At 33.3% G+C, this 72,089-nt stretch overlaps 6 protein-coding genes and 1 pseudogene across 10 annotated transcripts; 3 read left to right on the top strand and 4 right to left on the bottom strand.

Annotated features, from left to right (window-relative positions):
* The first annotated feature begins 4,395 nt into the window (after positions 1-4,395).
* Positions 4,396-5,563, top strand: LOC133287900 (ethylene-responsive transcription factor 4). Its single transcript, XM_061485600.1, has one exon. It carries the CDS (start codon positions 4,553-4,555, stop codon positions 5,225-5,227), a length of 675 nt encoding a protein of 224 aa, XP_061341584.1. The 5' UTR covers positions 4,396-4,552; the 3' UTR covers positions 5,228-5,563.
* A 21,656-nt stretch (positions 5,564-27,219) lies between these two features.
* On the bottom strand, positions 27,220-27,853 carry LOC133287917 (ethylene-responsive transcription factor 12). The gene has a single exon (XM_061485621.1). It carries the CDS (start codon positions 27,851-27,853, stop codon positions 27,350-27,352), a length of 504 nt encoding a protein of 167 aa, XP_061341605.1. The 3' UTR covers positions 27,220-27,349.
* A 2,946-nt stretch (positions 27,854-30,799) lies between these two features.
* Positions 30,800-38,534, bottom strand: LOC133287896 (receptor-like protein 4). Of its 2 annotated transcripts, XM_061485595.1 has the most exons (10): positions 38,311-38,534; positions 36,245-37,300; positions 35,287-35,434; positions 34,847-34,918; positions 34,528-34,599; positions 32,487-32,558; positions 32,331-32,408; positions 32,013-32,194; positions 31,146-31,285; positions 30,800-31,077 (listed from the first exon to the last, which is right to left on the bottom strand). In XM_061485595.1, exons 1-9 carry the CDS (start codon positions 38,393-38,395, stop codon positions 31,164-31,166), a joined length of 1,887 nt encoding a protein of 628 aa, XP_061341579.1. In that variant the 5' UTR covers positions 38,396-38,534; the 3' UTR covers positions 30,800-31,077; positions 31,146-31,163. The 2 variants fall into 2 exon arrangements, with proteins under 2 accessions (XP_061341579.1, XP_061341578.1); XM_061485594.1 differs by having other exon boundaries at positions 30,800-31,285; positions 38,311-38,533.
* A 10,367-nt stretch (positions 38,535-48,901) lies between these two features.
* LOC133287890 (protein FRIGIDA-ESSENTIAL 1) lies at positions 48,902-54,795 on the top strand. Of its 2 annotated transcripts, none has more exons than XM_061485582.1 (6): positions 48,902-49,499; positions 52,150-52,378; positions 52,554-52,759; positions 52,839-52,870; positions 52,955-54,151; positions 54,231-54,795. In XM_061485582.1, the coding sequence occupies exons 1-6, from the start codon at positions 48,989-48,991 to the stop codon at positions 54,258-54,260; spliced, it is 2,205 nt and encodes a 734-aa protein (XP_061341566.1). In that variant the 5' UTR covers positions 48,902-48,988; the 3' UTR covers positions 54,261-54,795. The 2 variants fall into 2 exon arrangements, with proteins under 2 accessions (XP_061341566.1, XP_061341565.1); XM_061485581.1 differs by having other exon boundaries at positions 52,551-52,759.
* A 940-nt stretch (positions 54,796-55,735) lies between these two features.
* On the bottom strand, positions 55,736-56,056 carry LOC133287847 (phosphoglycerate kinase 3, cytosolic-like). Its single transcript, XM_061485525.1, has one exon. The coding sequence runs from the start codon at positions 56,037-56,039 to the stop codon at positions 55,752-55,754; it is 288 nt and encodes a 95-aa protein (XP_061341509.1). The 5' UTR covers positions 56,040-56,056; the 3' UTR covers positions 55,736-55,751.
* A 2,370-nt stretch (positions 56,057-58,426) lies between these two features.
* Positions 58,427-59,453, bottom strand: LOC133287858 (uncharacterized; annotated as a pseudogene).
* A 5,348-nt stretch (positions 59,454-64,801) lies between these two features.
* On the top strand, positions 64,802-66,516 carry LOC133287869 (dormancy-associated protein 1-like). 3 transcript variants are annotated; one of them, XM_061485551.1, is made up of 3 exons: positions 64,802-65,000; positions 65,133-65,331; positions 66,135-66,516. In XM_061485551.1, the coding sequence occupies exons 1-3, from the start codon at positions 64,904-64,906 to the stop codon at positions 66,169-66,171; spliced, it is 333 nt and encodes a 110-aa protein (XP_061341535.1). In that variant the 5' UTR covers positions 64,802-64,903; the 3' UTR covers positions 66,172-66,516. The 3 variants fall into 3 exon arrangements, with proteins under 3 accessions (XP_061341535.1, XP_061341534.1, XP_061341533.1); XM_061485550.1 differs by having other exon boundaries at positions 64,804-65,000; positions 65,130-65,331; XM_061485549.1 differs by having other exon boundaries at positions 64,835-65,000; positions 65,124-65,331.
* Positions 66,517-72,089: the final 5,573 nt, after the last annotated feature.

Below are 72,089 nucleotides of genomic sequence, written 5' to 3'. Positions count from 1 at the left end.
TCAATGAAATTTTTTATTTTCAAAAGAAAAAAGAGAGAGAAGGGACTAATCAAGTCAAGTATTAAAGTTAATTTAACGAAATCATCAAAAATTACATTGACATTGTAATATTCCCAAAAAAACAAAACAAAAGATACTGTTCATTAGTACCGATCACGCGAGCAGTTCCGTGCAAAAATACCGCACAAGAAGCGCCAAAATGCTGCAACAAATGCCAGGAAAGAAAAACAAGTATAAAATTTGACACGAAAAATATTATAAATAAAAAGAATTTAGGCGGTCACAAAATAAACATTATTCATTTTAATATTACTGTGATTTTTTTCACATATTTTTATGTTTATGATAACATTTCCAGAAAATAAAAGTTTTAAATATGAGTATTTCTGAAACGAGATGGAGCATCAGGATTAAAGACTTGGAGGACTGTAAGGAGTTCAGAGTAATTTGATGTACCGCATAGTGATAAAATAGAAAAGTTTCTTTTTTAGTATAAGATAATGACATAATCAATTTATTCCACATGTATCAGTAAATTTGATTTATTGTTATTGTATAACGTTAAGCTAGAATCTCATATTCTTATATCTAAAATAAGATTTATGAAGTAATGTAATATTTACTATGCTAGCCAATTATAGAGTATTTTTTTTTTTTTTGGTAAACCAATTATAGAGTATGTTATTGACATAAATAACTTATTATTATTTTTAAGTTTTTTTTAAAAAAGAAAAAAAAAATTATCATTTTAAATAACATAACTTTATGTCATTTTTAATAAAATTATGTCATTTTGATGTTTTTTTTGATATTTTTTCTTTTTAAAAAATTAGGAAGAAAAAAAATAAAAGACAAAAAATATAAAAATACACCAAAACAACATAAATTATGTCTTTTAAAATGATACATACTTTTTCGAAAAATATATTCTTCTTTTATACTTGGCATGATAAGCTTATGCGTGGTTTCTGTGGTTGCCTTGTTGGCTTGGTGCCTCAGAAAAATCAAGTTCATTGGTCAACACGTTTTGGACGGTAGTAGACTAGTAGCAGTTTAAAATAGACAACATGTTATCAAACTTAAAATGGACAAAAGCAACGTATGTGTTTGGCACCAAGGAAGGAACCCAGTTAGCAGCCGCATCAATGATAATTTCCTTGTAAAAATGCTGAATCCTAGTCTTCTTTTCTTCTCTTCTCTTTTAAAAATTAGTTAAAAAAAAACAGCAACATGCAATTATTCATGGCCACGCAAACGAAACGAGTGAAACGAGCAAGGTATGAAAGCGGAGGCCAAGCTTTGTCCTCGTTAAATGTGGGAAAGGGACACACATGTTAGTCACGTGTTCAATGTTGTGGGACCAACACCAAACTTTTCTTATTCAGTCGTGTCTTCTAATTCTAAATACTCTCTCAGTCTCACCTATCCTTTCCTTGGACACGTCTTCGTGGCTGCTTTCATGTGCTTAGTAAAACGGTACGGATAAAGATGAGTCAATTGAGAGAAATTCTTGTTCTCAAGTAGCATAAAAAATGCAGCCAATTCCGACGTGGAATTTTTTGTTTGGTGGAGCCCGCAATTTGCCCAACTTCTGGTGGTTGTTGTGTGACCGTGTGGGACACCCAACCCCACTTAATCTCAAATCATTATGATATAAAAAATGATCTATTTTTTTTATATATAAAAAATTACTTCTTAATTTATTACGAGTTTAGATGTTAATTTTTTTTTTGATACGTGATGTTAACTTAAAAAAAAAAAAAGCCAAAAAAGTTAAAATAATACATTTTTAATTAAAAACTTTACAAATATTAAATTTAAATGCAAAATAACTTTCAATTTTTAAAACCTAAATTTGAGAAGTTGAAGGTTAGAATAAGTTAGGCACCCATCTATGTTACATTCCGCCTACCTAATATATTTTTGACTTATTTTGGACTAAACATATTTAATAAATAAGTCAAATTTAGACTTTCAAAAGAAAGCTTATACATATAATTAAGCTGGCTATGGCCTATGTATTTATAAAAGCTTATTTTTTTCTATTAGATTAGCTTATTTTTTATTTAGATATTTAATTAATAATTTATACTACTGGCATAATTTATTAATTATAGATTAAATTAATATATTGCTTTAATATAGATATACTAATTTTATGAAAAGTCTACCAATTAAAAACAATTAAAGTTTCTTCTCATTTAAAAAAGTGAAAAATATTTATCCTTTTAAAAGATATAACTTTGTTCATTTTGATCATAACTGTTGATTTTCATCGATCAACAATTATAATTTATAGGGTCGAATTTATTAATTAATTAAAAATTCGCAACAAATTATAACCGTTGATTGACGAAAGTCAGCAGTTAGAATTTAAAATGACACAAAGTTATATCATTTAAAAGTACAAATATTTTTGATTAAAAAAATATGCCTCGGTAAAAAAATTAATGGTTAAGGGAGAATAATGGAATTTAAAAAGAAAAAAAAAGCTACAAAGGTGTTTTTTTAATAGTGGAAAAAAAGGGGAAAAAAAGCAGATAAAACGAACAAGTATTCTGGATTGGCAAGCTTTTGAAATGCGTTCGAAATTTTATATATCGGGTCGTAAAAATTTTTTTTTGTCAAATAATTAGCCGCTGAAATTTTGTTAACCGTACCTAAGCTAATATTATTGTTAAAATTAATCTATTTCCACGGCTAAATTAGAAGATATTTTCGGTATTTCATTGTTTTAAATATTTTATGCATCATTGATTAATAGTAAACAAATAAATTACTTCATATTATTTAATCTACTTCTCGTTTATAAACTCACTTTTTAGTACTTTGAATAAGGAAGTGTCAAGTTCAGAGCAATGAAAAAATGCTCACTAGGCTGAAGCAACAGTAAGCGTAAAATGTCTCGTCTCATGCATATCAATCAATATTAATCCATAATTATTTGATCCGGCAAGGATCCCTGTGAATCTCTCCTTGCCCATGAGGTTTGTGTCAGTGTGAACAATGGCCATTGCTTTTGTCACTTATTAATGGAGCCTGTCTGTTTCTTGTTTGGATGGTTTTGATTAGTCTAACGCAGCGCGTACTCTCGGTGGAAAACAGAGAAATTATTGTGGTTCGGTGGCAAACAGGGATTGACTTTGTATTTCTATGTTCTTACTTCCTTGTCAATATAAATGCATCTTCATTGGTGTTAGCCAATACTCGCATACCAGACAATATAAATGGCCACGGAATAGACCTTGTCAGCTGACAGGATAATTTAATTTTACCATATTCGTTTAGTACATACTCTATCAATAATAAAATATTAATTATATGTTATAAAAGATTTCAATTCGGTTTTGATTATAAAATTTCTAAATTTAAGAATTAATTTAATCTGATTAAGTTTGTTCTATTTTTAAATTTAATGAAATCGAATCAATTTTAATTCCTCAATAATGGAATCAAGTTTGTTTGTTCAGTAGTCAAGACGCGTGAAGTGTCAGTGCGCGCGTGTCTACCTCTCCCTATTGATGCTCCTTCCTTGAGAATAAAAGCCGCCGCAGATTCATTTGCCAATGGGCGAGGATTTCCTATGCCCATAAACAATAGCAGTCGCCGTCCTTTCAAATCAGTACTCATGGCTCCTAATAATGCATTATTAAAATAATCCTATTTATTTTCATTACATATAGATCTAACAATCGAGTCACGCGGCGAGACCAGAAGATTCCGCCGACAACTTTGCTACGTACACTATCCTTCCCTTCCTTCTCTATCCCTATCCCGTTTACGTATTTTAAATTTAAAAAATAAATAAAATACATTTAATCAATTATGGCATTATTAAAGCTTATTACAGTTTCACGAATTAAGTTTGATGTTGATTTCTATTCTATTGCGGAGCCATCAAGAAAAAAGCTGCCCTTATTCCGACAAATCACTACCTAATCCGTTCATTAAAATGACCCCAAACCCCACTTTAACTCCACAAATTAAAACGCTGACTAAAAATTACTCCTACCAAGTATCAATTAATGAAATAAAAAAAAATCAAAAAAGGAAAAGAGCAACAGGCGCGTGAGACACAGTGGATTGAAGTTGAACCCATGAAAAGAGAAGAAAAAAAAAAAAAAAAGGTGCATCCGTCCGCAGCCGTAGGATAATGGGGATGATGATGCTCGTTTGTCTGCTGTCTGGACAACCCACATGCCACGTAATTCGGGGACAGTATAGTAATTTGATCAACGCTCTGTAACAGAGCATAGCATAATCATAATAATCACAGTCAAATTCATCGCTGACTGTGTACCCTCTTTCTCTTTCTTGTTTGGATTTATAATTAATTCATAATTCATAATTCATAATTCATAATTCATGCCCCTCTTCACCTTCTATAAAAAACCCACTTGCTTCTTTCAATTCCTAGGCGTCTTTCCCCTATCCTATTTTCTCTCTTCTTCTCATAGAAACTGCTTCTCTGCTAAAGGAATTGAACCAAAAAAAAAAAAAAAAAAAAAATCAGTTACCTTAAAATTTAACGAAGTTACGTCTTATAACTTTGATGGCACCTAGGGATAAGACAGGTGGCGTTAAGGGGAACGGCAACCGTAACGGCGGCGTGAAAGAGGTGCATTTTCGGGGAGTGAGGAAACGACCGTGGGGGAGATACGCCGCCGAGATCAGAGATCCAGGCAAGAAGAGCCGCGTCTGGCTCGGCACCTTCGACACGGCGGAAGAGGCAGCGCGAGCCTATGACGCCGCCGCCCGCGATTTCCGTGGCCCTAAGGCCAAGACCAACTTCCCTCTCCTTTCTGAGAATGTCAAGAACCAGAGCCCCAGCCAGAGCAGCACCGTTGAGTCCTCCAGCCGCGACCGCGACTCCGCCGCTGTCGTCGCTGATTCGTCGCCGCTTGACCTCAACTTGGCCCCCGCCGTTGCCGGCTCCGTACGGTTCCCCTTCCAGCATCAGTTCCCTCCGCCCGCCATGGTATTTCCCGGCATGATGCCGGCGGCGAACCAGGTTTTGTACTTCGATGCTGTCCTGCGCGCCGGCATGGTGGCTCACCGTCCGTACCAACAACGCTTCGGGTTCAACCAACCCGCGTTGGCGAGTGAGTTCCACGGAGCCCAAAGCGACTCGGATTCATCCTCGGTGATCGATCTGAACCACCATGAAGGCAATCATGAGGGTGGTAGAGGCTTGGATCTGGACCTTAACTACCCTCCTCCAGCTTGAACCAAAATCTGACCATTGGGTTTTATTTTTTGTTTGCATATTGTCTGATTTTGAATTTCTCTTTAATTTTAGAACTAGAGAAAATAACAGCATCTGATAAAGAAAAAAGAAGAAGAAGGAAGTGCTGTGTGAATACGTAGGCGATTGTCTCTATTTTTTGCGACAGAGAAACCACCGGTTTCAATCTGTTGTTCCGTTTTACGAAACGAAATTGTTCTCCGGTTAATTTTTTTTTTCTTTTCTCTCGAGTACGTAAGATGTAATGTTTTGTTTTGCTGCCAGAATTTCGTGCAATGAAATGAACACGGATAGCTTGCTCTATTTTTTATTGTGTCCATATTTTGTCTTCGTAATGTTTTTATTTGTTTTGAGTTACTTTGATGTTTGTGCCGGAGAGTTGCCGGAATCTGTTAGGAGGGGACGACGTAAGATGACGTGGGTGCAAGCGTACTTGGTGGTGGTAGTGATCGTTGTTGTTATGGTTGCTCTATTGCTTGAGAGATGGGGGGATTGACCTGCCGCCACCTGACAGGTGGCTCTTGTCTCTTGGTGCGTGGGGTATAAGTAGAGGACAGGTGTCACTTTCTCATTTCAGTCCCATCTTCCAAGTTAGTACATGTCCTTTAGTACAAGGGAGGGGTAAGGGGCCAAAATCATAGAAACGAAAAGAAAACAAAGAATGATAAATGGGATTGATATTACTTTTATTAAAAACATCTTTCTTTTGCGTAGATTTATTTATAAAAGAAAAAACAGAAATATAAATAAATAAATAAGAAATTTAAATAAAACTTATATTTACAATTTATTTTTTCATATAACTTCGTTTGATCAAAATTAAAATAATCATTTTATAATTGTTAATTTAATTTTGATTCAATAACAAATAAAATGGTTATAAGAGAGAGTATAACGGAAAATTAATGGTAGTATATATTGGTAGATTCACATATATCTTACTTCTTTTTCTTTATTGTTTTCAAAAAAAAAAAGGATAGATAACAACAACAAAAATTTTAACTCTTCAATTTTTATTTTTGTAAATAATGCGTTGCTAAGTAAATGGAAAACTTTATTCTTTCAACCTTTTTCTTTCGTTGTCATCATTAAAAGGATATTCCACAGAAATCCAAAATACATTGAATGAAATTATAACTTGCTTATGCTTCATTTCTTATTATCTTTTCATTACTTATGCGCGTGTATCATGTTATTCGCATTTCCCATAATTAAAAAAAGGAAATTACGTTAATGGTATAAATAATACATTATAATATTTTTATAGCATGATAATTAAACTAAGGAGAGCTTTTGTGCCGAAGAGAAGGTAAGGATGCATGGTTCACATGACAAAAATATTGCTCAAATTTATTAGTTACCTATTAATATTTTGAGTAAATTATTTTTGCAATTGTCGCAGAAATGATTTTCTCTGTCTCATACACAAAATTGAAAGAGAAAAATGATTCAATCTCAAAGTTTGTGTCTATGGTAGAAGAATCATTTCTGTCACAACTCCATAAATGATTATCCCTTATATTTTTTGGATTTAATGTTTCTACAGTAAATGTAGATAACTTATCTACATTCACTCTCAAAACGACATCGTTTTGGGTCGAAAGATTAAAAAATTATAATGAAAAAGACTATTATAACCTTGAAATAAATTATAATTACAAAAATACCTTGATTTCTATTTCAAAACTACGTCATTTTAAAGATTGAAAATCATGGAAATTGGATTTTTATCTAATATATCTTGTTCTTATTGGTTTTGAAGGCAAATTAATACAAATTAGAGCAAGAATGGATTTAAAGATTAAAGTTGGAATTGGAAGATCATTGTTCATCCAAGAAGTTAAATCTACAGTGATGAAGCACATTCAGATGTTGTTTAGCACGTTAAAATGTGCTAACTACTGAGCAAATATGAAGGACTCGAGGAGAACATTCAAATGTTATAGATCAACATTCAAATGCTCAAACGGGAATAAAAACCTCTCTTGTAGCGCGTTTTAATGTCATTGTCAACATTCAAACTCGCTGTCATAAGCAATTTTCCTCGCGCTGAGAACATTTAAACGCCCTCCAGAATTTAAACGCTTTAGTCAACATTCAAAAGCGCTAGTAGGAAGGAAATTTTCCTCGAGGAGCGCGTTCAGATGTGATTTTCAACATTTGAACGCTAGCCAACAGTGAAAAATTGCACTTAAGTGCGTTTGAACGCGTTAATCAACATTTGAACTCTCTGTTGTAGAACAAAACTCAAGATCTAGCACGTTCAAATGTTGATTTTAGCATTTGAATGTCCAATTGCGATGCAATTCAGGTTCAATTTATAAAATCATCTAATTGAAGATATGATTGGAGATTTTAGTGAAGATTCCATAGGATCCTATGGGAAATTAAAAGATATGGTTTTTTAACTATAAATAAGGGGCTCATTCAGAAACAAGAAAGTTTTTGAATAATTGAGAAGAGCAAATTCTACTTTGGAAAGAGAAACATGTCTTTCATACTTTGGAGCATCGGAAGCGGTTTGAATTCAAGAACAAGTTGGGGGGTTTTGAGGACTCTTCACGCCATTACACCAATAGAGTTTGAGAGATTTTCTTTACTTTCTCTTGTCTTTAATTTCGCTATGTTATTCTAGATTTTTATGTAGTTAAGGGTAGATGGAACCCAATGGAATTATTATGTTATGGATTAAATTGTCTCTGTAATTTTTCTTTTTATACTTGAATGAATTTATCATATTTAGTGCTTTCTATGAGTTAGCTCCTTGTAGATTGATTTAGGGAAATTGTATGACAATAGAGATGTTGTTGTATGAGTCCTGATTTGATAAATTCATCATAATCCTTGTGATCTAGGGATAGACATCTGGCAATTATGTAATCTTTAGATTCTTGATGTTAATGCATGTTTTCTTGAGGAATAGCCGCGGAACTAGGATTCTTTCAATATTACATAGAATTAAGGTAACAAGGGATTAGGTCTTAATTACTTACGAGGAATCGATTGACATTATATTAAGGACAGTTACTTGATTGTTTAATCCATAACATAAGAAGGATATTGGGGAAAATCAAAACCTTAATTACGCTCTTTCTTGAGTTTCAAAACAAAATTCTTTTTCTTTACTTATTGTAAATTATGGAATTGCTTGTTCCTGATTTTCTTTCTTTTCATCTCAAATTCGATTGTCCAACTAAATCGTTGTTAGCGAATTAGTACTTGAAAATCAATGTTCGTGGGAACGATCTTGCACTCAGTACACTTTTATTATTTTTACGACCGGTGCACTTGTTGAAGTTGCAACAATAACTTATTTACATTAACTGCAGAAAAAACGAACTCATATCTTTTATTAATAATTTATTAGAGATTCGTGTAAAAGCATTTTATTGAGTGTCAATTTTGTTTTAATGATAGGTATTTAATTTCTTAATTTAAACTTTTTTATTAAATTCAAAGAAAATGTTTTGTAAATTTTACATGTAGTATATTTTCCTCTACATATCTTTAAAAAATTGACAAACCTTTTTTTTATATTGATATCAATTCTATACAATCAAAAAGTGTTTAATCTCTTATCTATGGGAGAGCGTAAACCCCTTATCTATTTTCCTTCTTGTGTGTGTGTGTGGGGGGTGCTGGTGGGAATGGTATGGTGCAAATCATTTACAATTTCTTACTAACTTTTAGCATGTTGGATTGTTACAAGCACATATGGCGTGGTTTCTATTACTTAAATTGGTAAAAAAAAATTATGTTGAACATTATTGATGTATTTATAGTTCTATTTATGCTTGCTCGCATTGAAGTAGCTGACAAAACATTGTTCCTTTGTTTAATAACGAGCTTGGCTTTGCCTTGAACGTAATTGATTGTGCTCGGACCTATTATTTCTGAATCTTTGTGCACATAATATTACTGTCCACAAACAAGCATCTCAATAATAAGTGCTCATATTGAAAAATGAAAACTCGAAAGCTAGACCAAAATCGAGATAAAGTTTGAAAATATATGAAGAAAATATTAATGAACTTTTCCCATTTGCACCTGCCGACTTCAAAGAGGCCCCCCATGTATGCATGTTTCACGATCGGTTGGGTACTGAGTACTAACCAAACATTTGATTTCTCATTCCTTTTAATTATATATTGGGCACCAATAAGGAGTCAAGTTGTTCTCTTTGTTTGGTACAGGAAACACTTGATATATTTTTCTCTTTTTTCTCACTTTGAATTTTCTTGGTTGAGTGGTCCTGTGGTTTGAGTCTAGGCTGACAAGTTCTTCAAATGTTGCAATCACAGGCTATTTTGTACGATTTTACACAATGAATAAGGAGGCGTGTGCGGTGGAATATTTAGCCGAGTGGTGTGCTTCTTTTGCCATTTCTTAATTTGGACTTTTGTGATTAGGATGCAAAATTCGTTAGTTGAAGGGTTCAACTCATGTGAATCAGGCAGGCTTGAAAACAAGAAAAAATGAAAAAAGAAAAACAGTTGTTTATCTGTGTAATTGGGCACAGAACAATAATTACTATATATGCGTTCACTTTTGGAAAGCAAATGTAAAGTACTGAGCTCGATGCATGGCATGGCATGTGTAGCCTTTCTCCGCAAGAATATAAAATAAGATGATATGAACAAGTCATGCCTATATATGCAGGCTTTCTTTGCATCCAAATACCCTTTTATGTAAAATGTAAAATAAAACAAAACAAAACAAAACTATAGAACTGTAAATTAAATCGCTTAGCATATGCTGTATTTGTTTTTTTTATAAATATATATAAATTTTATTAAACAAACATAAATTTCTTACATAATAAAATTAGGGGTTTGATTTTCTCACATGAGAATTCAATTCTCATGTTGTAGAGATAAAAAGTATGTGGAAAACAGGTGTTAGAAAAAATTATATGTAGAACTCATGTCAGTACGGAAATCGAAGGGTGTGTAGGAAAATTTGAATTCTCATGTTAAATGAGAATTATAAAACCCATAAAATTATATAAAATTATAGCGCAAGAAGAATTTATTTTTAATAATATATTTTTTGCAGTCTCCATGATCACGAGAAACATAGAGTACTGTTTGATTTACCAAAAAAAAAAAAGATCAAGTACTGTTTGCACAGTAAAAAGGCTGAATATAAACTCAAGGGGCGAAAAGTGGGTTGTGCCCAAAAGAGTGAATTGTTCAGCCTGTAAGGTAACAGGTTCGACTTTTAGATCAAACACCTTATGGCTAGTGATAAAAAATTTCGAGCTCTATGTTACAAAAGAGATTAATCTCAACTAAATGGGTGGGATTGAGAAAAAAAAATCATGAATATATAAATTAAGGAAAATATAGTAATTTTATTTCATGCAATATATAAAAAGTGGATAAGATTTATTCTTTATATTCTTTTTTTTAATGGGTTATATCTATCTTTTTATGTGTTACGTAAGGTAATTTATTTATTTTATGTAACATGAGAAATATATTTCTTATAAACTAAGTTTTAATAATTTTTATTTTATAGAAGATAATTTTATCTATTATACCTACGTAAAAATGGGTAAGGCTACGTGAGACTATGTGAAAAAATGAGAGAAAAAAAGTAAATATAAATTACATATAGTTTATATATATATAGGGTAAAAGATTTTTTCAGTTACCGGAAATAAAGTTATTTCTAGTGAGCTCAAAACGACATCGTTTTGGAGCAAAATCAAGGTATTTTTATAATTATAATATATTGTAGGATTATATATGTGACTGAAAAAATATTTTCCCATATATATAATATATATAAAAAATGAATTTATCTCTTACAATATGAAAAACATCATCAACTAATACTTATTAATTAAGAATGGCGCGTGAAGTATAAAGGTGTAGGAATTGAACGAAGGGCGCGGAGGCGGAAAGGTTATGTTGACGTTGATTGGTGTATATCCCATTTGGCTTGCACGTGTTACGCAACAAAGGCGCGACCCACTGATGGAACCGCGGCTGCTGCTTTGGTGGGACCCTGCCCCTGCTACGGCCGATTATAATTATGTATACACTCAAAATTTTTTTTTCTCTCTTTTTAATTACTATAGATATACTACTAATATGCACAATACATCCCTTAAAATAAAAAAAAAACATATATATATATATATAGTATATAAAATAAAAAAATTATTTTTTATTTCAATAGTTATGATAATTTATTAAATTATATCCATTAATTAATTATTAATTTTAATAAATTATAGTCATCAAATGTGTAAAGATCAATAGCTGAAATAAAAATTAATTTTTTTATTCTTATATTACATTTAAAAAATCCTTTCTTTTAAAAAAAAAATCCTTTCAATATATATATGTATGTATAATATTTTACTAAAACAACTAAAATCAAAAATTGGTTAATAAACAACTATTTTTTGGTGATAATAAACAAGTAATTATTTCAATTATTAGGTAAATAACAATCATTCTCCTTATCACCTGGCTGAAGTATGGGATTTGTGGGGCACGCTATGCCTGCGCCAACACTTTCCTCCATATTTTAACATTTCATTTGGTGAATAAAAAAAAGACAATTGTTGAATTCAATCAAGTGATTCGTGCTTTAGTTTGTCATTTTGATAAGGTACTGATTTCGATTTGATATGCCAACGTGCTACTTTATCATGAAACATCAACTAGTGGGGGGAAATAATTTAGGATTCTCTTTTGTTTTTGTTTTTTGGTATTATTCTCTCTTTTTTCTTTAATTTCTTAAGAATAATTACGGATTTTGGTCTCTATTTGAGATCGTGTAAGTGATTATAATCAGACAGCATTTATAAAGCGTTTCAATTTATCCCTTACTTTCTAATATAACATACAGATATACATATTTGACTCCGTGTTTCAATTTAACACTGCTCCAAATCATAAGTATTCCTTGTTGTCGGGAAGCATGGACACTTCAAAAAATAAGAAGTGTCGTGTCTGACACGCTCCGACGGTGTCTGACACGCGCCAACATTAACAATATATTGGCCATTTCGACACGCGAATTTGACTGTGTCCGACACGCTCCGATACAGTTAAATAGCATTTTTGTAATTTTTTTTTAAATTAAAATATATTAATAAAGTTTTCACCTGATCATATCAATTTTTTATTTTTTTTATTTTCTTAAGTAGATAAGAGATCATCTCAACATCATTGTTGTCAATTTCTATTACGCTCTTGTTGTATCTCCTTCTCTCTGATCTCTCTCTCTAATCTGATTTGATCTCTCTATCTAATATTATCTCTCTCTCATCTCAGTTCCTATTTTTTTTATTAAAGCTTCCACCTTTATAAACATATTGATAGGTATTATTAATTTAGTTTCAATTTTTTGTTAAATTATTGAATATTAAATGAAATATACACTATATAAATTAAAAATATTATTTAATATTAAAACGTGTCTCAACGTGTCCAAATCCATATATTTTTAGGATTGACGTGTCAAGTGTCATGTCGCGTGTCGTATCGGTGTTACGTTACTATTGATGTGGACTTTCTGTTCACATTTACAAACAATTCAACAAAATCGCACATTAAATCTTTTTACTGGGAAGGTCACCTTACATGCATTATATGCATTTAATTTTTATACGCACAAAAATATTAAATAAATAAAAGAAAATTATTATCTCATTTTACATGAAATAATTATCTCATGTTTGTTCTCACATCAAAAATTGTATCATCATTTTTTTTTCTTTTTAATAAGTGATAGATCCCACTACATCATGTATCTAAGTAGGAGATAACTATCTCCAACAACATAAGAAAATAAAATTTCTTAAATAAATTAAATTAATCGCGAAATAATAAATAGGTTATAATATTTTAAAAATAAAAACTAAATAAATGATGGGCATAAAGAAAATAATATAATATAAAATGATGTAAATAGTTGAGTAGGGTGGAGAGAAAGAGAGGAGAAAAGGGAGGCATGAGTCAAGGTGACGTGTCGGACAGAGACACAGACAGCTACGCCGGCGGGTCTGAGATTATGTGTGGAAAGGAAAAGCAAATGGGGTGCATGGGTGGGACCCTATTCCTATTGGGTTCGGTTCCATTCCAGTTGCGGCAACTGATATAATAACGTATATTAAATGCATATGCCATCACCAAATTTATTATTTGAATAAGGCTAAAGATACCAACATTTTTTTTTTAATTATAATTGTTATGCTTTTTTTATCTAATTAATGAAATTAACTTATTTTAATAAAATAATAACTTTCTAAAAACTTTTCAATAAAACTTTAAAAATAATTATAATTAAATGAAAGAAATTTACCCATTTAAAGTAATTTGTGAATAAAAAATGAGTATAACTACACCAAAAGCAAGCAACCACCATGAGAAAGAATGAAATGATAGAAAATTGGTTAACTGTGGGCGGCTGGTGTCCTTTTTATATTGGACTTTTAATTTTAATTATTTATTTGTTGTGAATTAAGGTGACACCTTTTTTGAAAGAGGAGAAAAGTTAAAATATAAAATATATGAATATGGAGGCGGCAGCTTCCTTCGTGTCGCAGTCCTCTTAGTCTCCCTCTCGGCGCGTTGAAAATAAATGCCTAAAAAGTAGTGGATTTGGAAGATTCTAGTTCCACCCTAATGAGTTATTTTCACGAAAGGAAAGGATAACTAGCAACATCTATTCTTTGAGCAAACTTTCGATACACTTGGTTGTATCTACACCGTTACTAAATAGAAAAAAAATTTGACACATAAAAAAAATAAAAAAATAAGGGTTGAAATGAAGAAAAAAAAATTGTTTTAATAAATGAGTGTATTACATTCGAAATATTAAAAGAATTCCAAATTCTTGATATATTTTTTTATTATTGACTAAATTACGTGTGAGTACTATTAGATGATTTACAATTATTTTCATTTAATATAATTTATTTAATAAAATATAATAGCGTCAGCTGGCAGCATCATAGCACTGTTACGGTCCGAGTGAAATGATTAATTAGATGGTAAAAGATTCAATTTCGGCCGCTTCTTTGAAAATCTATCAACACCTAGGTGCGTTTGACAGAAAAGATATTTTTTTCATCAGCAAAAAAATTTTTGTGGAGAACATGGTAGAAAAAATTTATTGTCAGATAAGATAAGAAAAAATATTTGGTATGTCAAAATTTATTGTCGGGTAAAATAAGAAAATGTGTGTTTGGCTATAGGCAAATTTTTTTACCATACATTGGATGGTAACATTTTATAATGAGATCACGTGTAAAACATGTTTCCCGGCCAAAAAATTTTACTACCCATTTTTTTTTTTTTTTACTCCTATCAAACATGACTAAACTATTTTCCTCATCCCATTCTCTTGGGCAATTTTTTTTCCTTCCTACCAAACACCCCCTAGAAAGACTCCAATTAATTAAACGCGTGGAATTGAATTGATAGCTATATAATTGTTTTGGAGATTTTTGAGTTTATGTTCTATGGCATTTTCAGACAAGGGATAGGTTATTCTACCTATTATTTTTTTTGTCTACATTTGACTATCATCCTCCAACACCTTTATATCAGAATTTCAATTATGATCCGAGAGAAAGATAAATGTTCTTAGTTAAAATTCTGATCTAAAGGTGTTGGAGAGTGGTAGACAAAAAAAAAAAAAAAAATAGTAGGTAGAATAATCTATAGAAAAAAAGGGTCAAATGCTAAAATTTGATGACAATATTTGAGGAAGGACCATTCATAATATTTGAGCGCCTGAACTGAGTTAAGCACATAGTACATGGTGCTGGTGTCTGTAATTGGACAATGGATAAAACCTAAAAAACAATTACATGTTAAGAAACTAACATATCTTTCCGCAGCTTAGTTATTTGCCATTGACATTGGTAAATTAAATAAGGCTCCAAATTCGCTAAGTAATGCTTCTGTAACTTTTTCCAACTGCTTAATGCTGAGCTTATTTATCCCTATTTTTCTCATTGATAAATTCACAGATGCTTAATAAATGAACAGAATAACAAGTTGAAGGACAAAATTGAATGAGAGGAGGTTCTTCTTTTCCCTTTTTTGGAGTTATCTGATATACTGCTTCCAATTCTACCATAAATTATTGGAGTTATGGCAAAAGCATCATTGTGTTACTATGCAAGTGTATAAGAACTTTAAACTACCTTTATTCTACTGTAGGTTAAATTTCTTAAAGGGAAATTTGTAATGTTTGATTTGCTATTGAGAAACAATCTGAAAACACATATGGTTGTTTTGTCATTCTCAGAATGATAGAATGATGCAAGTATTATAACATACTAAGGCCGACACCAAACTAACATTCCAAAGACTAACATAGCTTAAGGTGCAACTTTGGCTCTGTTATGGTGGCCTTTTTATCATTGTCCTGAATATGACTGTTGTGAAGAGTATTAAGTAGTAGTCTCAAAATTGATAGTTCACATCTTGGGAATTAAGGGGACATGCATCATGTCCAATGTACACCTGATTGAGTTTTAAGTTCTCTGCATCCCAGCTTTTGTTAAACATGTGAAATGTTATTCTGCATCACTTCTATCTTATGATTTTATTAATTTAAATAAAATTAATTTCCTCAGTTGATTTGGCTTCGTCACTGGAATGCTAACCGGATTTTCTGAATATTGATGGTTGTTATTATCAAAGTACACACGATTTTTTGAATAATGTTGTCTGGCTTTAATACATATTTTGTTGCTGCTGTGGACAAATTCTTGGATAGAAATATGAGAGCTTAATTAGCTTTGCACCTCAAGTTTCCTATCCTTTCATACTTGGTCACTTTAATGTATAAGAATTACACAGCAAGTAGTAAATATGGAAGTAAGTAACGACAGGGAAAGTTTTATGGGCTTGAGGGAATAATTTAATCGAGTTTGTAAGTGCTGTATTGTGTTTTAGAATTAACGTGTCTGAAGATATTGAAAATCTGAAAGAGAGAATTGTGTCAGGACAGGAATTAACCCAACAATTTAGAAATTCTGGAACTTTTGTTATTAGAATGAGATTTGAAAAGAATCAGTTCAACCCAAGATCTTAAAGGTTAATATTTTGAGTTGAATTAATTCTTTACAAGATTTCACAAAGTAATTTATGAGATTATTAATTAAGGGTTGGTCGGGGATCATCTTTGGAAGTTTAAATTATCTATGAATATTGACTGAACATATGCACAAATCAGAGATTTAAAATCTTATAGGTTGATACGACCAAATCAGCATCACCTTTTGATGAGCTCACAGTAGTTTTTAGTAACAATGACTTAGGATTTTTTCAGGGATAAAAATCTAAGATACAAGAAGGAAAGATTTCAATTTAGACACTCGTGCTGGTTTAAGTGACACAGAAAACTCAAAGCAAAAGTTGCTAGCAAATATATTTTAGTATTCATCAAGATGAAACTTAAGAAAGAATCTCCCAAACTAGACCAAGTAACAATAATACCCTTGCTCAATTACAGCCACTGTAAATCTTGGTAGTTGGGATAGCTGATTTATAGCGATAAATTTACAATTACACCCTGTAAAAATTGGTGTTATCCAAAATTGGTGCAAAGCGATTCTTTTATATTAAAACTTGGCAGTTGAATTTCCCAGCCTAAGAATAGTAACTTGTATATCTAGAATTGAATGGCTTTGCACATTAATTAATGTAAAGTATCAGTATAAAGTATCAGTATAATTCATGTCAGTGGAGCTGCCCTTATATTTTATAATCTAAACTTTCCACCGTTACTTGAAAGTATGGTTGGAACGTTTGAGTTATTGGAATGGATGACTAATGTCGCTTCTTTCAGTCTTTCGAAATTTTGTTTCAAATTAATGTATGTATTCATATCCAATTCCATTTTGTGTTCTTTTTAGGCTGTCAAGTGGTAATCACCAACTTTTCCCCCCAATTAGGTAATCTTTTCTGCACATGGTGTGTTCTTTTATGAGAAAAGCCTATTTATCCAATAACAAGAAAAAAGGCAAAAAGGAGGATCAATAAAAATTGTGGATGCAATGAAGCAGCAAGAATTAATCATCCAGTAATTGAGTCTAAAGAAAGCTGAATGATAATTCATTATAGGACCTTTGAGGAATGTCTGTTCAGATACATGTTCATGACATATGATGAGACAAACAACTTTTGAATTCAAGGCGCTGTGGAAATGAAAAACACATGAATGGTCCCTCTTTTCCTTTTAATAGTACTTTTATATTAATTATCATGGAAAGGAATGGTTGATCACAAGAATCACGATAATCATGCTGTCTATAAAATAATATAGCCGTCCATTATATAATAAAATAAAAATACCTTTGCCAGATTTGTTAACAAACTCGCATAAATTAAGTCGAGCCAACGAAATACCAACTTGTTCAAATATCTTGAGAGATTAAGATGTCTACAATGGATTTAGAATCTAAAAGCAATTTGAGTCTTAATAAATCTTTACTTTATTGAAGCAAATTAAGTAAGAACCCACTTTCACTTTGAATTCAAATCTTGCAGAAATTTGTGTATGGGCCCCCCGAATCTGGCGGTGGGGATCCAGTATGTTTTAACTTTCAGTCTACCAATCCGCAGCCTACCCAGCCGGCAGTGCGGCTTATATATATATATATATATATAGACTTATTGTTTCTCAAATTATTTGAAATAATTTTATTTTCGACTACTAAATCATAACCGTAAAAAGATAGATCAATAGTGATAAAAGAAGAGAGAAAAAAAGGAAATCATAACTAAGATGAATCCATTAATATAAAGAAATAAATAAATCAAACGACATAATTTTCAGATGGCTGAAAATAAATTTATCTCATGTTGCCGGATAAATATTTTTTCCTATATAGATATATATACACACAGTGTACTTGTGATAACAACTTCTTCTGTTGCACGAGAAGTTATTTCTCTTCCAAATAGACACAATAAGAGTGGGACTATCATGAGAGAAAATAAAAAGCATAGCTAGCTATTAATGACTCAATATATATTTGTCATTTTAAATGAAACTACTATATTTTTTTATCTTTTATTTCCTCCACAATCTTTGCACTTTCTCTCTCCTACTAATTTTATCGAGGAGAATAACATAAAAAATTATTAAACATGCACCAAAATACAATAATTTAAGTTAAAATAATACAATTTTTTGTACTTTAAAATGACAAATATATATATATATATAGATAAAATCATTTCCGCAGCCGCTTTATGTACAGTAACGACAGGTGTATGGTTATAATTTCTCATATTTAATGCTTTCATCTTTTGTATGGTTATGATTTCTCTCATTTAATACTTTCAAGTATATATATGTAGCAAGTATTTGATTGCTGCACGTATAACAGCTGCAGAAATATAAATTTCATATATATATATATATATATATATATATATATATATATATTTATGCCAGACAGTAGATAAGAATTGAAAATTTAGAAGTTATTTAATACAAACTTTAAAAAGGTTTTTAAAAATTATTAATTTAAAATGGAATAGGTTGTACTTTTTTACCATCTCTTATTATCAATTTTGTTATTATTGGATCAAAATCTAATTAATGTTAGTGTTAATTTAATTTTAATCCAATGATAATAAATTTATAAGAAAAAAGTTAATAAGTATAATCTCTGTCTTTAAAATTTCTAATTTATAGCTAATAATATATGTTCACACATTAAAGAACATGCCAGTGTAACAATGAGCTTATGAAGCATCTTTAGAAATTAATAGCAAAACATAATCATTATCATGACCTCAAACGGGAATATAAATATTCTATTGACATTTTACTATATTGCCCTGTTATTAATTGAATTTAAGTTGTATATATATATTCACATTCCTTGAACTGAATAAATAAATTTCAATTGTTTTCACAAAAACAAAAACAAAAACAAAATGCAAGTAGACTTATTATGAATTGGATCCATATCTCAACAACTTATCCAATAAGGATAAGACTTATCCAAACAATATTTTAGATAATAAAGAGTTAAGGAATCACACTCCTATTAGGACTTTAAACCTACAAGTAATCCCTTATTTTATTTTTTTTGGTAAATTCAAGTAACCCCTCTTGTAAATAAAGGATTGAAGCTTTCCAGGTATATATATTTTTACTTAATTACTCTTATTCCAGCACACGCACTCGCAAATCCGCTATAATCCTATTAATATTGGACAATGATTAATATATTAGCTTGAACCAATTGAATATCTCTAAATACCTTTACCATAATACTCACCCTCTAGCTAATACCAAACAGTATTCAATTTCAAACTCTGATCAAAAGACAAAAGTTGTACTTTAGAACCTGGCAAACATATGTGCAATATCGAATTTGACTCATGTAATTTTAAAATAAATTAGTTGTTATTTTCAATTAAAATTTTGAGATGATTTTATGGTGTGGTTAAGCTTTTTTTTTCTATATTATTGTGATGTTAGTAATTTTAATGAACTACTTGTTTATACTATTGATTTTAATTATTTTTACAATGAGTCGTTTCTAATTGAGACTATTCGATGCAGTTAATAACAAATAATATTTTAGATATAACTTGATTTTTTTTGTTCGTACAAGTTAACTTGTGCATTTTAAATCCTTCTAATAATTAACTAAAAAAATATGATCTAGCACTTTTTAAAATCCTTTAATAATTTAATTAGCAAGCATATGAAATGAGAAAAATAGGACTTGATTAACGAATCATGCAGGTAAGAACACAAGATAATATGATTTTTTAAAAGTGGATTTTAATTATCAATTTTGATTATTTGTATAAAATCAAACGCTCAAAATTCTGACAAGATATTATATATAAAAATGGAAAAACAGAAAGCGACAAGTAAGGCAAGTAGATGTTTTCCACATTCCATCCAACGAAGGTAATTTGGTAAAGACCGAGTCAACAACAAAACCCCACTATGATCATGATGCATTGATCCTCATCACGACATGTCATGAAATGATATACCATGCGTACATGATGCATGACGTCGGCATACATAATATGAGTATAATGAAGATGCATGATGTGAAAAAATATGAACGACCATGTACCACTTGGTTTCTTTCTACTTTTCTATTCATTAATAGAAAAAGGAATCAAAGCAAGTTCAACAAGAACGGCGTCGTTCACACCTGCTCCCCAAAGCCAATGAATGTTTAAAACGACATCGGTGCGCCGCCGCAGTCAATGATAATCATGGACATCAAACGGCGCCACCCATAAGTACGACAAAACAACAGTGACAGCAACAACGACAAGAACGAGGGGGAGAGAGAGAACGACCAAAGACCAACACTTTTTTTTTTTTTTCTCTCTTTCTATCTCCGCACTTTGTTTTTGTCGTAAAAGAAAAAAAACAAAAGTGTTGGGTTGGGTGTGTTCTTTGTTTGCGTGTGGTAATGTTCGAATGAGAGAGAGAGAGAGAGAGAGCGCACCGTGACGTCTCTGCTGCCGACAGATTCGCTCGTGATGGGGCTTCTCGCCAGAAACACGCCACGTTTTCCTCCCTCCAACTCCTTTTTTGTGGGTCCCACCATGAATTCGTGTATGACTACGCCACCGCCCCCTAATCTATTATTAAAAAAAGGATGTTACGTGAAATGTTGAAAGCAAGAGGGGACCACATGGAAGAAGGGTCAAATCAGTCACAGTATTGACAGAGAAGAGAGAGAGAATGGTGTGAAATGACGGCCGGCTGGACACAGGTGGAGCAGGTGGCAGTGTAGTGTGTAGCAAATCAGTGACTGATGAAGAAGGATTATGATGATGACGATGCTCTGCCTCATAACATTGTCCACTCACGTTTTTTCCTTTTTGTGTTAATTTTAATGTGTGTTCCTTATTATTCTATTAATAACAATAAACTAATGAATATTATTCTTTTTTACGGAAAAACCTTTAGTATTTTTTTTTTTTTTAATTAATCCAATCTTAATTTTTTTTGTGAGTTGAGTTGACTCCTTCCAATATTCTCACAAACCAGAATAATAATATTCTCACAAACCAGAATAATACATGGGATCGAACCGATTTTGAATTTTTGATACGATATAATGATAGTTTAAAAGGAAATTATAAACTATATATCTCGATAAATATATATAATATTAAAATTAATTTTTTTTCTAATAATGTTAATTAATGTGTTATGCTGCTATTAATGATATGTACATATGATAGTACTGAATTTTTTTACCAAACTTACGTCTTCTGAAAATTTAAAAGATTATATTTACAATTTTTTTATTTATAAAATATATTATGTCTTATCGATAAAATTTTTAAATAAAGTCTTTTTAATGATATTTGAATAAATTTTTGATACTACTGTTGTACTAAAGATTCAATGCATCTCACCAATAAAATTATATACACTGAATCTAGATACTACAGTAGTACCAAAGATTTATTCATAATTTGTAAATATAATTTTTTTTAAATTAAAATATCCATATAAAAAAAAATTAATCTAGAGAGAGAATAAGGGTGTTTGCGTGTGTGGGGTAATGGGTGGTTTGAACTTTTGCAGTATTGCGTCTTTTTGTGACTCAACTGTGTCCTCATAATAGTTTTCTGACAATTGGGTTTGAAAGCGTCACATTCTTACCATAATAATATCACTGCCTCACCTCACAAAAACCCAAGCCAACCCCCTCCATACTAGTTACTACACACACCCATTATTATTCTAATAATACTTTTTTTTTTTTGTAATAAAACTTATTTTACGAGTTATTCGAATAATATATATTTTAACTTCATCATTTTCATTCATATTTTTAGTAAATAAAATGAGACATTAATAAGATAACAGATATAAATACAATAATTTTTTTGAATTAAAGAGAATTATAAAAATGCATCAAAAATTCAAATATTGTAATAGTTATAAAAAGACTAGAAAAGTCGGGATTTAACAATATAATAATCTTACAATATATTAAAGAATGCTTTTGAATTTTACGGTAAAAATATGTTTCAGGTCACTTGAATTAAAAAAATAAATTATTAGTTCCAGCTTCACAGAGCCTACTAGTCCTTGAAAAGAAAAATGAATTCTCTTGTTTACGGGTAAAAGAGTGTGTCATTTTAAAAGATGTAAAGTTGTATTATTTTAAGAGAAAGAAAGAGATAGATAAAGGAGGAGAGAGAGTTGACAAAAAATAAATAAATGTGTGGGTCTCACCTCTTTATAATAATATAAATTGTGTCATTTAAAAGGATAAACACTTTTCTCTTTGTTTAAAGCCAAGAAAGTGTTAATACTTTTAAATAATTTTATACTGGTATTTAGCTAACTTTTTTAAATATACTTTCATTTTAAAAATTTATATTATTACATGATGTGAACTTCAATAGTAAATTAACACGATGTACCAAGAAAATATTAATATTGTTATATTTGTAAGGTAATTAATCAAACATTTCTGTCTTTAATATTATAAAAATATGATAATAAATGTACTTTAGATTGGTTAAATAAATAAAAAATTATCTACTACATTAAAAATACAAAAAAAAAATTAATACTAACTTATTTAAATAATAATAAAAAAGTAATTAAAAAAAACAAATGCTTCTTAAGAAATATTCTAACGGCACTCAACAAAAGTTAAATCATTTTATGGTGCAAAAAGGGAAGTGAGGACGGCCACCTTTTCCCCCGCAAGGGAACAATCAATGCCCTTCAACAGCATCACTCCTTCATTTAATCATTTCCCTCCGTCACACACACCCATACGCTGAAATGTGTTCACTGTTTGACTCAGATAAATGCAAATGCAAATGTAAACTTCAAAGTTGTGTAAATTTCCCTTGATGTGTTGATGACGTAAACTAGCCGTTTTACATTTTTTGTTGAAATTCATTAGATTTTAAGTAATTTTGTTATTTTTATTTATTTTTGGTAAATTATTTTGTTAAATTTAGAACAAGAAGTCATGCCTAGAATTTAATACGCATGATAAATCTGTTTATTCCTAATGAAAATTACAAGGAAATCTATTTAAAGATTTTACACAATAAAATTTCAGATGGAAAATTATTTTAAAGATGGCCTGTTAAAGAATAGGTTTTTTACAATAAGAAGTATAAAATAAATTGAACTTTTAAACAATTTACTGAATTGATTACTATTTTTTATTGTGTGATGAGTTTGTTGTCGTATTTTAAAAAAATCGCAAACTTTATATAAAAAAATAAATCACAAACATAAATTACAGATATATGGTTCTTAATGTCAAAGAAGGCAGAAAGGGGATTATAAACAACTAATAATAACGGAATCCAATTGTTGGCCACAAAGGAGTTGGGGGGGCAAAAGAAAAGACAAAGTTGAGTGCCCATTTTAGTCTAACAGTGTTAAGACCATTCCAAACAACAGTTACTACTGTTTGGTAACAATAACTCAGGCACAATGAAATTCTGAAAAGCTGAATAAAAAATAAACTCACTAATTTGGACAGATTATCTCTGCCTTCACCAAATCTTTCCAGTAAACTATGCATTTCTCTTACTCGTTTTTCAAGTGTATGACTGAAATGAAAATGGAAAACAGAACAGCGCAAGAGAAGGTTGTAATAATATTTTTATGAAAAAATATTTGTCATTTTAAACTATTCAGTTTTATGTTAGTCTTAATAAAATTAGATAAAATATACTCTTATGTTGTAGTAGATAATTTTTCTCTCCTACACATACATTGATTTCCGTATTATTTTTTTATTTTCTTTTTCTATAGTGGGTGGGTCCAACACATGATTATCTCTATTGCATCATTGCATGATATTAATAAAGCTCATAAAATTATGTCGTTTTAGTATTTTTTTACATTCTCTTTCCTCCACTTGTTTTTTTTCTTATTTTATAAAAAAGAAACTGTAAAAAATATCAAAGCAAACCAAAACGACGTGGTTTCATTAAAAAAGACATAAAGTTGTATCATTTAAAAGGACAAACACTTAACCCTATTTTTATACATGCAAATTTTTATTTAACTTTATATGGTTAAATCTGTTTTTAAAATTTAGTAATATCAATTAAAAAACTTTCCTTAAATTCCTGTACAAACCAATAGTTTTTTAAGATATAAGTGATAAATAAAAGTTTAGTGTTTGTCATTTTAAATGACATAATTTTGTATTATTTTTAATAAAATTATATTATTTTGATATGTTTTGTTATTTTTTGAATTTATAAAATTAGAATAAAAAAAATAGAGAAGAAAGAATATAAAATAATATAATTTTATATTATTTAAAATAACAAATATTTTTTCCATAAATAATCGTGTAGGGTAATTTGAAATCTAGAAAATGAACCATGCATGGACATAGAGAAACACAACTTTTTAAAAACGGAATATTAATAATGCGCACGCGCCTGATTCCTCAAAATAGTAGTTTGGCATAGCATATCAACTTTCACACACGTACTTTCTTTCATTCAATTAAATTAAGAAACTAATTATTTCGCTAATTGTGCTGCTTATCCAAAACGCAGAAGCACAAAATGCGAGGTTCCATGAATGTAGAGTTGACCCATCTCCCACACTTTATTGCTCTCGGTCTCGCCAACACCCATTGGGACATAAAAATTATTGTCCTCTAATACACGATATAGGGTTGGCAAAACGGTTCTACTCGATCCAACCCGCGTTCAACTAAAAAAAAATGAGACGGATTAAGATTGGCTCGAAAAATAACTCATTTTTCCTAACCCAACACGACTCGTTTTAGCAGAGTTACAAATCTAACAGGACATAATGAAATACTATTTAGATAATTGTAAGATATTATAACAGTAAATATATAATTTTATAATTATTTAACACTAAAATTTTATATTTATATGTCTATTATATACTATTTGACTTGAATTGAATAAATAAAGATTATTTAACATATATCTCCTTTATTTCCCCTACAAATCTCTTTTATTGTGATAGCCTTCTAATACATATGAAAACTAATGCTTAATATGTTTGTGTACTTTTAGAGAAAAAAATATTAATTTTTATAACATTATTTACACAATTGTCAATACATCGTTCTTACACTAGATAACAAAATATACAAATATAAATATGTAAAGATAATGTATTAATCGTAGTGTTTTAATTGTGGACTTCATTGGTATTCCTAAAATAGGGGTTATTGAGTAATTTTTTATAAATCTTTTGCGTTTTGTTCCTTTTGGTGTCGTTTACGTTTTAATGCTACAGTTTTGTGTATTGAATATATATATACAAAACTGATCTTCCTTTTATTCATTAAGCTTCCTACCCGATTTATCTCTCTCTCTTTGTCTTTCTCTCTCGTTCAAAAGCGCTCTGAAACCCTATCATAGGGCTTGCTGATTTCATCAAGAAATCACCCTTTCGGTTTGGTTAATCTTGTGATTACCTGTGTGCTTCTCTTTCTCCTTGTGTGCACCTCTGTTTTCTTGGTCTCTTTCTAGGATTGATTGAAGATCAAGATCAGGAGCGGCTGGGTTGTTCGCTCGGGACTTGGTGGCTTTAATCCAAGATCGTAGGAGCTCACTGGTTCAACTGGTCCATGGGTATCTGACACTTTGTGTGATATTACATGCCAGTGTGTGTTTTCTTTTTCGTTCTTGTATTCTGATGCATGTTTAGATCTCTTAGGTGTTGTTCTTTAGAGTGTTGCTTTTGATTCTGAGTTGTAGATGCTTTATGTTATTTGCACATTGTATTGGGGTTCTGATTTAATGGAAGCTGATAAAGGGGATTTTAGCCCTTTGTCCTTGATGTAGGAAACTTGCTAATAACAAGTTTCTGAACAAGTAAAAACATTGTGCCTCTTGTAAATTTTTCTTCTGTTAACTTGTATCTCCACGATTAAATTTACAACATTAAAAACAAAACAATTTGTTTCAAAATTATAGCATCAGTTACGTGTAACTTACATTCAAATCCAGAATATGTCATAATTACATATCTAAAAAAAAAACTTCGAAACTAGTTAGAAAGCCAGTAAAGAACATTGAGTTAGCTTTTGAGGTAGTGTATCCTAAGGTTCTTTACATGGTATCAGAGCCTCACCGTCTCCCGTTTTAAAAAAAATGGAAATAAAATTAAAAAAAAAGCACGAGTGGTAACTTTTGGAGTGGTAACCTCAAGGTTGTTAATAAAGCCCTTTACACAATAACTAAGGCTCTGATATGAATTTATAAATATTGAATTCCAAAAATATTTATAAACTATCGGTGAAGCACGAGTCTGATTCTCTAGAAAGAAGCTAATCTAAAAAATACCAAGTATAAAAACGATATACAAGTACGTAGTTTTACAGTGCAGAAAGAAACACGCGCTTTGGATGGCGAATGGGTCTAAAAGAGGTGGAAAGCATACGCTGCTAAAATGATAAGAACCAGATCTTTGACTAGAAAAGGAATGCCATCATACTGATACCCACACGCTCGCTTCGCAGTTCCCGCTCCCCACCAGAAAACCCAACAAAAGCAGTCCCCACCCCCGTTAATATAGCGCGTGGAAACCACTCGCAGCTTTCTTTTTCGAAGGTGGTCCCAATCGAATCAACGGTTGTCAATCCGTCGTCGGTTGTCTACCACGCCGCCCAACATTCCAAAAGCACCAAACCACTAATAATAGATTTTGAACCAGATAAGGTGTTCGTTCACGACCATTTTTATTTCAAACAATCATCATTATCATTATTTATGGGTCTAACAAATAAAGCTATATTATATAAATCGGGTATGAATCCGCGCATAACACAATTTATTAAAGGACAATTCTAGCTAAATGGAACAAAACTCGTAGCAACAATAATACGGGAAAAATAAATAAATAAATAAATGTATATACAATATCATAGATTTTTTCATTTATCTGAAATGTTAGATAGACTCATCCCATAGACAGAGATACTAAGATACACACTACTCCACCCTCTATGAAAACGAACAACGCTGATAAACGAAACATAATCATGACGAGAGGGGAAAAACTGGGGTACATTAATTAGATAAAAACGACGTCGTGCTAAGCCTAACATACAGGATCTCATTTTATAATACTCTATAGCCACAAGGGTGGAGGTTCGTTCAAGTCGATGGGAATCCCGCGCCGAATGAGTCCCAGAAACGACGCCGTCGGGGAACTCTCCACCATCTGTGCTCCACCGCCAACAGCAACAGCGCCGTCGATGCGCCTGTGACTGGCCACCGCAGCAGGAGGAGGCTGAGGTGGAGGACCAGCGGTGTGAAGAAACTCACTGAGGACGAGACTGCGGGAAGGGACGGAGGGCCAGCGGTGATCAGAGGAAGGGACGTTGAGGTCGAGGCAGAGGCCAGCGGCGGCAACCGGCGCCGGAGGAAAGTTTGTTTTAGCCTTGGCACCGCGGAGGGAACGAGCGGCGCCGTCGTATGCAAGCGCAGCCTCCTCAGGAGTATCAAATGTACCCAACCAAACACGAGTCTTCTTCCAAGGATCGCGTATCTCAGCTGCGTAGCGTCCCCATGGTCGCTTCCTAACCCCTCTGTAGTGTCCCTCGCGAGAAGCCGAAGAAGACGAAGACGCCATTAACATCAAAGAAAGAAAGAAAGAAAGGGAAAAAAAAAAAAAAAACCGAAGTGGTTTAGTTTAGAGATAGAAAGAAAAGTGAAGAAGTGAGTGTGTGTATATAAAAAGCAGAGGGACCCACATAACCTCCCGTAATTGTCGGCTGGCCGGCACGACCCTTAACTTTCTCACTTTCTCTCTTTTTGTTTGCCTTTTGGTTTTTTTTTTTTATACACTAACGCCACCTGCGAACCGAAAAATTTGGATAAAATCGCGAGAGCCGTTGATTTTGATCGAACAATGCAGCGTGTGATCGGACGGATGTGATGTGAGGGTTTGAGAAAGAAAGAAAGTTTGTGGGACCCCATTCAATAGGAGAGAGCCGCCGCCTGATAAGACGTGTGGGTTGGGCAGGGGGAGCTATCATGTGAGTGGGTCCGAGTGACGTAAGCCCTACTGATGTTGTTGTACGGCGTTTTGCTGAACGGCGCCTGACATTTTTTTAAATTTTTTTAATTAATTAATTAAGTAATTAATAATTAATGTTTTTTTGGGGATTGAGTTGAATAATATAAATGATGTTATTATTGGAGGGGGAGGATGTAATAAAGATTTAAAGAGATTTATGGGAATTTGAGTTGACGTATGAAAGGGAAAGGGAAAGGGGGTGGGTGAGGATATGATGAGAATGGATCAGGGTACGGTTGATGAGTTGGCGTATTGTGAGTGGATGGAAGGATTGGGGGGTTGGGGTTGGTGCAGTGACAGAGACTCCCACGTGGAAGGGTGTCTGAGTTGCAGGGAACAGGTGAAGTTGGGCCACACACAGAGAAAAGAGAAGATGGGCTGGTTGGCGTGTTTGACCCTGTTGGCCCCTGTGTACACTCCAATCCTTTACTATTCTTCTTCTTTATACTTATAGAGAGAGAGAAAGAGAAAGGACCAAATTTCAAGTTTTTAAAAAAGAAATTTGAAAAAGTGTGAGTGGTGAAAGACGGGTGGGGGATTCAGTTTCAGAGTGACTGCAGCTACCAGACGCGGGCACAGTATGTATATGTATATATATATATGCCTACAGATACGGATGTAATAATAGTCACGTGAACTCTATTTACTTTTCTTTATTTATTTATTTTTAAAAAAATATATATATGCGTATTTGGAAAAGTAATTTGTAATTCATGAATTATACTATGTGAAAATGAAATAAAATTCCTAAAATGCTTTATCAAGTTATCGGCACTCGGTTTGGGTTGTTTTGTTTGGACCATCTCTGTTGATTCTCTCCCTGCATGAGGACAAGTGTGTTATAATAATAATAATAATTTTTTTTTTTTTTCTATTTGTGTTTTCAAACTTGCCTTTTGGTTTCACTCTGTATGGTCTATGATGATGATATGATAGGACGGCAACTTTTTATTTATTCCCTTTTGTTTTCTCCGTTGGATAGTTTGATTACTGTTCAGTTTGTTGTGTCTAACTTCAATCAACTCGCCTGCATCTGCTTGGAAGGTAGGGAGACAGAGCTTGTAATTAATCAAACTTTGATTACTCTGAAATAACTACAGTTGTATTAGCTTGTTTTATTTATGGTATTTTTGTGGTAAAAATTATTTATCCCTTACGTTCATATAAAAATAAATAAATTTCACAAACTTCTTTTCTATCTTCTTTTTATAATATAGTATTCACTCATTTTTATATGAATGTGACGAGAAAATATTTTTTTGTAGTAAAAATAATTTTTTTTTATATATTATTCATTTAAAAGGCATAATGTTTTATTTCTAATTTTAGAACATCTGTCTTTGCACCTCTCAAATGTCAATTTCAAATTTTGACTTCGAGGTAGCAAATCACTTGACAATTAGAATTTTTTAGTTAAGAACTTTTATTTAGATAAATGAGTAGTCTCTACTCATTTATTTAATTCAATAACCAATTTTAAATCATGGTTATGCTACATTATTTATCAAAATAAGTTGTCTTTTGTTTTTCGAACCATTTATTTTATCTTATCAAAGAATGACTTGTCAAAGTATATTCGATGTCTTCCCTAATTAATTTTCAGGTACACATGAAACTAATACGTATGTACAAATAGTGGCGTTGGCGTTCTGTTTGGATGATCAAGTTGATGGTGTCGTCGTCAATGTCGCCGACATCCTTTGATGATAAAAATGCCACAAATCAATCCATCCTCGTCTCCACGTGTCTTGTCAATCTTTAATCATGGTGGGGGATGGCGGCCGACGACGGTGGCTGGTCACTGTTTGTGCTTCGCTTCTCGTGTGTGGCAGTTTCCATCATCAATGATCCAGGACTAATTTGAAATTTTAAAAACTTGTTAAGATTAAAAAAAAAGGACTACATATAAATTATAAAAATAAAAAACGGACTTCCAGGTTGGTTCAAAGGATCACCCGGTTTTTCCTTTACCTAGGAGTGTTCTGACTTCGTAGTACCAAATTAACAATTTCATAAGCCGTAAGGCCCAACGTCGAAATGAGCATAGGTCATGGATATCAACTAATTTAAATTTAGATAGTCATAAGATGGGTTAGATTTGACATCTGGCTTAAATTGTAGTTGCCTTAACCTAATCTACTTTAATTTTGGCTTTTGGATAACTGCAATCCAATCCCACCAATATTAGTTTGGTTAGCTTGCTTCATGTATGACATTGGTTTAGGACTTTGGGTTAAACTATATTGTATATCCATAAGCCCAATAATGGACTAACTGATCAAGAAATCCAGGCCAGAATGGGTTCTAAATGGTTTGGGTTTTATGAAGGTTTTGTGTGTTAATTGTTTTCCTTACCCACTTTAGTTCAGAAACCAATTTCAACTGATGCAGCAATTTGGTTATTTTTCCTTTATCAACGCATAAACAAGCATGATGCCCTTCAGAATGATCCGCAAATTAAAATATAAAAACAGGATATAAAAGAAAAAACTCTGCCTTAAACCTCACTTTTCTTCTATATAGAACATTATGATTTCTATCTGCATTTCAACTTTTAAACTGCTATAAATCCTTTCCTAATAGATGAAAAAAAGAATCTGTATAGAAGTTCAAACATAGAGGGGGTAATAAAAACGTAAACATGGTAATGTACAAAATTTACTGATTTACAAATTAGGAGGGTTCTCAGCTTGTAAGTGATTCAATGGGCTCAAGGAACTTTGTCAATATTTGGGGAAGCACACTATGGGGTACAGCCATCAGAAGATCATATTACCCTGCCATTCAAGCCACTTAAATAGGACTCTTCAATTAAAAAAATGCTGGGATAGTCTTCGAAAGATACCAGAACAATGGGATGTTATCATGAAAGCAAGATAGGCCCATTCTCCGCAGCAGTGTGAGCATTGCCATAATTATTATGCCTTGTCATCTGGATGTCACGTGAAAAATGGGTCCTTGCTTTTGCATATGGAGCTGCCCTCGCTACAAAAGAAAACCAAGAGTATAAATTTTAATTCATGATAAATTCTTAGTGCTTAGCAAGGTTAAGTTCGGGAATTTAACTATTTTCCCTAATTCAACCCAATTTGGAGAAACAAATTTTCTTCAAATTTCTCTAGAGTTGAGTTGATATCCTGGGAGAATAGTGTCAATGTTTTTCCACATTCAAGAGTTAAGTAAATTCTGGGCTACTTGACTCACGTAATGCATGATCATTTTTTTGGGATAAAACAAGAGGGTTGTACAGAGAGTGAAAAAAGGAATATTCAGGTTGCGGGACAGGCCAATAAGAATACAATATATTACTAATTACTAATTATGATTCCATATAAAACGTTGGCCGTGTACCCATATATATATATATATAAGGAGAGATATTCTTACTACCAAAATCTTCTACTACCAACTCACTACCTATCTAATCACCATTGGATTAATATTTTCTCTTTTTCCAAAAACTTTTTAGCATTTTCTCTCTTTAATTCAATGGTGATTAGATAGGTAGTAAGTTAGTAGTAAAAAATTTTGGCAGTAAGAATATCCTTCCTTTATATATATATATATATATATATATATATATATATATATATATATATATATATATATATATATATATATATATCGGATAGGGGCAAACTGGTGTAAGCTCAACCCAATAAATTTGCAGCGTATTAAGATAACTATAACCCGCAAATATTAAAATCCTTACCCGCAATTTGCTGAGCCCGTAGGATATTCTGGCGCCTTTTCCACCAGCAAACTGAACAGACAATAAGCAGTAGAAATGTAAAAAAAGCACCTAACCCAATACCAACTTTAGCACCGGCAGAAAGGTGAGGTCCGCATGTAGGTAATCCAGGTATACCACACAGACCTGCATTATCAGTAAAACTGCAGCCATCCACAAGTGTAGATTTAGCAACCTTAATCACAAAGAAGGTTGAGAAATAGCATATAGATATGGTTATCCTCTCATTGCATATAAATATTCTTTGTTTATTGAAGTGTTTAATCATTGACAACATACTTGAAGCTAGCTCTGTGCAAAAGTCTTCCTCCTAGAGTTGCTGGGACCCTTCCAGACAGGAAGTTGCCATTAAGGTTCCTGCATGAAGACATTTTAAAACAGACTTCTTGTCTCCTTATTTGTCTTATGGCTAAGTTAAACACTAAGGAATCTTACAGTCTTCGTAACAACGTCAATTGTCCAAGGCTTTCAGGAATTGATCCATTGAAAAAGTTGTAGGACAGGTCACTGCATGTGTACATGGCATTCAGAAATGATATCACCATGAGAGCCAAAGCAATAATTCACAACTTTCAGTAATCTAAGAGTGAAGCTAATCTCAAGTGGTTTAATCAAAGCATGAAGATGGTGAGTCATCTAAGTTCTACTAGTCACTGAAGTACAAATTCAACATTGCCAAGTTGTACAACTTGATCGACCTTTCATTATTTAGAACTAAAGCAATATTGACCACAAATATTAACCTTAATAAGATATATGACTCCTTTTCTTTGTGAACTTTTTATGTATATTTATCCCTTAGCTTTTACAAATCAGAGTGATTTTGCAATATGGATTATTCACTATAATGTCATCTATTAAGTAACAAATTCAACCCAAAAGTTCAAATTGTTAGATGAAGGTCACATTAAAAGTTTTATATCATACTTCTCTAACATGCCCCTTCACACAAGAGTACATTGAACTTAAAGGGTGGATAATGCACAGGCTCACGTACCTGTACTAAGAAACACCACAATATTTAATTATTTAGTAAATAATCAGGAGTTGTGAGGATCAAACTCATGACCATTTGGTGAAGGACATATTAATTGTTTTTATATCATACTTTTCTAACACCATCTATTCTATCAATAAAGTTCCACCGTTACAAACATATTACATAAGTGGAAAAGTTTCCGTTTTACTTTTTTTATGTTTTTAATTTTAGAGGTGTTACTATGATATATAGTTTTGGAAAGACACATGCACTCAATCCAATTAGGAAATACGAAGACCAGGGAGTAACAAATATATCTTGCAAAAAAAACTACTTTAGGGGCATTCAAAACCAAACGGATCCAATCAAAACTGAATAAATCAAAAAATTAAATTGGATTGAATCGGTTTTTAGATCCAAATTTTCAAACCAATCCAGTCCAAATCGAATCAAAATTTTATACATATATTTTTAAAATAATATTTCACCTAAGAAATTTCCATATTATCGATACTTATTTAGAACATTCTTATTATTCTTCCAGCCAAACTTAATTCCCTTTCTTGGATTTGAACATATATTGTAAGATTGACAATTAATTTAGAATTTGGATTTGTGTTTTGATGTCTTTTCATGAAATTATATTTCTGTACTTTGATGAATTTATATATTAAAAAAATTCAAACAAAAATCTGAAAAACCAATCCAACTGAAACTGATTTAGATTGAATTTACAATTTGAACCAAACCGATTGAATGATATAATAAGAAAATCAATTAGATGGATCAGTTATCCTTTTCCCTTAAAACAGATCCAAATTCTGCAAACACCCCTAACTACATATACAACTATACAAGTTCATGTTTCATATATCTTGTCCCTTAGATCTTGCTAATGCTTTAAAATTTTAGGATTTCATACTTTCTTATTTGTTGAGATATATAGTCTCACATTGGTTGTATGTGCAACTAATGTGGAGTTTATAAGGTCTTGAGCACTCTCACCCTATGAGCTAGCTTTTGGGGTGGTGACCTCAAGGTTCTTAACATGGTATCAGAGCTAGCTTTTGGGGTGGTGTATCCCAAGGTTCTTTACATGGTATCAGAGCCTCGCCGCCCCCCACTTTCTCTTGTGGCGTTTCTTAGCACAGGTAAGCTGGGCCTGTTGCATTGTCCACTCTTCAAGCCCAATGGGCTCTCGTGTGAGGGGGCGTGTTGAGATATATAGTCCCACATTGGTTGTATGTGCAACTAATGTGGAGTTTATAAGGTCTTGGGCACTCCCAACCTTTGAGCTAGCTTTTGGGGTGGTGTATCCCAAGGTTCTTTACATTATTCCTCTAGAACCAGGGATTAGTTCACATAAAGAATTGAAGACAGGATTGGAGCAGACATCATTTCCCAACACACCTGTGCTGAGGATGAGAATCACATGCATTGTACCATATATTTTATGAACTAAGAAAATAAGAAGAGCAAGAACAAGAAGTCACTTACAGCACTTGCAAGCTAGTTATTGTTCCAAGTGCGGAAGGAATAGCCCCATGAATGCTGTTTCCACTTAGGTTTCTGTGATGAACAAGTAAAATAAGCATAACAAATAGGCGAATGAACGTACTATTTTTTTTCTATTTCTTAGGGAATAGTGAACAAAAAAAGGAAAACTAAAAAGGTCAGACAAATTATTCAAATATCAGTACTTATGCCTACAGAAGTAGGATTTTATTTTATTATCAATATACCAAACATTATTCATATATCCATACATTGACATAAATATTAATGTTCGTCTGAAAGGAAACTATTTACAACTCACAGGTTTTGTAGATTATGCAGTCTGGATATGTCATTCGGCAAGAAACCCTTCAGACCTTGATTGTCAAGACCACTGTTCATCAACAGATACATCACCAAGTAAGCCATATATTGAGATTAAATATTCAATACAGCTTTCACTGCAAAAGACACTGACTTTTACCCTAGTGGCACCAATATCTTTGCTAAGTGCAGGGTGGAGTTATAAGTTTGTTTTGAATACAATCTGGGCCCAAGGAAATTTGAGAAAGGAGAGGGTCAATATAAGGGCTACTCCCTCAAATAAGGAAAATAAAAAGGTTGATTTCAGAAAGCATGCAATTCCCAAATGAGTGAAAAAATATGTTTATAGCCAAAGGCTTCAAACTCTTAACAAGAGAAAGACGGATTTAAATGCTACCACACAATCAAATATTTAGAATAAGGATAATAAGAAATTACAGTCCATCAATGACCCATTTGCTGCTACTTTTGTCTAATTGGCAATCTGCTCCAGTCCATGGATGTTGTTGAGGAACACATGGATCACCATTCCACCCAAACCTGGGAGGAAGCCCCAAAGCCTTCTTTAATGTTTGTAAAGCCCTAACTAGAGTAAAAGAACAATGATCAACTAGCAAAAATTTTACATGCATTTAGATTACCAGAAATCACATTTGCTACCATTAATAGTACATAAAATCAGAGGACAAGTAAATGTAACAGTATCATAAAGTAACCAATCAATACTAAGCCTGAATGTCACCTCTGATAGGAAGAGGAAGCAAGAGCAACAAGCAATCAGTTAAGGAAAAGTGCCGAAACAAAGAGACCCAAGAAGTATGATAGTGCATGTAAAAGTAGCAAGTACCAGCACAAAACCGATCCCATGTTGTATTCATAAAGAGCCATAGACCCAAATAATAGAGTATCTTGAGTTGTGTTATTTAATAAGGGAAAATAGAAGCCAGAAATTGTATAATTCTGCATCATTAATAAGTTCCTGAGAATGTCAATAATATGTTATTGCTCATTTGCCAAAAACTTAAAACAAATACAGATTGCGTGTATATAGTGGGTATTATGAAATCATTACACTCTCCTCCAAATTCAACCCACATTTCATTTGATTATATAATAAATATCACACATCACTAGGACGAAAATTCATGTTGTAACCAAAAAAAAATCATGTTAGAAAAATAGGAGAGGTTATACTTATAAGTTATAACCTCTCTTTTTTACAACCATTTTCTTTATTGTTGGATCAAAATCAAATCAACGGTTATAAAATAACATCAAGTAAGAGCCATTGATTTGATTTTGATCTAACAATAACAAAGTGGTTATAAGAAAAAAAAGGTTATAAGTATAATCTACCTTAGAAAAATATAACATTAGTAGGGATTGACATATATACCTTCATCTGATAAAGTATTTGACTCAACCATTATAACCTCCAATATCTCAATGGCATTGATTATGGCAAGACTACCCTCTTTTGGATTCAAAGTTATTGTCAAAGTCCTCCCATTAACAGTAACAGTTGTATTAAGCACAAGGGCGGTATAAGGACCCCCACTCAATTTCACAATGTCAACATCTTTAAAAGCAACATCACCATTTATCATAATGTCAAAGACCCTTTGACCTATGGCAGTCACTGAATTATCAATCTCTGCAAAATGTAACCAAATAGAATAGTTTTTGTTGGGATCCACATCCAATGTATATGTTAAATCAGGCTGGCTACTAGTACTAACAAGTGCTGATCGATAAAGAGTTTCTGGATAAAAGTTTGGTGGAAGTGAAGCCTGTTTGATTCTAGTTTCAACGGATCTAGGTCTATCAGAATCCTGACCAAAAGTTTTAGTATGCTGCCAAAATCTGTCCCCACCCAGGGGATCCGCACCATAATCTACGCCAAATTTTGACTGCCCAAAACCACAACTAAGTCTTTTAACTGTCCTAAGTATTATCCCTTGACTCCATCCAGGCGCAAAATAATAAGCTTTATCATCAATTTGAAGAATCTCAATTGAAAGGATTGCTGGATCTCCATGACCCGTGCTATGGAAACAGATTGAGACAGAACTATCCATAAGAAACACTTGAGCTTGGGTAAATGCTTGATCATCCTGATCGGTCCAACCTGATTTCAAAGAATATATTTGAGTGCCTTGAATAGAGATGTCAAATAGAGGTTCATCGGTAGCTCTAGCTTGTGCGACAAGTGCAAAAAAGATCCTGACTGAGTAGTGCCCCTTTGGCACTCCATTAATGTGGTAGCAATTTGAAGGACCTTCAGACAAAGGGAAATAGCGAAGAGTTGTGAGAGGAGGGGAAATGTAGCTTGTTTTAGATGCGTTAGCGGGTATGCCTCCAGTATATCCAAAGTCTTTATACCAAAGGGTAGTGGTTGGTTTTGTTTGAACATTCTGCCGAGCCCCACAGCTTATGCGCATAGCAAACGGCCCTGCAATGAATGTGAAGTTTCAGAAATTTGAAGCAAATCAAAGGGATATAAAAAATATCAAAATTATGAAAATCCTAATCCTTTGGTATTCGCAATCAATCACACCGGTTTCGTTAACACTAAAACTCGCCAATAAAATAGCAACAACAATGCAGCAAGCTCTTGCTGTAAATTTCAACATGCATTTTGTAGATTGTTGTCAATATATCACACACACACACACACACACAGCATAATTTCATCACATCCCTGAGATGTTGTTCAATTAAATGCAACAGTCCGTGCAATAGGTCCCCAATAAAGCAAGTTTTAAGAATCATGATAAGCAGGCACAGAGCGAGCTCAAGAAATTTCAATACGGTACCTGTTCATATTGAGAATGGTGTGTATAACAAAAAAGGGGATTGTTGAGAAATATAGTCCCACATTGGTTGTATGGGCAACTAATGTGAGGTTTATAAGGCCTTGGGCACTCCCACCCTTTGAGCTAGCTTTTGGGGTGGTGACCTCAGGGTTCTTAACAGGGATAAACTAAGTTTTTGTTCAAGAGTTTGACAAGCTGAGTACTTCTAATATTCTTAATATCAAAGTTTTCTACTAAAGAGAAGTGTCTTCCATGAGACATCCAAACTTGATTAACCCTTCACTATAAGTAAAATACTAAGTTGTAGAGATTACTTAATTGATGTTATCTTCGTATTTTCCTGTTCTTTTTTTAAATTCAATGGCCTTATCTTTTTTAAACCCAAAAAAAATTAAAAAAAGAGAGAATCTATTAAGCAATTTCTGAGGCGCCAGATGGAGTCACATATACCCCAACATTACTCAGATTCAAGCATGAATTCCACCCAGCGATGTGCACGCATTTTTCCTTAAATAACTAAATTGAAAGCAAAACAAAGTGAAATTTCAAACAAATCCAAACTCAAAATCCTTATGCATGAATCTACTTATCAACTCCAATGTACATGAATACGATAAAAGAGCATCACCACCAAAACGAAGCTTACCTCGTTGAGCTGCCCACACAGTAAAAGCAAAGCAGAGGAAAAGCATCCATAGCAGAAGAAATCTAAACATTGTGGTATTTGGCATCTTTGCTTTTTCTTCTTCTTCTCTCTCTCACATCCCTGCTTTTCTAGAGAGAGAGAAGAGAGAGAGAGAGAGAATGCTTGGACGTGTCTGCACTTTGCAGTAACACTCCACCGTTGGGAATTTAACTACTCTAATAATAAATCTTCTTTGATTAGTTGACTCGTGAACAAGGGACGGGGACAGCTGTCACCGTGCTGCTGAGCCTTATCACAACCGATGCAGGTGCGCACCAACTCCACCGTATCTCTTAATGATTATTGTTCAAAGATTAAAGATGATATACTGTGGATTATTATTGAATCTACTTGGATATGGTTTTGTGGGTCCCGCTTTTTAACGGCTATGATGTGAGGTAGGAGAGAGTGAGTTGTAGGTTACACATGGACCACAGTATTTCTACTTGGTGGCTAAATATTGTGGTTAAGAAAATATTGTGACATCCAATGGGTGCAGTTCAGTTGGTTCTTTGGCGCTGAGTTAGTGGAGTTGAATATGTGTTTGATTTCCGCTGAATGTATTCTTGAGGAGGGGGTTGAACCTTTAGCCCATCACTAACCCCGCACTCCAGATTAGTCTCATAGCCCGGCTCAAAGAGTCGAAGCTTGTGGGCATACCGGAGGGAGCCAACTCACCTCAAAGAGGTAATTAGAGTTGGGTAACTCAAAAAAAAAAAAAAAAAACTTTGTGACACTAATTTCAAGGTTGTAATTGCTAATTGGAGGTGGATTTTGCTTTTTTAGGTTGTGAGAAGACAAAAGCAACCAGAAAAAGAGAGTGAGAGGGAATAATAAGTTCACGGGAAAGATTAAATTTAATGTTGCTTAACTGAAATTACACGATTGACCTTGAGAAGTAATAAATAGGATGATTGCATGATGTTAATTTTTGGATCAACCGGTGGATAATATAATGGCCGTGTTTGACTTTTGAGATGGGTCGGTATGTATTTGCGCTATCGACGAGAGCGTCACCAGCGTATGCAACGCATGAAGAGATGGGTCAAGCTTTGAAGGAAACATCTTCCATCATGTTGGACTTGGAATTACTTCATTTTATTTTAATTATGTTTTCAAATCAGATAAATTGCATAATACTAATCTTTAGGGATCCAATTAGAGTGAAATCATTTTATTTGAAGGGAATATCAAATCTCTTAATGTTAGGTATTCCATTGAATCAATTTTAACATTTTATCATCATTATCATAATTATTAATTTCCTCTTTTACCTCTAAATTATCTTGTGTATGTTGTAATCTCACCCTCTCAAAAAAATATACGAATTATCTTTTTTTACAAATAAAATATAAAATTATTTTTTGGTTTGCTTTTATTTATTTATTTTGGTATGCAGGTTTGCTTTTATTTAATTTATAAAAAATGCCTAGCTCATTTTTTAATTTTTTAATTAAATTAAACTTATATATATATATATATATATATATACACACACGATAAAATTAGTTTACATTAGTTTAAGTTACACTATCAATCTTAATCATTAATCCAATTTATATCTAATAACTCACGTGACTAATAAATTAGAGTCGTTAAATACAAATAAATTAACTATTAAGATTGGATATAACACTTGTTATTCTTAATGATTTTATGAAAAATGCACCCATAGATTGATCTCAATGTTATATGTTAAATTGGTAGCATTGTGCATGCATACCTTAATGATGTCAAAGACGCGTTGAAAAATGGATAAACAGAGAGCTTGACTTTGATAAAAGAGAAATTATCTAGTTCTTAATTATATTTATCAAAATAACAAAATATTTCACTCTTACACTAAAGATCTTAAGCACTTTTTATAAACTAATTATAAATCAATTCAAAGTTTAAATTCCTAAAAATAAAGAAAATTTCTAAAAATGTATATAATAAATTACAGTTAAATAATTCAAAATACATATCAAATCTTTGATCTTAAATCATGTCAAATTTGTTGTTTTCCATTTCTTTTGTCGAACATATTACAATCATTTAGACTTTGATTTTATTGTACTGTGTTAGATTTCACGGTGTCATTTCTCTGGACATGTGAGCAATGTTTAATGTGTTATAATTTTGTTTGACTTCAAATTTCTTGAAACAATCTGTTAATTGGTTGTATAGTACACAGCGGGCCAATTATAAGTGCATCACTTAATGTTGGATATATCACCATGTGAATGTATGATGTGTGATAATTTGATGTCACACATATGCAACCCGGTTAAAGTCAAGAGTGTTTTGTTCTTTATGGTTTATGAAGTAAAACTTCAATGGGTAGCCTAACAAAGTCTTTATTGGTTAGAATGGTCATTCCATTGAGAGATCAAATTGTGACTATTTTTATAAATTCAATTTGCAACACAAAGAAGGATGTTGTGTACATGAAAGCAAGTGTGGATTAAGCAAGGATTATGTCTTAACTATGTGCAGTCCATAACAAAAGTAGATTGAGGGAAGTTGAAATCCCAACTTACATCTTGTTTCATTGTTTGTAATTATTTTTCTCATTAGATCTTATTATTTTATTTTTTATGTTACTTTCTTGAAGATATTTATAATCCTCTCTTTCAAAACCATTTGAATCAATCAAATATAATCAATCTTGTGATATAGTGGTGGACATAATCTTTGTGGGAATGATACTTTCTTTTCACTTTATTACTTGAGCAATTGTTGCACTTGTCGTTTGTCGGAGCCACATTGCTTATATACTGAGACATTTGGGAATATTATTTGAATATGTTTTAAAGGAAAATCTTGAGGGAACAAAAATGATTCCAATATACAAGGTATTAGTTATTTTATGTGATGGTAAAATGAATTTCACATAATCGATATGTATTTGAGAAAATTACTTTGTGTAAGCAGTTGAGAACATTGCTTGCGATATTTTAAGTTTATTATGAATTTGATTTATTTATCATGATATGTAATTATGGAAAAATTGTTAGACATGTCGCTTCAAAACTCAAGGGGTGAAGTGAGTTTTATAAAATCTTTTCGCAAAATGTCTCATTTGATTTTGAAAAAATATTTCTTCAATCTTTGATTTAGCACAATTAATTCTAAGTAAAAAGATAAATGTGTGATCAATAGATGAACTAGTGAACAAGCAACAATCTAATGATTGAAATAAAGAGTTGAAGGTTAGAGAAATTACAAACTAGATGTATCATGGTTCGATCACCGCAACTTATGACCTATGCCCGGATTGAAGTTGCTCGATCAACTGTTTCACTAACAATCATATTTCACAGGTGCTTGACAAACATTTATAATCTACCAAGTTTACGGGTACCTAGCAACCCTACACTTTACTCTGAATTTTCCTAGGTATTTGGCTACCTTTCTAACTTAATGGGTCTCACAACATTTTCAACTCAAGTTTACAAGAAGGAATTGTTTAACAATGGCTAAGTACTCTCAAAGTACAAATGATACAACTTGAAGCCCTATTGGTAGTGATGAATTTAAAGAATAAAGCTCAAAGGTAATAGATGATCAAGGGGATGAATCAGTGAATGAAATGAGAATAGGTGCATTGAAATCAATCAGTTAAAGTTCAATGATAAATGGAATAGTGATTAAAAATAGTTAGAGTATATATAATTTTCCCCCAAAATATAGTCTTACAAGGCTTAATGGCTAGTAAGGATTCGAATCCTTTTCGAGAGATTTGAATCCCTTCACGATAGCAGCAAATAATGTAGTCCAAATTGGCCTAACTTGGATTCCAATGCCTCCAAACTTTCGCAAAAGCATTTTCTTGACTTCGGAATTATGCATTATGCAATTTGAAAGTTATGAATTATGCAATTTGAAATCCATGTTCACTTCCATTTCATTCATGCAATTTTGATCAGCTACCTTTAAATTTGAGTCTAAGTCCTATAAATATACTACTTGTGCTGTTGGACTTAGGTTCTTCCATTATAGCTTGAATCTTTTGAGTTTTGTCAATTGTCTTGATGGACTTCACACATATTGACTTGGATGATTGTCCTTTTAGACTTCTTTTTAATTGTTCCAAGTTGTAATGCTTTGAAGTCTTCTTTCTATGCGTGTTTGTTATCATCAAAACTCTTGCATTTTATATTCTTCATCTTGAGTGCATCAACTCCACAAAAAATTCATGCTTAAGCAATATGTGTAGATATTTGGTTTTTGAAAAAAATTAATATAAATTGGTTATAAGACAAAATCATTTATGAATCAATTTAGTGGTTAAAAATTGGTTTTTTAGCAGGTTTTAAACAATTTAAATTTGTTTCTAAATCTGAACCAGTTACCAAAAAATAAAATCAATTCAATTAAAAAAATAAATTAGCTTGGTTCATAAAATCATCCCATATTAATATAACCATGCTTACCCTACATAAATTTTGGTATCATACTTCAAAGCTTTCCAAACAAGAAACCAAATTTGCTTCAAATAACAACTGTTATCACTCCACCGGAAAAAAAAACAAATGTTATCAAAATAAAAGAAATATAAATAAAAAAGGGTATATAAGCATGTTAGTAGAACGACCTTTAAAAGGCCCAAACCTAGTTGGATGCAACTTACTCGTTAAAATCAAAATTGAACCCTAACCCGATTTGCATGAACCCTAACTATCAAATATCTTCATCTCTATGAATGCTCTAATTCAAAACGAAATTTGTGACTCACAAACCATTCATCACCATCCGAATGTACAAAACCTGAGAATTCTCTGTTACAATCTCTTAATCACAAAACACCATATTACAAATCATGTATCCCCATCCAAAATTATAAAATCTCCTATTCAAAATGATATTTGTGATTCATGAACCATGATCCATTTTCATTTGTATACTTTTATATAAAATTCGATCATCAGTTGCGGTTCTTTCAACATTGACTCCGACAAATGAAGAAGGCAAGTTTTTCTTTACACCTTTTATTTTGTGTTCGTGACATCGTAATCTGGTTGGGTCTTTCTTCATCGATTTGGTCTTTCTTGGTTTTATTAGTGTGTTCTTCATTTGGGTCTTTCTTATTTGATTTGAAATGTATTGTATTCTTTATTTTAATCCTTTATTTTCATATCTCATAATGTTTTCCAATTAAAAATGAGATTAATAGAGTGTTGGTCGTATAAAAGGGCTATGTACAAGAATGTTTCTTACACTTTCAATATGATTGGTATATTTGTTATTAATACCAGAATCATAAAATTTATTTGAAATTAAAATTTTGCTTACTTGATGGGATGATGATGCTATGACATTTTTGTGTTTATTTTACTACTGAGATGAATGACTTGTATAAGAAAAATCTCGAGAAGGTCGATGATTACAAGACAATATTTAAGAGATAATATATAGGAATTTCCTTACTTTTAGATGGGGAGTCATGTTATATGGTCCAATTAAAAGTGTTTGGTTGAATACTTAATGCATGTTGTTTTATTTTGTTTATTATTTAATCAAATCAAATAGTGTTCATGTTTGTGAAATGGAGATGGATAACATATATAATTTTAAGATTCTTTGCATATTATTAATTAATTATTTTGCATTTAGTCAATGTATTATATTGAATTTATTATCTTGAAAGAAAAAATTGGTTCATTTAACCTATAAATTACCTAATGTAGACCATATATCATGTTTGATTTTAGTAGGAGGATCCATATTTAAAAAGCTTGGCCAAGATTACGAGAGAGCCTTCTGCCTATTGATCAGTATTTTTCACAGTATCTCTTACATGAAGAGAGCTGCAAGAATTACCTCCAATGCACCATCCTTTATTAAAAAAATCACATATAATTTTGGGGTGTCTGTTTCCATCCTTAACCTCAACACCAGGAGGTAGACTTCTAGTCCTCATATAAAGAATATTTAATCAACAAAACATAATAGTTAGATACTACATGCGAACCAATTTAAACAAATTGATAAAGGACAATAAGCTGCTTATAAAATAGACAACATATTGTGTCATATTATAAGTAGGTTTTTAAAAACAATATTAAACTAAAATGACCATACCTTGGTGTTATTTGTTTCACATCATCCTTTTATCCAATCTCTGGCTACATGATTCTGTTCCTATAATTTTGATCACCAAACATTTTCAACAATACTATCTCTTTATAGGAAGCAATAACTAGTATCACTGGATGACCTAGTGACCCTACAATGTATATCCTTAACACCATATAAATAAGGCTTTGTTATTGGAATTTGGTTTGCTGCATTATCCAAAGGTTTTTCATTACAGGAAGAATCCAACATTTTTCACATCAACATCAACATCTAATCCTTGACTTTTGTCGTTCCCAGCAAAAGTCAGGTTTTCTCTTGATTTTGGATGAGTTTATATTTCGTGTTTAGGATAAACTCCTCTTTTTTTTATTTTAGTGTTTCACGTGAATGAATAAATGCTTTGAGCATAACATTATTATGTCATATAGAAGAAAACCCTAAATCAACGCCACCTTCTGTTATACGTTACATAGAAGAGCATGATGTTGTGCTCAAAGCATCCATTCCTTCACGCGAAACACTAAAATCGAAGAAGGAAGAGTATCATCCTAAACATGAAATGACAATACATCCAAAATAAAAGAGAATATGGATTTTGCAAAAGATGGCAAAAGTAAGGATTAGATGATAACATTGAAAGTGCTAGATCCCTCATACAGAAGAAAACATTTGGAGAACACAACAAACCAAGTTATAGTAACAAAGCGTAATTATAAGGTGTTAAGGATATTAGTTCTATGACCACCTAATCATATAGTGATTCTGGAAAATATGTGGCTATTGGCCTCTTATAGAGTGGTCACTTTGTTGAGGATGTTGACGGAGATGTGAATTCTAGGAACAAAATCATACTGCCGGAGATAAAGTTAAAAGATGATGTCAAACAAATAATAATGAGATATGATCATTTTTGTTCAATATGTGCTTTTAGATTTACTTATAAGATAACAAAGTTTAATTACACGGTATGTTATATGTTTCAGGGGTAGCTTTTCGCCCCTTAACAATGTGTTTGAATTGGTTCACATGTAATATTTAACTATTATGTTTTACAGATTAACTTTTCTTTATAGAAGAATTGGAAGTCCGTCTCCCAATGTTGAGATTAAAGATTGAAACAAATACACCAAAATTATATGTGATTTTTTTGTTGCTAAAGGATGGTGCATGAGGGTATTCCTTGTAGTTTTCTTTGCTAAAGATAATGTGAATAATGCTAACCATGAGGCTGAAGGAGACTTAGTCATGGAACCTCACAAGAGTGAATTAAAATAGGAAGAAGCCATATTATATAACTTATTTGGCCAAGATGTTCAGGAATCTGCTCTCCAAACATATTTATCATAAAGAATATATTGTCACAAGTATTAGGGAAAATGTTCAGAGATCGATGAAGGTTAGTACTCTAATTCCATTAACTACTTCATTCGAAAGCATATGTTTATATTTTTTTGAATTTCCTTTGAAAATGAACATACAGAATTGAGCAAGAAGCAAGTCCAAGATGACATCTATCTCAAGAAAAATAGAATGTCTTTTAGGGATAACTTTTTCCCAAAGAATAAATTTGCATTTAATGTAACAGACAATTATTTTAGCTCCAGTTGTTTGGTTGCATACTTAATGTATTTCCTTTTATTTTATTTTTAATCAAATAATAGATTGTTTATGATTGCTTTTGAAATAAAATGAATGATATTTCTAGTTGTATGGTTCTTTGCATATTGTTCATTTATTATTTTGCTTTTATTCAATGTGTTATATTATATTTATCATTTTGAGGGAAGAAGCTAATTTCTTTTAACAGATAATATTTTGTATAATATTATTATGCTTTAGTGAATCATGATTTAAAGGCATGGCCAAGGTTAAGAGAGGGCTTTTTGCTCACTAGTTACCAAGATGAAATTTGAATTTGAGAAGCGGAGGATGACAACGCAAGATGCACAATGCTCATGTTAATGAAACATCTAGATGGAGCAAAGCCAACAGAATTATTGTATTAAAGGTATTATTTATTTTATATGATAATATATCAATTATGGAAGTTAATTTGTATAACAAGTTGGAATATATTTTGCATGAATCTTCGGGTTATCTATAAATTCGATATATTTATGCAATTATCACATAATTTCATGTTGTAGTAACCTATGTCGATGCTTGGTTTTTTAAAGAACCCATTACGTGAAAAAATCAGCTGTATCATTTTGAAATTGCTTTAAATTTGATTTTGAGCTGCTTCACAAAAAACAATTTGTTAAAAAAATGATGTAAAAATCATTAAGAGGGAATAATCTGTGTTAGTGAAATTAATTCGACAATACACACAGTTTCATGAAATGCACACAAGAAATAGAAATATGCAATAAGTCAAAGTTAAAGTGTACCGTACGAAAATATATGAATGTAACAAGAAAAATTCGAGCTCAATGTTAAACATTGTGTCCTTAAGTTAATATTTCTCTCTCTATAGTCCCAAGATTCGTGGACAATTGTCTTACATGATAGAACAAATTACCTCTACTATTGCGGCCTCACTTCCACATTGAATAGCTCCATCGAACTCAACCTATGCCTGACTAATTGAACTATAGTAGAAGAATGCAAATGCAATAGGGAAAAACTCTCCTTAAAATTCTGATTGACTATCTATTTATAGAAAATATACGGTCACGATCGAAAAAACACTCATTTAAGGATGAAACAACACATCTGTTAGGATGAAGCAACACATCCTTCCGGCGATGAAACAACGCATCTTTTCAAATCAAACTTCTTATTCATAAAAATAATTAATTTAAAAATTAATTTCAACAATCCCCCACGTGAATAAGCAGTTCAACTATCAAGACCATATGCATATGAGACTCAAATGCAATGTGCAATTGATCAATGAGGAACAACCCAATTGGGTTCGGTGGACTCAATGCCTTATAAGCGGACCTAGTTAGACCTATTGAATTTACTCGGTCAATCGATAGACGCGATGCCTTCTAATCGTCAACCTTGTGTGTAAACCAAGACAATAGGAAACACACGATTGTTCCTCGGACATGGATGGTCCTCTATTTGTGTCCATTTTCACATTGGACACCTCCTGGTTCTGCATGTGCGTTAGAGAATACGGGATTGCAATATTCTCATAGAAGCGACCATCACTTCACACCTACATAGGTGATTTTTGATGTGTATCCCAACATACACTGTCTGAACACATCAGAATAAGAAATCATTAAAAGCTTACTTGACTACCCTTTACTTATGCACTGCCTTGTTTAGGAATGAGTATGAGTTTTGAAAAACTCCACAGTGCTTTTTCGTCAATCATCACTTGATTTTCTCTTTGAACCTAGTTCGTGGGATCTCCACTCTTCTAGGTAGAGTTTCTGCAATGATCAACATTTTAATGGTCTTAAACTCATTCCTTTCGACAAACTATACATCGTCTCTCTAGGTACACTTCTAGTTAACAGATATGTAATAATATCACTAAAGAGTAATTGCCTCACGATATCATGTCTTCAATATCGACATCTAGACTTGCCATCATACATAACATTCCTTGCAATTCCAACTGCTACCTTATTATCATAGTGGATGCACATAGCAAACACAAATTTCAGCCAATTCAGAATACCCTCAATGAAGTTACAAAGCCACTCAGCTACCCCACCAACTCTATCTGAGGCAATAAGCTTTTGCTTCTATGATTGACCTTGTAATATATGCTTGCTTGGATGATTTATAAGACACACCACCCCCACCAAGTGTGTACACATACCCACTCATGGACTTGGTGTTACTAGAGTCGGTGATTCAATTTGCATCACAATCGACATGCACCATTATTAGATGCATATCCAGTGAAACACAACCCACTCTCTTTGGTCTAATTTTAACTTTTTTTGGTTTCGGAATCGCGACCTTTGCCAAACACTCCAATACTTTAAGATAATTCAAGGCAGACTTTCTACCTTTTCATATTTTACAAGGGATGTTCATTGTCTTCTTATGAAGGTACTCTATTGATTATATAATTTGTTATTAAAATGATTTTCCCCTACAAATTTTGTAGTAATCCACACATCTACAGTATCATTTATTTTTATTAAAAATTCATTTCAAATAACAGATGCTCGCAGTAAAGCATAATATGTTACAAATTAAAAAAGAGAAAAGAAATGATAGATTAAAAATGGTAAAAAAGAGAAAAGAAATGATAGATTAAAAATGGTAATTCAGAATGTTAAATTAGCGATCACTGCCAGGCCCAAGTTACACAACTATGTGGATATGGGCTACAGCCATATAATATATCATAGAATATAAATAAATAAAAAATGTATTAGGGTTATCATAAAGGTGACACGTAGATGAAAGTAGTGGAGGTGGGGTCTACCTTTCCAAGCAGGATTCCGATGTACACGTCAGTTGAACATCCTTTGTTTCCTTGTTCTGTTGTGTGATTTGGCCTGAGGATGCTGTCTCCGCCTCTACGTTAAAAACCCCTTCAATTGCAATTGGAATTGGGGTTCCATTGCCTGGCCGCAACCTTGTTCCCTCTCTGCTCCCAATGTCTCTCCCAAATTCTCCCACAGCCTCCCATGATGAAATCGATCCATCCTTTCAAGAAGAAGAAGAAGAGGAGATAGAAGACCCTGAGGAAGAAGTGGAGGAAGAGGAGGAGGAGGAGGAAGAGGAAGAAGAAGAGGGAGAGGAAGGGGAAGAAGAAGAAGAAGAGGGAGAGGAAGAGGAAGAGGAAGAGGTAAAAGTGAAGGAGGAGGTAGGATTGGTAGAAGAAGAGGAGGAGGATGTAGAAGAAGAGTTGGAGGAGGTAGAAGAGGAGGAGGAGGAGGAGGAGGTAGAAGAAGAGATGGAGGAGGTAGAAGTGGAAGAAGAGGAGGATGAGGTAGAAGAAGAAGCAGCAGCAGTAGAAGAGGAGGTAGAAGAAGAACCAATGGAGGAGGAGGTAGAAGAAGAAGAAGAAGAAGAAGAAGAAGAAGAAGAAGAAGAAGAGGAAGTGGAGGAGGAGGACAAAAGGGCAGTGACAGATTCTCCACCCAATGTGGATAACAATCGCAAAGGTTTTTCAATTCATAAATTAATTATGAATTTTGTTCTTTATTTTATCCCCTTATATGTAGTTCTTCTGTTTTGCTTAAATTTTGTAACTTGGTTTTGCTACTGTATTGCTCACCCACTATCTGGTGTTTACTTACATGCAGTTTATATGGTTTTTGTGAGTTCATGTATTTTATGCCATGTTTATGTTGTTCTTTCTACTTTATTATTTTATTTTTATTGAACTGTTTATTTGGGGATAGAGGGAGAAGGAGACAATGGGGACTAGCGAGGAATGATATGCTACCTTGGAGTAAATCTTGTGGCCGTGGGGTTTGGTTTTTATTAGGAGATTCTAGAGAGTAGAGACATCTCTGCAGTTAATCTATTTCAATGGGAACCTTCAAATTCTCACCATGTTACTTATTCATGGACCCTGCCAGAGCTTTATAGCATCAGTTGCCCCCTTTTTTTTAACTGGTGCTTAACTAGAATTGTACTGATTCCCGATTAACCTAGTTGCAACGTTGTCATTGGCATTTGGTGATGCAGCAAGCCCCAAAATTTCTGTGTTACCATGCAGATTGTATGATATTCGAGCAAGTTGGCCATTTGAAAAACAGTAAAGAAGACATTAAACTCATGTACAAATAGTGAACACAAAGAGAAAGCGATAATGGGAAAACAAGAGAGGTTAGAGGTAAAACACTGATGAAAATTACATGACTGAGGATTTCAGCCAAGTCTGATGACTTGAAGAAGCATGAGGTCAGAGAGCACCCTATCTTGAAAGCCCAGATTCAGTGTACTATGTCAGAAATGAGTGTGTTCTGCAGTATTTTCTTCTAATTTACTGCTATATTTTGACAGAGGGAACTGTGAGACCATTTTCAGCTAGCACACGTGGTAGTGGCTACATTGTGTATATAACAACAGCCAAGGCTTACCCTACTTGGCATGGTCGTCAAACATGCAAATGAACTCGTAGAGTATGAGTTTACAATTCTAGGTAGGGAAATCGAGTTAACATGCTTGAAAACTTGTTTCTTTGTAAACTCGGGTAGACTCATTTATACATGCACAGTATCATGAGTTTGAGGTCGATTGGACGAGTCTACAACGAAATGGTGATTTGTCCCTAAACACGCCCAAAATGACACTGTTTCACTATTTTTCAAAAAACCCAAAAAGCAGATTTCACGACAGATGAATGATAGGGCTTGTGTTGCATGAAACCTCAACCTCAAAGCTGCACGAACTCGGCTCCATAACGGCATCCAACATTCTGGCTTGAACCCAGCCGCAATGCAGGTGGTGAATGAAGCTACAACGATTCTCAATTGCACAGCTCCTAGCTTGAACAAAGTCACAATCCAACAGGGGTGGACGAACCCCATAGCTCACTGTGAGTCTGCAACTAACCCAGTAGGCTGATGAGGTAAACCTAGCTCCAACAAGGCGAACCTAGTGCCCATCATTATCTTCACTCTTCAGTAGTTTTGAACCTTGTGATTTTTGAATTTGTCCATCAATTTTGAACTTGTCATGCTTTGCTTGTGTGCTGAGCTACAAATCCATCTTGGTAATTGTGGTTTGCTTTACTATGAAGTTGGGATGTTGAATATTTAGTATGCCTCTTGGTATTTAATATGCATATGGTTGGTGAATAATGCCAGACTTTTCAAGTGTGAACTTTTTTATGTTGCCTCTGTCATGAAATAAATTAGTCTTCTTAACCTCTTTATGGTGTGTAACTAATGGCTGTTTTAGAGGGGTTTCTTTGTTGGATATGCAGCGAGACTGGTGAGCATTGCTAGTTTATTAGCCTCTGACTTGTTCTTGTACTTTTTTATTTGTTGAGATGGATTTCTGAATTGCTTGAGGAAATCCTCAGCATGATTGATTATATATACATGATTTAAAATATCTAATATTAGGAAATTAGGAAAATGATGGGACCTAGCAGGATCCTAAGAAAATCTGGAAGGTGATTGGTTTGGGGGAGCAAACTCATAGTTAGATGGTTGGTTGTTTGCTTAGTTAGTTACAGTTAGAGTCAGTCAAGGAGCTAGACGATTAGGCAGTTACTAGAGTCCTAGCTTAAATAGCAGAAGGAAGGTTAGAAGGGATTCATTTAGGGGGCTGTGATTTGAGAATTGAGCTAAGGCTCTTGAAAAGGGTGAAACCTTGAAAGGAGATCTCTCTCCTTGTTCATCTCAATAATATCATTTCTCTTTCAATCTCTTCGTCCCTTATCTCTGTCTATTTCCTTTCTTGTTGTGGGTTTGTAATTGTTAGAAACAATGATCAAAACCATTTTAAACAATGTAAAATAATGTCTTTCAACAGTGTAAAGTACTGTGTTCTACTCTGTATCAATGATGTAGAATATTGAGTAAGTAAGGAAAGTGTAAAAGTAGTGTCTAGGTTCGTTGAACCTCTTTTATTATATAATCACCACTCCGTCGGCTGGTTTATGTGCTGAACACTGCCAGTTCAGTAACTTGTTGCTTTGAGTTGACATTACTCTTTTTGTCCAATCTTCATAATTTGTCTTGTGGGAGGTAATATAATTCCCTCGATTGTCTTTATGAAACGATTTAGAGAAGAGGATTCATTTCTTTTTCCTTTCTACTTTTAATTTCTTGATTTAGCTTTAATCTTCTATTGTAGATTCCAGCCAACATATGGGGTCTGAGGAGCAAGACGAGAACGTGGGGCCAGTTTCATCTATTGTAGAAAAACCTGAACAAGTGTCACAATCTACTTTGCATGACATGGAAAAGAATGATGCCATGGTCATAGCATCTGTTCCTTCATACGATGGTGGCCAGAATTATAGGAACGAAATCAAGCAGCCGGGAGTAGAGTTAAAGGATGATGTGAAACAAATGACATCAAGGTCTGGTCATTTTAATTCATGATGTTCTTTTACATTTACCGATAATTTTCCCGAAGTTTAATTACAAAGCATGCTTTCTCTTTCAGAAGTAGCTTCTTGTCCTTTAACAATGTGTTTTGGTTCACATGGAGTTTCTAACTATTATGTTTTACTGTATAACTCCTCCTTGTAGGAGGACTAGAAGTCTGTCTCCTGGTGCCGAGATTGAAGATCAAAACAAACGGCCGAAAATTATATGTGATTTTTTTGCCAAAGGTTGGTGTATAAGAGGAAGTTCCTGTAGTTTTCTTCATATAAAAGATACTGTGAATAATTTTGACCAGCAGGCTGAAGGAGACTTAGTAACTGCACATCAAAAGAGAGAATTGAAATCGGAAGAAGGTATATCATATTATTTGGCCAAGCTGTTCAGGAATCTGCTCTCTAAACATATTTCTCATAAAATATTATCTTGTCACAGGTGTTAGGGAAAATGTTGAGAGATCGAGGATGGTTAGTACTCCGTTTCCATATACTACTTCACTTGAAAGCATATGTTTGCATTCTTCTGAATTTCCTTTGAAAATGAGCCTGCAGAATGAGCAAGAAGCAAACCCAAGTTGGCATCTATCTCAAGAAAAACAGAAGTTTCCAGAGAATAGATTTGCATTTAACGCATCAAACAATTATTTCAGCCCAAATCTCTCTTCGTATTCAACCCGTGCTGAGGGAATGGCCACCATTCGAAACAAACATATGCACAAAGGATATACTTCTGCAGTTTTGAGTCATTCACCGAATTCAAGTGTGGTTACTCAATTTCCAGCTCCAAGCATGTCACTGTCCCACCGGATTTTAGCCCAATCAGGATGTTCATTGCCTTTTAGTTCCTCTCTAGGTGCAACTACTTTAGGTGACAAAGAATATCATGCCCCTACGTCCACTTTCTCTGGTTCAGAGCGGGAAGATTTGCCGCTAGTTAGTTCATCCAGGGTTCCACTGCATTCTACTGGATATAAATCAAAAATCCGTACTTATAATTGGGAACCTTCTGTACCATTTAAACCATCATTTTTTATTACTTCTATGAGTGTATCATCCCCTGGAGATCTTTATGATCCTCTTCGTGATAGCATTGAGATACCTAATATAGGAGATGGGTCTTTGAAAGCTTCCCTTTTAATTCAAGGATCATCTATCCAGGCTTCACCACAGGTGCGGACATATGGTGATTCTGCTGTAGTTGGGAAACACAAGTCTGATCTTAATGATGCCAAAAGTTCTGTATCTTCTCATAATAGATTTTATGAAAATGAGCCAAACAAAAGTTGTGTTCCTCGTGAAAAAGATTGTCTTGCAACTGAAACAGAGATAACATCAGGAACTTATGTAAACTATCTAGATGGTAAAGTGGGCGTCGGACAAGATTTTACAAAAACAGAGAAAGAGCGTGATGCTAGATATCATGGCCAAGGATCAGGGCACAAAAAGAAGAGAGTAGATAAGGATAAGAAAATTCATGAAATGGATGTTGACTTTCAGACGGATGGCAACGTGCAGAAAGAACCGAAGACATTAAGAAATTTCCGTGCGTGTCTTGTTGATTTGGTGAAAGAGTTGTTAAAACCATCTTGGCATGAGGGTCGTCTCAGCAAGGATGCACATGTTATGATAGTTAAAAAATCAGTTGACAAGGTTGTTAGCACCCTAGAGCCCCAGCAGATTCCGACCACCATAGATGCTGCTAAGCAATATGTTTCTTCATGTCGGGGGAAAATTGCAAAGCTGGTCAACGTAAGTGTCTTTTTTTTTTCCCTTTATGGCAGTGATTGTGATTTGTCCTCCATTTGACAAAAGCATCTTTTGTCTGCAGGGATATGTCAATAAATATGGCAAATCTTGATATGCGAGCCCAAACACCTTTTGTGGACAGTTTCTGATCAGTTTGGCTGATCCCAATTCATTATAACTTCCATCTGAGGCTATCTGTTTCATAGTCAAGGTTGATTTGGAATGTTTTGAATTCTCTTTCAACATGTTTGCTTCATGTTTGACCGGTGCTTTTTCTTGCTTGTTCAATTCCGGTGTAAACATGCATGAATTGCATGGTTTATAACTTAAGGATACCTTATTTTCATTAGATGATATATCAACCATGTTTGCATAATTAAGGTTGGTTGTTTAAAAACATCTATTATGATTCTCTAGGGCCTGAAAATAATGGCCAGCAACTAGGAAAGACTGGTAGGGTTCATGCTGTTTCTTTGTTTTCATGTGTCTGAAAATCTGGAAATTGTTGTAAATATATTGATATCCCGCACTGTAGAGTTGGGTTATAGAAGTTGCAATATGTCGGGCAGGATTTTTAATGTCCCAGTGGTCAACCTCAGCATTTGTATTTTATTCTGTTTCATCTGGGTTTCTTGTTTTGTTTATTATTGGCCATGGGAAAATTTTGCAAAACAGCTGCTAGTTGAAGCTTCCTAGTATTTTTATCATCTCGAAACATGATGTGTAGTCCTGTTATTCTGTTTATCATATTTATTAGCTGTGAGTTTTAGCTTCCTATCTTTGTGGATGTCATATTTGTGTTTGCTCATCAATGCCAACCCGTGTTTGCTCATCAATGCCAACCCGTGTTTGCTCATGGTCACTAGCAAAGTCAATTTTTTGCTTTTTACCAAAAAAAAAGTCAATTTTTTTTCCTAGAAGTACCAAGTTCATTTACACTTCTGTATTTCTTGCTAGTTTGTGATGAATTATATGTGCTCAGATTGCTTCTTTTTAAATGTCTTAAATTTTGTTCAAAATTTAACCTTAAATTTGGAAATTTCTAGGCAACATTTTCATTTTGTCCCCGTATAAAACAGTTTGTCTCTATGTATATATAAACTACATTGCACAGTTGAGGCACAAGAAGAAAAATCGTTAACAGCTAGTACGTAATTTTAGGAATATGATGGAACCTATAATTTCAATAGCAATTATACTGAGAAATAACAAGAAAATGGCAGTAACACAGCAATGACAGTAAACGAAACAGAGCAACAAGACTCCTCATACTAATTACAGACTTAAACACGTAACAATAACAAGGATTACAATGTAGAAAATAGACATCAAAAGACCTCACTTACTCTCAAGCCAAAATACCTAGGCCAAAGAGATCCCAAGAGATCTTTTCCCAAAACTCGACTCCAAATATTCTGAATGCATGCATACCCACACTAAACACACTGCCTCCCTTTTATCCTATATTTTAGGAATATTATAGAATAGTTTCCATAACAAACTAACTAATTCACTAACTTTTAGGCCCATGGCCCATCAATACTCCCCTTCCAAAACTCACCTTGTCCTCAAGGTGAAGAAAGAGGATAGGCAATGTGAAAAATTATCCACCCGGATCCCATTGTTTAAAGCTTCTTAACCCTGTTGTCACTCCCTTTCCACTGAGGTCAGCCAGCTTCTTTGTGGTAGCCTCTGTCCCAACAGCAAACTTGTCAAACTCAAACACTCCCTTTGGTCCATTCCATGTGATGGTTTTGGGGGTATCCAATGCCTCACTAAATGTTTTAACCAAATCTGGATCAATATCCAATCTCATCCAGCCATCAGGGATAACATATGCTAGCACGACCTTGCTGTTTGCATCAGGAGAAGATTTGTCCGCAATCACCATGTCACTTAGTAACAAGAGAAACACCCATTTTGCCTTGGCTATTGCAAGTAATGACGTGGCAAGATCCAACATCGTTGCCCTATGCCTGTCACCACCCACAATACTATGCACACTCAAACGTATATCCCAATTTTCCTCACCAGCCATCTGCTTACCCGTGTCGTCCCCTCCGCTCTCTCCCTCGACCCCAATGCCCAACAACATGTCGTGTAGTTGTGGGTTGCTACACACATGACCCACAGAGAAAGGAGCATCACATCAGAAGCATATCCGCTGTTAATCGCCAGTATCTCGCACCGCCTTGGTCATTGTTGCTTCTGTTGGTAATGGAGCCTCCTTGTGTCAAAACTTGGCTTTTCACTGTCGCTATGTGCCTTAGGTTGGGATAGAATTCATTGGGTTGCTGTTGAGCCCCATTGGTTTTGATATTACCACTTGAATTGGGCCCGCAGTGATAAGTGTTTGGCCCATTTCGTGAACCAGAGCCCAATCCGAGAATTCCTTCTCCATTTGTGTTATTGGAACGGGCTGTAATATATTGTCCTGATCCAGGCCCACTATCATTCAACCCACTACAGCTCACACTATCCACCATCTTCCCAGCAACGATTTCTTTCTCTTCGTTTCTTTCATGCTTTTCTTCCTCACTTTGAGCTAACAACCTGACGCCCTCCATATTTGCTGTTGAATGTGACGAGATTTTAGCACGAATCTCCGCCTTCATCTCTTCCTCACGCTTTTCTTGTTGTTTTTCTTCAACCTCTGCCTTTTGCTTTTCTTCCTTCTTTTTAATTTCTTTTGTTCCTTTTTCGTACGCCTTTACTTCTACACCTTCCGCTCGATTTTTTTCCTTCCGATTAGTCAAGAACGTCGTCTGAACTTCGTATGGTTTCCCGTGAACAGAGCTGTGGAACCTTTGCAGGACTGCAGAGCGAAATCCCTCCCACGTGATTGTCGGATTTCTTGGTTTCTACCATTGGAACCACCCCTTGGCCCTTCCCTCATAACAACTTGAAGCTGTCTCCACTTGTTTTTCAATAGGGATTTGATTCACCCTAAGATAATGCTTCGCCTAAAAAATCCATCCATATGGATATTCTCTGGTAAAGTATGGCACCTCCTCCCTTTGTTTCATTGTTGCCTGCGGGACCCTCTCTCCGCGATCACCACCATGAGCAACAACTCTATTTTCAGTAACTGGTCTTCCTTTCCATGGGTCCACTCGATTAATGAGTGCCATTATCGTCTCTCTCAATTGACGAATAGAGACTTCAACTTCATCCATCCTTTCCTCCACACTATCCAAGCTCTTCTCAACCTTCGTCAATCTGTATTCCATTTTTTTATTTTTTTATTTTTTTTTCTTTCTTTCAGATCTTTGGATCAAAGATCACTCCCAGGAATGTAGTGCTTTGATACCAAATTGATGGAACTTATAATTTCAATAGCAATTATACTGAGAAATAACAAGAAAATGGCAGTAACACAGCAATGGCAGTAAATGAAACAGAGCAACAAGGCTCCTCATCCTAATTACAGACTTAAACACGTAACAATAACAAGAATTACAATGTAGAAAATAGACACCAAAAGACCTCACTCACTCTCAAGCCAAAATACCTAGGCCAAAGAGATCCCAAGAGATCCTTTCCCAAAACCCCACTCCAAATATTCTGAATGCATGCATACCCACACTACACACTCTGCCTCCCTTTTATCCTATATTTTAGGAATATTATAGAATAGTTTCCATAACAAACTAACTAATTCACTAACTTTTAGGCCCATGACCCATCAGAATATATCCCGAGACAAATTTGAGGGAAAAATGAATGTGAGGCTGTTTATGATGAATTTTAATTCTCTAGTTCCAATGTAAAACAAAAGATCAAACTTGTTCATTCTGTTAGGGTAATACTGCAGTCACCTTAAGCCCTTATGTGCTCAAGATTCAATCGAAAAAAAGGTAAAGAAAAAACCAGCCTAGACCAGAAAAGAAAAATGGTGATGAGATTTTGTTTCCTTAGAGGCTCTGAATTCACCAGTGTTGGAGCTTTTCTTAGCAATACCCAACATGTACAATCCCCAGACCTCACTGTTATATGCAATCTTAAATTTCTATTTGAACATTGTACCCAAAAAAAAAAAAAAAAAAAAAAAAATTGTATTTGAACATATCGAGATCTTTAGCTGACAAAGAAAAATAAATCAATAGCAAACCATATGAGAAATGATCGGCTAGTTAAGCAAATAGAATATTGTATATAGCTTTGACTAACCAAATAAAATGAAAATGATAAAAATGGTCCAAAGTGAAGGTTTAACATTTTGATCATTTGATGCTATTGCTGCAGTGACTGACGTTGAAATGAAGTTTGACACTTGTATTTTGTTCATACACTAATTAGCAAGAAAAGCTAGATTCCTGATGACATTTTCTGGTTTTGCAAGAAAGAAGTGCATAGAGAATAATAGGCCTTGTGTCAGTATATTTTGAAATTTTCTCCTGCAACAGTTTGTGCTTTTACAGCCCCTGGTTTAATGGTTCCGCATTCTTGGCATGGTGATAGAAAAGACTTCATTTTCTGGCCAAACCCTGTCCTTGTCACGGTGCTTTCCTTGTTTGTATGTTTGCTTGCTCTGTCAAGTTTTTCATGATGTTTCCTAGTGCTGCTTGTTTTCCCACTTGACACCTTACTACTGCTATGCGTTGCTATTAATGAGCTTGAGGAACTGGGTGGATTTGTGATCAAAGGCTGATTTGTTTGAAATGCAATTGCTTGTGGTTGAAGTTGACCATTGAAAATAAGCTGATCAGCAGGTGTGATCTTGATTGGATTGATAGCAGAATTTAAGTTTGCTTTGGAGTTGGTAAATTCAAATTCTGGGTCATGCTTGCTTACCTCATAGTATTTAGCCTGGTTAGGAGAAGGGAGCTTTGGTTGCTGGTCTTGAATGGAAACAAGGCCACTAAAAGAGAATGAGTCCATTGAAATGTTATCAGTCACAACATTCGAGATAAGCTTATTTTCTTGCTGGGTATCCATTGATTTATGACCAAAATAGTTATGTGGATAGGAAACTTATATATGCAGAAACTTAGTGGAAGTTTGGACCACTTTTTAATTCAGTTGGATTGTGTTTTGCCGACTTTTAAGTTGTTCGTTCTCTATTTTATCTTATTCCTTATTATTGTCCACTTTGTGAAAGAGGGTGTAAGCCAATACGCGTATTTAATTTTAGGGGGTATTTTTTGAGAAATCAAGTTACATGTTGGATCAATAAAAGATTGATAAATCGATTAACCAATCACATAATTTACTCATCCATTATCATTTATCAATTCTCTTTGATGCCAACATTATGAAGTTTGTCATCTTTAGTCCGGGTTGTCACATCTACCATTCGGCCCATACGTATTCATAGAGGAGTCTTCATATTGGTGGATATTAACAAGGTAGAGTGATATATAATATAGTTATCCATTTCTTAAGGTCATTGTCAAATCTCAATCAGCTTATATGACAAACAGTTATATCTTAATTTTTGTGTCTTTGTTGTGAGTGCCTCCCTTGTGCTTACATGATACATTCCCACCTATAGCTTGCTCAAGTGGCTGATCCTACGAGGATGGTAAGTGTTACATAGTAAGTAGATGAAGAGAGGACAAGTGATTTGTTATTTCTTTAGAAATTGCATTTCACTATCGTCTTCTTCTATTCTGGTTTTTATTTAACCTTGCAGTTACATCATCGATTGTGTTTGGACCAAGGTTGTAGTTACTTAAAATTGTATTTACACCACTCGTTTCACCATAGGGACGGTTGTGGTTGGACACAAACCCAAGGACTCATTGAAATGTTCCATTAATTTTTGTTTTGTAACTGGTATATACTTGGCTTTCATTAAGGGGTACAAGTTCAACTCCGGCCCTTTCTAAAGATTAAGAAATAACCAAAATTTCAAAATTATACATGTTTTTAATCACCAAGTAAATATGCATATTTTTTACATGTCGAAAAGTGGAGGGTTCAATGACAAATAATGTGTAGAAGTATGTTAATAGTAACGAAGGGAAATGGAAAATTCAGATGACTCTTTGGAATTTCTCACTACGAAAATGTGAATTTTCTCGGACTTGAAAATTGAAACAACCTTCAATGAACAATCCAGTAAATTACACCTTATGGCTTATACTGTCAATAGATTAAAACTAATATCGTAAGTTGTTGGATGGTATGTGTAATAATTGATGCCAAAGTGACTATGTTCTTCAACAATCAAATTAAAACTTCTTTTCGTGGTTGGGTTGAGTTAGGCTTTAGAAAATTCTGAAAACCAATCGAATTGTAAATAGTCAGGTTCAGTTGATTTTAATTGGATTCATTGAGTTCACATTTTTATAAATTCAAAAAATATAAAAAGGAAAAAAAAGATTTCCATCGTTGTTGGAGGTGGCTAATAGGGTTGGTGATGGAGAATTGTTTACAATTAAAAAAAAAAAAAAACGAAGAAAGATTTGATTGGGTTCATTGGGCTAGGTTGAAATTTTAAAGCGTGTAACCCAACTCAATTAAGTCGGGTTGGAGGCTTTAGACGTATCAAACGTATAACCATGGAAAGTACTTAGAGGGTTTTGACTCTTCAACGTTACCAAGGATATTTCTTCATTTATAATTTACCCTCCTAGCAACTTTGTTTTCATTTTTATTTTTCATAACACATTCATTTGTGTGTTTAGAATATATTTTATACGCCTGCCTTTGAGGTGCGGGTTTCTTGATGATGGTCATTGGTCATCTTAATTTCATTGTGACTTGTGGTTATTTGTTACTTGTTGGTTCGTTTAATACAGTGGGATTACTTTATATTGGCTCATTTAAATTATTGATTTCCTTCAAAATTAAAAATTAATTAATGGGTGTAACACGGTAAATTACCATTTTTAAATTGATGAAAATCAATTATTCAAATGGGACATCATATTAAATTTTTTGATACCAACAATATTTTAAAACTCGACTCTATTATTGACTCGATTGAAATACTGAGTTATTGATTCAATCAATGGGTTATTAATTTAATTAATTTAATTAAATTTATATTAAATTATATAATAAATATATTATAAGGTGCATCTTAGTAAATAATTAAAGATAGCCTATTAAGTTTACCAAAAAAAGAAAAGAAAAGGTACCCTATTAATAATTAATAACACTACTCACACCTTTAAGCTGGGTTAAATTTCATGGCACTACCCTCTCATGCGTTAATGATGAGGTGTTTTTTTTTTTAGTAAAGAATAATGAGGTATTTAAGGACATCAATATTCTCCTTTGATAGGTAAGCTCCTTCATGGTGCTTCCAGTCGTTGATAATTCAATGAGAAATTGGATTTCTTGGTCCACATAGGTTTTGGCCTTTCTAGTAAAATACGTGTCGGGGGCTCTTTTGGTAATTCAATGAACCTGGATCTAGGGGTCTAGTGTGGAAAAATTATTAATTAGAACAAGTTGTTAGTTGTGTATATTAATTTATTAAAACAATACATTATTATTTTATGGGGTTTGATTTTCTCATGTTCAATGAGAATTCAATTCTCATGTTGTAAAGATAAAAAGTATGTGGGACCTATGTGTTAGAAAAAATTATATGTAGGACCTATGTCAGTACGGAAATTGAAGGGTGTGTAGGAAAATTTAAATTCTTATGTTAAATGAGAATTATAAAACCCTTATTTTATATGCATTTTTGTACTATATAATTATTTTACATTTGAAATAATAATGTGGTAGTTGTCGACTAGATCTAGACGAGTCTTTTTTTCCCCTTGAGTTGTGTGCATTAATTTAACAGTTTAATGTTTTCTGCACACTAAAAAGTATAAAGTTTTTCTTCAGTCGCTAATAAAAAAATATGATCTTTATTTAAGTTTCTTATAAAAAAAATTTTGAAGTTCTTAAAAAATTTAAAGTAGACTCATTTAATTAAAATTGTAGTCTCTTATAAATTCAAAAAAACCTATATTAAATTTTTAAAAAAACTAAAATAAATTCACTTTAAATTTTGTAGGAATTAGATGATTTTTTTTATAAAAGACTAAAGTAAAAATCATAATTTTTGTTAGAAAAAAAAAAACTTTACTTTATTGGAAAGATATTTTAACTTTCTCTCTATTCAACTATGCATCCCTACCCTACTTTTCGCTATCAATTGTTTTCTCTCGTTTTTAATATGAGTTCGATTTTTCTATAGTCAACGTAGATAATTTATCTACAATGAGTCGTTTTGGGGCGGAAATCAAAGTATTTTTGTAATTATAATTTATTTCAGGGTTATAATAGTCTTTTTCATTATAAATTTTTAATTTTTCAACCCAAAACGACATCGTTTTGGGAGCGAATGTAGATAACTTATCTACATTCACTTTAGAAAACATTAAAACCTTTTAATATTATGCTTTTGGGAAAAGTGTTTATCCTTTTAAACGATACAACTTATATCCTTTCACTCTCACAAAGAGGTAGGACCCACACTTTTATTTTTTTTGTCAACTCTCTCCTCCTTTATCTATCTCTTTCTATCCCTTAAAATGACACAACTTTACATCCTTTAAAATGACACACACTTTACCCTATGCTTTTTCATAGATAGATTCTAGTTGATTTTTTTTTAAAATCCCTATAAAAAGGATGACTCTTATTGTTTCTCTACTTTTAAAAACACTATTTTAAAATTGTTGGAAAAAAAATTACACAATTAAAGTTGATTGAATAAAAATTTTCAAATCACGTTATTGGTATTGATGGGACTTATGGCATGTCAGCTCCACTTAGGCATCCCGTAACCATAAAATTTCGAAAGACTATAAATTTTGATTCGGGTATTCAAATCAGATAATTTTTTTATATAACTTTTCGAGATCTCCGCAATGACACCTCATTTGACATATTATATCTCCTATAAACATAGTTTGAATTTGTAACAAAGATATTACAATTACAAGAGCATTTAAATCCATAAGCTCCCGAGTTCTTTTCGAATCAACACCATGAGCTTGCTGCACATGCCATCCATTGACACGTTTTATCTATGTGAATGATTTTATTTAATTTTTGTTCTTATTTTTCAACTATCAAACAATAACAAATAATGACAGTGGTTTCCTTTTCATCAACGCGCACAGGATAACAATGTTTCTTCTTATGAAAAGCCTTAAAATACTGATCTTGTTGTTGAAAAAATCGTTTCCTAAGAGGCTAACCATGGGAAAACTAGGTCAAGAAATCGATGACACGTGTTGCGACTCATAGTGTTGGTTTGAAAAGAACTCGGAGGCTTCTGGGTTTAAATGCTCTAGTGAGTGTGGAACTAGTGTTGCAAATTCAAATTATGTTTGTGGAAGATAAAATATGTCAAATGAGGTGTCATTGCGTAGATATAAAAAAGTTATGTGAAATCAAAAAGAAATTTATCTGATTTTAATACACGAGTCAAAAGTTATAGCCTTCTGAAATTTTACGGTGACGAGACTGTATATATGACGCTGACATGATATTAGTCCCATTAGGATCATTGACAGAACTAATCTCATGAGTATCAATGACATGTTTGGCTGTATTAGTTTGGAGAAACTTACCAATCAACTTTAATTAAGTAATTCTTTTGCCCAACGGTGGTATTTTATCCACTTTAAACGTCATTTACTCATTTATGATTTAGAGGAGGATTGATCCAGCAAATTGTTTAGCGGGACTAGCGGCCCAATAGTCATATGCTACTTCTTTCGGATTTGTTAGGGCTAGTTTGTATTGCCTTTTAAAAAAGTTTTTTTTATCACTTCCTTATTTTAAAAGAACTTTCTATAAAAGTTACAGCTATTTAGATTTTATAAAAAATATTTAATTTTTGAAAAAAATATTTGGCTTTTGACTTCTGCTTTCTTAAAAAGCTAAAATTTTTAGCTTTCGAAAAAAGTAGGTTTTTGGCTTTTTTTATGACTTCTGCTTTTTTAAAAAGCAGACATCCAAACAGACTTTTTTCGAGAAGTGCTTTTTTTTCTTAAAAAAAACAGTTTTTGAAGAAAAAAAAGCTCATCCAAATAGACTCTTAGTGCCTTAGGCCCTATCCTATGTCTTCTCTGTGGGCGATTACAACGATACATTATTGCTACTTAATCATTCCAAAAAGTTAAAGCGTGGATATATAGGTTTTTTATTTTATTTTAAACATGGTAAAAAAATATTGCATGATATTTTAGCTTGGGCAACTAATTATCCTTATGATATCATTTTTCGCTTCTAAGGGAAGACTTTTCTTTTCTCGAAATCTAGATCCTTCCTTTGAGGGATTCATGGCATCTGGATCTAGGGTCATATCTCTCAATCCACACCATGACACGATTAATCTTGAGCATAGGAACAAAGAGTGGGGTCCACGATCAATTCCAGTCCATATCCATAACTGGAGCCCACATTGCTCTGAATAATTGGACAAAGGACAAGCTAATTATATATGTTTTTATGTGTACACTTGTAGGGCAACCCACGACCTACTAACCGCTCTCCCATCTCGCAAAGATATTATTATATCGTGGGTCCTACATTTACTCAGTCTTCATCCTTATCCATCTCCTAATCATCCAATTCTCACTCTTTCCACTTCCTTTTGTTTTTACTATTGCCACTCCCTATCACATAAAAACAAAAATAAGATGCACTTGGTTGGAGGCAGCAAAACACTTCATCCCACTTAAGTCATAGATATTTTAAGCATCACTGGTGATCACCCTCTATATATACACTTCACGAAACACTTTGAGAAACCCTCCCTAGTTTTCATTAAGAGCAATATATACTTGCAAGATGGTTCTTCTAGAGAAGCTCTGGGATGATGTTGTAGCTGGTCCTCAACCTGAGCGTGGCCTTGGCAAGCTCAGGAAGCTCAACACCAACTTCAAAGGTACCTTTCATATAATAATGTATAAATTCCTAACTAGAATATATGTATAGGGCTAAGTTCAAGCTTGTGCATATGTACGCATATTTATCCATATATATGATCATGTTATGTTTATGGTTGTAGATGAAGGAGAAGGTAGCAAGTTCCAGAGGAACTTGTCCATGCCGACGACACCGACAACCCCGTTGACCCCGACGACACCGATATCGGCGCGTAAAGTTGACAACGTTTGGAGGAGCGTGTTCCATCCCGGGAGTAACTCTGCCACAAAGACCATTGGTGCTCAGATGTTTGACAAACCACTGCCTAACACTCCTACTGTCTATGATTGGTATGTGTTATTATTGCTATAACTCATCAACCACTTTGCATGCACACATAATCACAAGTTGATTATATTATGCCATAAGACAAATCATGTTAAAATGAAGCTACATGGTGTTCCTTTTTTTTCTTCTTCCCCTTAGTATTTTGTTCAGTGTTTTATAGTATGAAAAAGTGTTAACTTATTAGACTTTCATTTTGTTAAAATAATAATAAAAAAGTTATGGTACTTATGATATCTAACTTGCTGGTCACTGTATGATGATGAACGATTGAATCACTCAAATAAGTTCGGTAATTTTTTATTTTATTTTTTAAAATTAATGTGAATTTTGGTTGTAAAAGTTGTTTTACAATATGTATAATTTTATATTGGGTTTGTTTTTTATCATGTGACATGACAAGATCATTTTTCTGCACACACAAATCAAGTGTGGGTCTCACGCTTAAAAAAAAGTCAAAGCAAAATCAGGATACGACGCCATATCCTCAAGATATGTTGTCGGATCTTTGTTGCAGGAATGAACAATTCTTATATTTCCCTTTTATATTATTATGCCATACTAGCTAGTAGTCACCCCAGTATGTTTATTAAACCAATTGTAACAACAAACAAACAGATAATTTGTGTTGTCATTCACGTGCTTGGGATCTGCGCTTGGGATATATTTTGGTTCAATGCACAGGTGCTAGCGTGCTATGTATGCGATTGGGGTGATATGAGCCCCATTTGATCTTTTGAGAATCATCAATCAACGGCTAATTTTACGATTATTTTAATCTAACGTCCGTTTGTGCATGTGATTGCAGGCTCTACAGCGGGGACACAAGGAGCAAGCACCGCTGAGTGACGGCGAACTCCCGTTAGTTTCATGTAAATAGTGTCCGCTTTTGTTGAGCGTCTGCCACGTGATTGCATCTCTCTTTCCGCTTCGTGTTTTGATTGGGCTGTCGTCGACTGAATTAGCAGTGTTTGGTTTTGAGAACAAGTGAATGTAAAAATGCTTAATAATTAGTATGCTTTGTTTTTTATTCAAGTTTTGTTAACCAGATCTGCCGTGAACCTTGTTGATGGGTTAATCTATTATTAAAATAAGTTAAAGTGTGTTACTCTTTTTTTTTTTTTTAAGAATATGTAATCTTGGTGAGATAAGTATAATGTGTATGGATTTGCACGGTCTTATCATAATAATTCATTTGTAATGTTTACATGGTACGAAATTAATGGCTGTCCTAATCATCCTAATTTAATAGATAGTAATAATTGTAGTTTTTAGGTAAGTGGCCCTCTTGGTTTAGTAAATGACATAACGGGGAGTGGGAGTAACCTTATCTATAGTTTGAATATCGTAATTTAAGTTCCAGCCCATTGATATCACCGAAACCTTGACGTCTTTGTTTTACTCTTTCCCTTTTATTTTGATTTAAAAGGAATTTCGTATCCTTTCATTTTTCGTGTATTTATTTGTAAGTGGACCAACCTTTGCTGAAGTTAAGGGAAAAGGCTATATGAAAAGCTTGTCAGATGATTCATCCGAGACTTATGTGATAAACATCGAATAGAAAAGGTAGTGGTTGAAATTAAAACCCCTGATGGTTACTTTTGGAGAAGGACCCTTGTTTTAAAAATAAAATTACATCCCATATTTAACAGAAAAATGAACGATATTATTATCATTGGGCATGGCCCACGATAAAATACATCAGTCTATGCTCCCTCTTAATAATTCAATTTGCCCGCAGCTCTGGTGGAGGTGACTTGCTGGCGGCTTCTTGAGTCTCGATTTATATTATATGTCTACTTCCTTTTGAAGGTAACATTAACTTCATTGTTAATCTCCATCAAGTATTGGTACTTTAAAAATTTTGACACGTTGTGTTTGATATTTTTTGATATTTAATTTATTGACATTCTAATATTTTTTGACACTCCGATATTTATTGTAAAAACTTAAAAAAAGTTCAAAGGTTACGTTGCGTTTTATTTTGAGTTCTAACTATTAGATTTGTTAGATTATGATTATTATTTTATTGAGTTTAGTATAAAAATTTGGGATATTTTATATTTTTTTGCAAACTTGATGGGTATTATAAGTTTTTTTGTTAAATTATTGAATATTAAATATAATATATATTATATAAATTAAAAATATTATATAATATCAAAACGTATTTTAACGTGTCAAAATTTAATATCTTTTAGAATTAACATGTCAGAGTGTCATGTCTTATTCTGTGTCCTGTATCGATATCGGTATATTACTAGCCGACATATAAAAATCTACCAAAGAATTAGAAAAAAGACAATCACATTAATTCAAATCAGGATTGATTGTGTCTACAAGACTACAACCAAAAAAAAAAAATGAAAAAGAGAGAGGATAAATAAATAATAATAAAAATGCAGATCAAAATTTTGTCATTGTTAGCCTTCTGAGGCATTATTTGCATAATTTCAAATAGCATAACAATTAAAGAAGTCTAATATAAAATTATTTAAAATAATCAAACTTTTTGTTTGAGATGATGTGTAGAGAGAAGTTCGATATAAAATTATTAAAATAATTTCTCTTAAAAACTTAGGTTTGTTAAGGTTGTTTTACAAGAAGTTTTGAGTATGCCCTAATTTCAGTATAACCCAGCAAATCCATTGCTAGTTACGTCTCCAAATCTATTGCTACATTAACCTCATTCATTAACCAGGCTATAACCCCTGGTTTAACCACGCCAAACTCTCCCCTGCCAAAGTTGGGGGCAAAGTTATAGGCTTGTACAAATAAAACCTGTTAGGCTGTTCTCTAAATCATTCTCTTCTTCTACGTCTCAAAATTTTGATCAATTGAAAATGAGTTTAGTGTTTGTCTTTTAAAGGACTTAGAGTTATGTCATGTTAAGTGAAAGAAAAATATAATTAATAAAAATTATGGGAGAGAAAGTAAGTTTTTTTTTTTTTTTTAAATTTAAAAGTACAGTACTCTATGTCCTTTAAAAGGATAACTATTTTTTTCATTAAAAATATTCCATATAAATAATGATAAAATTTAACTTTGTTTAAATGAGTTCCGCACACCCATATTTATTATCCGAAACTTATTAATATATATTTTTTTAAATGAGTTTCGAGGATCCCATTATTTTTTTTTGTTATTAATGCAAAATTATTTTAAAAACTGGTAGATGTCCAACCCATATCATCTCCTTTAAAACTTATACGCTAACTAGTAAATCACAATAATTTATTAGTTTAGTGCTCCTATTATTTTATTTATTATATAACTGATATAAATTTTATTAAATTGCCTAATAACTTAAATTATTTTTCTATCATAAAAATATATTCCACATCATCAGGATGCGAAATTTAAAGTTCCCACCAGACCAAAATAATTAAAAACAAGATTTTACATAAAAATATGAAAGAGAAATAAAAAATCATAAAATATAAAATCATAACGTAAAAAAAATTATAAAAATATTTGAAATATGGATAAAAATATTTTGATAAAAAAAATTGTACAAACGTAATGATAAATCAAAATTTTAAATACCAATCTACCATGCACCAAACAATAAAACCCAAATGGGTTAAACTTCCCACATCTTGTCCTCCAAATCACCATTTTCACCATAATTTGGTTTGAGAAATGAAGGTCATTTATTACATGGAGAGATCTCATTCTACAAACTCAAAGTTATGGTGGATTTAAAAATAAAAATAAAATACAACATGCATAAGGGTTAGTTACGGAAAATTTTCTTCTCCTGAAGATTATTTGCCTTTATTAAAAGGGTTAAAAACTTTTTATGTTACATGAATTTTTTTTTCTTATTTTATACATATACAATAAATATGTGGATCTCTTTGAATTTTTTTCTCATTTCTCTTTTTAACAAAGCTCATATATTTATTATGGCTAAAATGTGTCATTTTAAATGATGTAAAGTTGTGTCATTTTAAGATAGAGAAAGAGATAGATAAAGGAGAAGAGAGAGTTGACAAAAAAAATAAAGGTGTGGGTCCTACTTCTTTGTGAGAGTGAAAAGATATAAGTTATGTCATTTAAAAAGATAAACACTTTTTCATTTATTATATATGTAGAAAAATATATTTTTCTAATGTGACATGAAAACATTGAAAAGATGTCTGTGACCCTTATTAAAATTCATAAAGCTGCTTTAGGAAGCACCGTACGTTGGGTTTAGTTTTAATCTCTAGTTATAAATCAAAGGTACTCCAAAACAAGGGAAAAAATAAAAACAGATTGTCTTCACGTTGATCACACTGAAAGATAAAGAAAGTATGTAGAAAACAAAGAAATTCTGAATAATATTGTATATTGATTGAATACCATTTCTCTGTTTACATTCTGCTATATATACTAAAGATGATTAACTAACAGAATTAACTACTAACTACTAGAATAACTATCTCTTATAATGGACTCATATAATGGATTGGGCTTTGATGGCCCAGTATCCTAATATATCCTTTCATTCCCCCACAAGCTGAGTGGGCTTGTAATCAAAGACCCGAAGCTTGAGTTTGAAATCCATAAATTTTGTAGTGGCAATGGCTTTAGTTAACCCATCAGCTATTTGTTCTGAAGCTGGAATGTGATGAACAGAAACAGCATTGGTAGTGACTTTCTCACGAACAAAGTACAGGTTTAGTTCAAAGTGTTTTGTCCTTGAGTGGAAAATTGGATTGGCTGAAAGCATAACAGCTGAAAGGTTGTCACAATACAGTGTTGGTGGTTGAGGAATTCGTACATGGAGTTCAGATAGTAGAGATTGAATCCATGCAAGTTCAGCTATAGTTGCAGCTAAGCACCTGTACTCAGCTTCTGTACTGGATCTGCTGACAAGAGGTTGCTTCTTTGAAGACTAGGAAACAAGGTTGTTTCCAAAGAAAATACAGAATCCACTAGTAGATCGTCGATCATCCAAATCAGATCCCCAGTCAGAGTCACTATAGGCAGCAAGATGAAAATGTTTAGAAGGTTGGATAGTGAGACCATGGGAAGCTGTACCCTTAAGATACCCAAGGATCCTCTTGACAGTTTTCCAATGAGTGTCAAGAGGATGATGCATGTGCTGACAAAATTTATTGATAGAGAAAGTAATGTCAGGTCTTGTAATTGTTGCATATTGTAAGGCTTCAACAACTGATCTATACTGAGTAGATCTGGGTATGGTGAGCCATTTTGAGCTGAGAGCTTGCATGATGAGACCATTGGTGTTGGCATGAGTTTGCATCCAGTCGTGTTGGCCTTTGGAGGAGATCAAAAACATATTTGGATTGACTGAGATGGTAGCCACCTGCTGAAGTTTTCTTAGCTTCAATGCCAAGAAAATAGTGAAGGTGTCCAACATCCTTTAAGGGGAACACCTTATTGAGTGTACGAATGAGGCTGGCCACTGCAGATGTGGAAGAACCAGTAACAAGGATGTCATCCATATATACCAGAACATAAAGAGTTGTGGTACCTGTGATGTGGATGAACAATGAGTTGTCACACTTGGCAGAAGTGAATCCAAGTTGATGAAGAGTGGTGGAGAGTTTGTCAAACCATGCTCGTGGGGCTTGTTTAAGGCCATAGATGGCTTTATAGAGATGACAAACAAGAGTCTTATCTTGGTGAAGAAATCCAGGAGGTTGTTGCATGAAGACTTCCTCTGTTAGATCTCCATTCAAGAAAGCCTTGTTGATGTCAAGTTGGTGAATAGGCCAGTTCTTTGAAAGAGCAAGAGTGAGAACTATACGAATGGTAGTAGATTTAACCACTGGACTGAAATGTTTCTTGGTAGTCAAAGCCTTCCTGTTGATGATAGCCCTTGGCCACAAGTCGAGCTTTGTGTTTGAGAATGGTCCCATCTGGATTATACTTGGTGCGATAAACCCATTTGCATCCAATGGGGGTTCTGCCAGGAGGTAAGGGTACCAGTTTCCAGGTGTTGTTATTGAGTAGTGCTTGATGTTCTTCCTGCATTGATTTAAGCCAATTGGGGTTAGTAAGGGCATGTGAGATGTTGCTGGGTTCAATAGAGGTATTAAAAGCCTTTGGTTTGTAGATCCCAGCTTTGCCTCGAGTGATCATGGAGTGAGTGTTGTGTATGAGTGTCTCTAAGGCTGTGGTAGGTGTGCTGCTAGTAGTAGGGACAGAAGGAGATGACCTGCAATCAATATTAGTGGAACTAGCAGGTAAAGTATTAGGTGAAACAGTCATAGTAAGATCAGGTGTAGCATGATTAAAAGAAGAAGTGTAGGTAAAGAGAAGAGGAATAGTGAGAGGTGGTGAAGGAAAAGTAACAGGGGTAGGGGCAGTGAGTGACAGCTTTTCTTTATAAGGAAAGAGAGTTTCATCAAAGAGGACATGCCTAGCTAGAACAATTTGATTTGTGGAGGTAAGGCATTTATAGCCCTTGTGTCTTGGACTGTACCCAATAAAAGTGCACTGTGCTGAACGAAAATTAATTTTATTTTTGTTGTAGGGTCGAAGATAAGGATAGCAGGCACATCCAAAGGTTTTAAGAAAGTTGTGATCTGGAGTTTTGTGAAAAAGAACCTCAAATGGGGACTGGTTGAGGAGAGTTGGTGTAGGAAGTTGGTTGATGACAAAGGCAACAGTATGGAATGCAGTGTCCCAGAACTGGGTTGGAAGATGAGAGCTAGCTAAAAGAGCCAAACCACATTCCACAATATGTCTATGCTTCCTCTCAGGCTTGCCATTTTGCTGATGTGTGTAAGGGCATGCGAGTCTATGA

The sequence above is a fragment of the Gastrolobium bilobum genome, unplaced genomic scaffold, assembly GCF_033153095.1.
Source record: "Gastrolobium bilobum isolate Gb01-03AN ecotype WA unplaced genomic scaffold, APGP_CSIRO_Gbil_v1 utg12072, whole genome shotgun sequence".
NCBI lineage: Eukaryota > Viridiplantae > Streptophyta > Magnoliopsida > Fabales > Fabaceae > Gastrolobium > Gastrolobium bilobum.
The sequence above is the reverse complement of the archived record's forward strand: the minus strand, read 5'-3'. Positions and strand labels throughout refer to the sequence as shown.

Excerpts from the sequence above, each read along its gene's own strand:
- LOC133287900 (XM_061485600.1), top strand. The coding sequence starts at position 4,553 with ATGGCACCTAGGGATAAGACAGGTGGCGTTAAGGGGAACGGCAACCGT.
- LOC133287917 (XM_061485621.1), bottom strand. The coding sequence starts at position 27,853 with ATGGCGTCTTCGTCTTCTTCGGCTTCTCGCGAGGGACACTACAGAGGG.
- LOC133287896 (XM_061485595.1), bottom strand. The coding sequence starts at position 38,395 with ATGCCAAATACCACAATGTTTAGATTTCTTCTGCTATGGATGCTTTTC. Across the intron at positions 34,600-34,846 it reads CTGCATAATCTACAAAACCT|AAACCTAAGTGGAAACAGCA; the intron begins GTGAGTTGTAAA and ends TGTTCATCACAG. Across the intron at positions 31,286-32,012 it reads ACGGGCTCAGCAAATTGCGG|CGAGGGCAGCTCCATATGCA; the intron begins GTAAGGATTTTA and ends TTTCTTTTGTAG.
- LOC133287890 (XM_061485581.1), top strand. The coding sequence starts at position 48,989 with ATGTCTCTCCCAAATTCTCCCACAGCCTCCCATGATGAAATCGATCCA. Across the intron at positions 52,379-52,550 it reads GTGAAACAAATGACATCAAG|GAGGACTAGAAGTCTGTCTC; the intron begins GTCTGGTCATTT and ends TCCTCCTTGTAG. Across the intron at positions 52,760-52,838 it reads AGAATTGAAATCGGAAGAAG|GTGTTAGGGAAAATGTTGAG; the intron begins GTATATCATATT and ends ATCTTGTCACAG.
- LOC133287847 (XM_061485525.1), bottom strand. The coding sequence starts at position 56,039 with ATGGTGATTGCGGACAAATCTTCTCCTGATGCAAACAGCAAGGTCGTG.
- LOC133287869 (XM_061485549.1), top strand. The coding sequence starts at position 64,904 with ATGGTTCTTCTAGAGAAGCTCTGGGATGATGTTGTAGCTGGTCCTCAA. Across the intron at positions 65,001-65,123 it reads GCTCAACACCAACTTCAAAG|ATGAAGGAGAAGGTAGCAAG; the intron begins GTACCTTTCATA and ends TTATGGTTGTAG. Across the intron at positions 65,332-66,134 it reads ACTCCTACTGTCTATGATTG|GCTCTACAGCGGGGACACAA; the intron begins GTATGTGTTATT and ends ATGTGATTGCAG.